General features: G+C 38.8%; 2 protein-coding genes across 2 annotated transcripts; one reads left to right on the top strand and one right to left on the bottom strand.

The window, feature by feature from the left end:
• Positions 1–11,105: 11,105 nt before the first annotated feature.
• CCNJL (cyclin J like) lies at positions 11,106–23,525 on the top strand. The gene is made up of 4 exons (XM_009813621.2): positions 11,106–11,310; positions 20,749–21,048; positions 21,863–22,022; positions 23,081–23,525. Exons 1-4 carry the CDS (start codon positions 11,145–11,147, stop codon positions 23,523–23,525), a joined length of 1,071 nt encoding a protein of 356 aa, XP_009811923.2. The 5' UTR covers positions 11,106–11,144.
• A 4,859-nt stretch (positions 23,526–28,384) lies between these two features.
• FABP6 (fatty acid binding protein 6) lies at positions 28,385–71,199 on the bottom strand. Its single transcript, XM_009813622.2, has 6 exons — positions 71,132–71,199; positions 70,374–70,461; positions 32,638–32,742; positions 31,638–31,813; positions 29,599–29,688; positions 28,385–28,466 (listed from the first exon to the last, which is right to left on the bottom strand). Exons 2-6 carry the CDS (start codon positions 70,411–70,413, stop codon positions 28,413–28,415), a joined length of 465 nt encoding a protein of 154 aa, XP_009811924.1. The 5' UTR covers positions 70,414–70,461; positions 71,132–71,199; the 3' UTR covers positions 28,385–28,412.
• Positions 71,200–72,089: the final 890 nt, after the last annotated feature.

Raw genomic sequence — 72,089 nt, 5'->3', positions numbered from 1 at the left:
CTTTGTCTGGGTGAGAAAAGGATGGAGGAGCAGTGGTGGAAAGGGGACCTGGCAGCAGACATCCATCAGACCTTGAGGACGAAGGTTGGGTCCCACTTTGTTCCTTTCCCTCCTCCTCCTCCCTCTCCCCGGCGCGCTTTCCTCCCCTGCAGAACTGCCCGGCCCAGGGAGGCAGGGCTGGGAAGCTGCCCGGGCTGAGCCTTGGTGTTGGAAAACTCGCCCTCGGCAGGTCTCAAAGGCGCAGGTTGGCACAGAGCCCTTCCCAGTCCTCCGCTTTTTGATCGAGGCTTGTTCAAAACCAAACCTGTGAAAGCTGCTACCTAAAAACATCTGCCTGCGACTTTTCAGTAGCTTTGACTTAGCCGGGGTGTAGATGACTCACTGCACTAAACGCCAAGAGGATGCTGATGTTGACCTGCAAAAAAACAGCATAGTGTAGGATCTGGAGAAATAGCGTAGCTGCTTCTCCAACAGATAAGTGCTATAGTTCGAGTAAAAGGTAGGATCCTGTTGCCTGGCAGTTCCCTGTAGAGGAGCTGAAAGATGCCCTGGCATGGCCTGTGATGGCTTTTCTAGAAGTTAATGTATCATTACACATGGATTAGAAAACCAGTAAAATGTCCTGCGATAAACAGACTGGTCCGGTCACTGTTTGACGAGCTGGTGTACTTGTACGGACAGCAGGTAAAACTAAGGCTGTTCGTTTTCTTTTCACGTTTCGTGAGGTAGACTCTGAACTTTGGAGAAACTCTAAATGCAGTTAGTTGGATAACATGGAGAGAGACCTCAGCAAACCTGCACTTGACACGGCTTACAAATTACTAAAGTTATGGCTAGCAAAGTTAATGCTTTGGACACTGTTCCCTTTGGGTTTTTTACAGGCATTTAGCAGTCAGTTATGTCAGGTGAGTTAATTGTTACCAGGTCTCTGCCAGGGGGTTGGTTTGCTCTCATGTCCTCCAGCTGAGGCAGGTCTTGGCCCTGCAGTGGGGGGAGGAATCACTGAGAGGATCCAGTTGGCAGGGTGTTAAATGGTGGGGGGAAGCTTTGATTATTTTTTTTTTTTAGTGTATCCACTACCTTTTAATCAACTATTTCATTCTTCAGCCTGCTTTCTGGATGCATCTGAAAACTCTAGATTGCTAAAACTTCTTTGTATGTGGATACTAACCTAGGGCAGCTGAAATGATAAGAATTGTTTTAATTCAGAGAACCTGCAAAGGGGGAGAAGGGTCTCTGGGCTGCTCTGCTTTTTCTGCTCTGAGGAAGGTCTACAACTCTTTCTGCTTGGACAATCTTAATCCTAATTCTGCCTACCTTGTAAGGATGACTTTTTGTTTTGAAGGAAGTACTACATGAGAATCCAGAGCGCAAGTATATCAAGCAAAAAGAATCACAGCCCCTAAAACTTCTTTAGGTTGCTGTCTGATTTTTTTTTTAAAGTGATATTGTGCAGAAACAACTCAAGTATATTGCTAAAGTTTGGGGTTTTTTGATGTCTAAAGTGTCAGAATATACTGTAGCATGTTGCGGAACTCCTCAGAAGGATCCTTCAGCAAAGTTAGGGAAGATAAGTAGTTTTGAGGTACTGAAGTCAGTTTTGTGAGCATGGACCAGTTTTAGGGATGCCTGTGGCTGTTGCACAGAACAAAATAAGCTTCAACAGTGGCATTCCCACTAGAGTGTTAGTGCATTATTAGTGTATTAGCATGTTAATACTGGAACACAGAAAATTCAGGCAATGGTACCCTCAAGCCTAAATAACCCCTCTGGCTCAAGATACTTGCTGAGGAGTCCTAGTCTGGAATAGTGTCTGTCTCTGGTCTTGGGTGAGAATAAACAGGTCTCAGTTTTAGCGTGTGAATTTGACAGTTACTTAAAGATGCTTGTTAAGGAGGTTAAAATGCATGTTGCAGGCTATTCCATGTTTTTTGAGGAACGCACTTAAAGCCTAGGTTGAAGGTGAGGAAGTAAAATGTCCCTTTTAAATAATGTAACTCTTCTCCTAAAACAACTGAAGGTTCATTAGAAACACTGGGGTTTTTTTCCAAAATAATTTAGACACACAAATGTAGGAGATGTACGGCTACTATGAAACAACCCAGGTTTTATGTTAACAACTAGAAAAAATGTTATGCCAGCCCTCCCATCCCCCCAATTGGATTTGGGAGTTCTTCTTAACCTCTTTGAAAGTTGGTGTCCTTTGTGACAGATGTTGTGTGCTGTATCTGAATGATATGTTCTGCATGACAGCAGACACTGAGTGCGTGTGGTATACCTGGCTTCTAATTCAGAGAGGGCTGAAAGATGCTGTGAGGCTTTGTGACTTCCCAAAGGCTCTAGCTCAATGCGGAGGAAATTAATAGTCCCTGAATTGTCTGACTAGTAAAATATCTGTGCTGTGATTATTGGGATGTAGTGTTCAGTTTAGCGGGACTGTATTGTGTTAGTTATTGAGCGTGCTGACCTAGTAGAGCAAAACGCTTGAATTCCAAAAGTGTTACATGCATCCTTAGACTTTAAATGAGAGGTTAAAGTATTCCCCTGGATTAGGTCAGAACATTAAACCTGTTGCAAGACTGAGCCAGGAAGGCAAAAAAAAATTGGCACATACTGTGTTTGTTTGTACTAGGAGAGTCTAACATGCACCAAACCAAGAAAGGTGCTGTGGGTATATGCTGGCATTTTCTGGTACTTCTACAATGGCCCTATGTTATTGGTAATGGAAAGGTACTGGTTGTGCCAGGCAGCTGGCTTTCATGTCAAAAATCGGAGATCTCTCTCAATAGAAGTGGAATTACTGCAACATCTCTGCAAAACTTGCTCTCTCTGCTTCAGTAGCCCTGAATACTCCACAAGTGTGGAAAGCTAAGTAACAAATCAGTGTTGGGGTTTTTTTGTTTGTTTTTTAAAGCTGAAGAAATACTTTGCTTTAGAAGGCAGTCTGAGTGTCCCAGAAATAAGTGATGTCTGTTTGCTATTCCTCCCCCATTTTAGTGCTTATGTTGAGCTGTTTCCTTCCAGGATATGTTCATTTCCTCCAATTAATGAGAATTACTAGATCTGCCTGCATTTCCCTTTTTATTTATCTCTTGTATAGCTTCTCAGAGCAGGGCCAAATTTTACAGGACTTATTGTTTGTGAATTTAAAAGGTTAATAATTGTAACTTGATCTTTTTAAAGGCAGTCCAAATTACTGTCTGCAGTTACTTTCAGCCAGGTGAGGAGAGTTGATCCTCTTTCTGCTAAAAGCAAACAGTCCTTTGCTGTTAAAGTGGTAAAAATGTCTGAGTGATTTCCTCTTGGTAAAAGCTCCTCCACACCTGTCTCCCACCTCTGCTTGGTTTAAAGATATTAATGAGGAAATGCTGTGTACCACTGTGGTGTGTTTCATTCTACTTTGACATGCAACGTTTCCCTTGGCTTTGTCCATGGTGCCAGCTTGGACCGCAGTCTCTGAAGCAGGAGCGTAATCCATACGGGGTTTGTTGTGAAGGGCCCTTTTCTTCACTAGTCTTTGAGTACTGTCGCCATAAATGCATTTCTTGCAGTTTTAAATCATCCTGTTAGAAGTAGTGCAGGTCCTATTATTAATTTTGTTCAGTAGAAACATAACCTCTTCCTCTTCTCCCTGCACCCAGCACCCCCTTTATTTTCTATAGTTCTTCCAAAGCATATGGTTTACTTGACCTGTTGGTAGTGTGAAGGTCTTGATGTAATAGGTACTGTTTCACCTCTTAGCCTGTAAGTCCACTCTTGTCCTTTTTATTTTAAAAATTGGTCATCCCTTCAATGCTTAATTAAATGGTACATTTGGTATGTTCAGACCTGCCTGGCACAGCCTGAAATTCAGATTAGTGCAGACTAGACAGTTACACACACTCTGAACAGAGGGAAGGTGTTAGGGCATTCCATAGGTAGTGCTTCTGTTTTTTTGTTTTTAAAACAAAATCTAGGTAAGAACTTCGAGGGTCCCAGATACCTGCGGACATGCAAAAGATTTTGGGCTCTTTTCCATTTCATTTATTAGAAGGATAACACACTAACCTTTCATTCTGATGCACCTTTCCAGTTTGAATCAGCCATAAAAGAAAGCAGGTGTAGCAGGCATTCAGGTGTATTAATGTAAGTCGGTTTTTTTCACCCCAGACTGGCAGCCCAGCAACAAAAGCATAGACTGTTCACTTAATAAAACACACACAAAAAAACTCTAGGTTTTGAAAATCAGCAACAATAGCATTACTGGTTGCTAGCTGTAATTTGCTTATGTTATAGATGGCAGCACATGCACAGAGCTGAAAGGAACAGGTGTCCTAATAAAGTACATGGTTGTCCATGATATCTCTTCTTTTGTCCTTAAAGTTGGAATTTCAATTTTCACACTCCTTTCTCTGATCCTTCTCAGATTAGCTGCTGAACTTCTGAATACTTTGAAGTGTGTAAGAAGGACTTAATGAAATGCTTGATAAAATACCACAGTGGAATGTGTGAAGTAATGGATTTTCAAGCACAAAACTGTTCAACTTCCCTGCAAATTTCAAATGTCTGGGACTATTGTGGGGATGCTGAAGAGCAGAGTGGATTCAAGCACAAAAAGCTTTCACATACAGTTGAAATACTGTCTTGGTCTGCCACAGGTTTTTTTGTGTGACATCTCAGGAGTATGCCTGAACCTGAATTTAAGTGTCCATGCTAAACTCGGATCTCAAGGAATGTAGCCATGTAGATATTTTGAAAGACAGGGGTGAATGGTAGGGGAAATGCATGAAGAGCACAGAATGTAGTCTGAGATGTCTTTAATCTAGGTAAACTATTGAAGGTGCTACTGTTCTTTGAAAGAGTAAGTGGAACAACCCAGGGTAAGCCAAAGTCATGGAGTAGGTTGGAACTTGAGGTTCTATTTTCTGTGGCCAGAGTTCTTGTCCTTTGTGGGAGGTGCACGTGAGTCTGCTGCTCTTTTTGAGTGTGCAGGAATAGTGGTAACGGGGGAGAAAATCTTAATTTATGGTATTTCATTCATGCGTCAGTGGAATGTATCACACATCAGTACGGGTAGCTGCTGGCAGCACTGACCTAGGCAGTGTAATGAGTGTGTTTAAGCTGTTGCTCTGTCCAAGTGATTGGTCACTGTTGAATGAGGGGAAAAATAAAGGATATATTGGCCATGTACCCCTCCTTGTTAGAAAGTATTTGGATCTTAAATTTTCACTGGAAATAATGAAGAGCTGTCTGACATCCTTTTTGAAATGTGATTCAGGTTTGTCTCTTACTCCTACATACTGAATCCAGACGCTGTGCAAGACTGGCACTTCTCCTAGGGCCTGATTAAGACTTGTCTGAAAGAACTGAAGGTTGCTTAAATAATGGGAAATGCTGTAACTTTCAGGACTGAGAGATGTGGTTACATCAGGGCTGAAAAGAGGAGCAATAGATAATGCAGTGAATCCTAGACTGTCCCTTATTGCTGTATCTTCTAACAGTTATAATCATCAGTCTCTCTGTGTTTATAAGACAGTGTGGCTTGTGCTTGCACAGATGAAGCGAATGTGACTGTTTCAGAGACTTTAACCATGCATTTCCGCTCTGCGAGGACACACATCTTGCTGGCCATGCCCTAAGAGCACTGCCCTGTCATGTTTTTGCCCTTCCCTTTGAGTTTGCATGACCAACTTGAAGATTAGTAAAAGCCAAATGCATCAGCTGTACTCTACCATCAGACTGTTCACAAACACACCAACCTTTAACGTTTCTGGCTGATTAATTAAACTGCATTCAGCTGCCTAAGCACAGAAACACTTACCAGCAAGTTTTGTATGAGTCATTTTGTTACTGGAAGGCATAGTGCTACAGTCTGTGCAGGGGCAGGAGGATTGTTTCTGTGCAGGAGAGAGAATGGAGTAACATTAGTAGCAGAATTAAATCCGTAGGTACTACCTAGTCTACTGCAAAGAAGCATGCAGAGTGCTCTGAATCTTCAAGCTCCTATAAAAAATAGTATAGTCTAAATTTTTCTCTGTATATCATCTTTTTGCCTGCATAAAGAGAAGTTAGCTTTTAGTGGTTTCTCATGTGTGGTGAAATAATTATATCTAGGAGATCAATTTGGCACCTTTCTTCCACAGCTGGAAGACTGGTTAGAACACAAAACAGGAAAGAGTTTCTCTTTCAAAGGACAACTGTTAATAGCCTGTTAGATAAGCTTTCCCTTTATTTTTCATCTACAGGCATTTTTTTCCCCTGTTCTAATGGCAACAACTTTGCAGTATCTGTTACTCTTGTAACAGGAATTCTTAAGAACCTGGTAGAGGTCATGTGCATGCTATTTTTCCAGAACGTGCAACATACAGAGAGCTAAATGTCTGCCAAAGTTACCATGGTTTTTACTAGTTTTCTAACTTAAATACTTAGTAGCCTTTTTCCTTTTCTTTTTATCATTTTTTTTAATTTTAAATTTGAATGCCTTATATAGGTATCACACAAGTGGTGTCCTGGGTTTATTTACTTCAACACTGGATTAAGAAGAATCATGGAGATCTTGTTGAAACTTCAGTTATATACATTCACTGGGTAATTTTGTTCATCAGCTAGAACTTTTTTCAGATTTTGGGTTAGGATCAGTGGTCAAGACCTGTGAGCTGTGGCAGCAAGAGCCATGTGCTGGATTCTGTTTACATATCCAGAAACAGAAGTAGATAATAAGAGTAAAGAAGGATAATAATGAGAAAAGTATGAAGTTCATAGTAGTAAATGGAGCCTGCCTCTGTGTAGGCAAGTATTTTAACAGCTGTTCTAGATGAATGGGCTTTACTGTTATTGAGTGGTTCTGGTTTTAGTGTTTCATTTTGCTCCAGAAATGAGAAGGTAATTTACCTGGCTTTCCATAGAGGATGCAGCTCTCTGGAGATGCCTGTGTGCAGCAGCTGGGTATCTTGCAGCTGAGATGGCTGGTGCTGAGAGAGGGAGGAGGGCAGTAAGAAACACCGGAGCTGTTGCAGGGTGTCAGGAGGTGTTGCATGTTTGACCTGTGGGACAGAACAGATCCTGACTGAAGTCCAAGTGCTCTGACATGGTAGAAAACCAGACCCAGTTAACATCTCCCTGAATTTCAGAACCCAAGGCATATTTGCTACAGCATTTCATTTTCCTTGTCAAAAAGCCTGTGAGTTGTTCTAAAATACCTTGATGAATTCCACTTTTGTTCCAAGAACTGATCATTATTAGTGTGACTTATTACCATAGTGTCACATCACTTGCTAACATTTCTGCTGCTGACTTTTATCTCTTGACTGCTTGTCAGTTCATTATTGGCTCTTTATCAGTGGGAGAACAGTTTTACTGAAAATAAATTGGACAGGAAGAATGTGTGTGTGGAATTTCTTGCCACATTGAACACCGAACCCCCTGATGTGGTACTCTGATGAAGATAAATGCTGGGCAGACTGGCCTGCACCAGCTGCTGCTTCAAGGGAGCTGGAGGAAGTGATCCTGTTAGGTTTTCTTCCTCTCCACTTCAATTGCTGTTTGGCTGACTTAGGCTTTCGCTGGCCATTTGAACTAACTTTCATGTGGTTGCTCAAAAGCTTTAAGTCTTGTTTGCCTCGTATCTCCTTTAGGAATGGATTCTGAAGTGTGTTTGCTCAGCCCAGTTACAAAACCATCCGAACCACAGATGAAATCTTGTCTCTTGAGCGCAGGTAACGAATGGTGCCAGCTGAAGTGGTCAGGTTACTGGTGATGAGCTGTGTCTCTGCAGTGAATGAATGGCTAATGTCTGGAGCCTGGCTGTCTTTCAGATGTGATTGCTGAGGAAGATCTGTCTTCTTTAACACCACTTAAAAACGTTTACGCCGATTCCCTTCTTTTAGAAGGTCAGGTCTTGAAGCTGGTAGGAGGTGGCAGCGTAAAAATTGTCTTCGCCCTTAAGACTGACTCGCAGTCCAAGCCTCACTTTTCAGACTTTGAGATTAAGTGGTGATCCCTTTAAATGCTGTGCCCTGCCTTTCTGGAGGCTTTCTGTGGAGAGACACTGATCAATATGTTGAGCAAAGCTTGGTAAGAATTTCCAAGACACCTGTGAGCCTCTTATGTGCTGCTGCTTTTAGCATTTCAATGTGGCAATTGCTCAGTAGCCCGAAGCGAAGTTGTTGAAGTAGATACAAATGAACAGGTCAAAGATAAGCAGAAGCAGCATATGAAAGGGCAATTCCAGGAGATAGCAGGACTCCCAGTTTCTTATCTGTTGCTTTACTGGAGATGGAGGAAAAAATTAAGCGATGGAAACGATTTATTTTATTCTTGCTCCCCAAAAGTTCAGTTTTTTCCATAGAGTTGTATTTGCTGATCCTGCATCAGTATTCCCAAAGCAGCAAAGGCATTTTTTTAATTCAAAGGAGTAATTTATTTTTTTCTTGATGAACTTATGCTAAAGAACCCTGTGGGGGGTTGATGGAAAGCGGTGCATACCCACAGCCCCGTTGGTAACTGTAAGCCTGCTATTCAGCTCTTGCATTGTTACACTATCTACCACCCGCTTTCCTTTTAAAAGACAATCTCATCATTTAAGACTGATCTGTCAGTGTAAAAGCAGTCCTCTTGAACTACTTATTAGCTGCTTCATGCTATGTGGTGCAGGGCAAGGCTCACAGATGAGCCTATACACAGATAATCGCCCTGGATCAGTTAATACCTAGGAACTTGACCTTGTAAGAAACCACAGCACGTGGCTCTGTTCCTCCTAACACTAATCCTGAAGTTGAACCTTGTCTGTGCTGTTAAGTCTCGTTATACGGAAGCCCACGTGGGTTTTTCTGGTGCACAAAATGAGAATGCCTTTCATTTACACCCTTTACTAGTAACCGATTTTCAAAAAATAATAATAAAAAAAGCAGATGTCTTACAAGAAGTTAACTGTTCGTGCTAAACCAGTAGCAGAATAATCCTGTTGGCTTAAATTCGGTGCTTTGACTGGTCTTTGAATTTTCTAGTGCAGTGGGCTGAGTAGGGGTAGTTCTGGCCTCTGAGCATCTGAGGTTCAGACACAAGTCTCTGGATCTCTGCTTTCATTCTGAGCCTCTAATGCTCACCCACCGAACCGTAACATTTAGACATGTCAGATTTTTTGACTAGACGTACAACTGGAGTTACTGTTTATTCCTTGCATTTGCTATGGTCTAAAAAGCAAATTTCACATTAAATATATATGCTGACCTCAGAGTACATAGAGAGTAGAATTTTGCTGGGAGACATAGCTGTTGAAACAGGAAGGACATTTCAAAAAACAAAACTTGAAGCTCCTACCAGTCACCTAGAAGAACAAAATATTTCAGAGATAGAATTGCCGCCTGATCTTATGATAGCTTGGACTTTGTATAGACATAATAATAATGAATAGTTATTTTAACTGAGCTTGAAACCTGACAGAACATTCATGTTATGGGTGTACTAGGAACCCCTGCTCTGAACCTGTGTATGTCAGTTGTACTGAAAGATTGAAATCTCTGTAGGTAAGACAATCAAAAAATCAAATTTATGGGGGTTTTCTGGGTATAAAACAATGGGGGGGAGCATGTTCCTTTGTTTCCCTGCTTTATAAATTGTTACTGGTGGGTGATTTCTTTATAATCTCCCAGTGAAGGCTGTCCCAGGTTTCAAAGGTCTGTTTGCCTGTCCACAGCGTGTGTCTGTCCAGTCCGGAATGTGTTTTTTCATTGACTTTCTTTAAAAAGGCAATCATCCATAACAGCGCCTGGCTTGCTGTCTTTGTAAGCTGCTTCTCATTCTGGAGCCTCCCTGGTTTCCAGTTATGTGCACCCCTCTGAGCCTGATTGTGTAGCTATTTTTTCCTGATAAGTTGAACCTCCTTGTGGAATGTTTCCTTCCAGGGGATGAAAGAAGAGTGGGCAGCCACCGCACCAGCTGTGCAAGGTGGTGCCCCTTGCTTCTGTAAACAGGGTAGCCAGTGCAGATACTTCCTCTGAATGCTTTTTTTAAGCCCTGATTTATTTAGTAGAATTAACTGCTCTATGTACCATTTTTTTTCTGCTATAAAACATGCCTATTTTGCAGCACTGTACTACTTCTAATTTGTTTTCAAATATATGTAATACAAAAATGATGTATAAGCAGAATCTGAATTACTGAGAGGTACACCTTGCTGAATTTTCTTTTTTAATCCATACCTATCAAATGTATTCAGCCCATTTTGATTTGAGTCTGGCCATACTAACTGCGTTAGTATACGACCATGTCTAAAATGATACAGTCAACTTGAAAGTGGCATTAATTGGTGGGTATTCCCAAGGAACTTCACTACTTCCCTTAACCTACTCTTTGCATAGTGACTACAAACTTGTGTGTAAAACCCCAGTTGCAGGTGAAGATCTAGCATCGCTAGACCAAAAACGTATACAATTCTGCCTTTGAAATGGAAATTTTTATATTACATGTACAGTCTGTCAGTTCAATTGTTAGCTTTTATAATGCTGAAATAAGTTACTACAGGAAATATTGGAATTTACTATAATTAGAAAAGTTTAATCATGCTTCAATGTTGTTTTTCTTGTTAATGTTTACTTTTGTTTCTTGCTGCAGCCATGCACCATGTGGTTTTTTTTTTATATTAGATGTTCTTTATTCTAAAGTCCTACACGCTTTTTTTGGCACAGGACGGAGTAACTTGGGCAACTGAGGAAGGGACAATATTGGAGAAACGTTTCTTGCTTATGAAACTGTTAAAAACTTAACAGTCCAATTTGGGTTAACAAAATTAAAAAGGAGTCATTCAGGAACAATTTTCATGGCCAAGAGGTTTGGTGTTCTGCAGAAAGCAACAGCAAGTTGTTCCTGGATTAAACTGTAATTTACAGTGTTTGACCATGTGTTTAATGCTTGTGAGGAAAGTGCGTGGATGACCCAAGTATTAGAAGTTAACTGACTGTCAAAACGTGCAGTAACCCAGCCCTGATTTCTGTGTCAATCGTAGTCCTGTAGCTGCTAAGAATTTGCCATAGCAGGTGGTAGGTGTTGGTTTGGGATTCCAGACACTGAAATGGTATTTGTTTCAGTTACCTCTCTTTCCTCCCTTTTTTTCCCCCTTTTAGGAACTTAAGTTGCCTATATATAAGGCTCGTTCACCACAGATTGGGATGCGCCGACACTTCATTGACCTCTTGACTGTCATCAGCAACCATTTCGATCTCTGCCTTACGGCTCGGCATCTCGCTATCTATTTATTGGACCTCTTAATGGATCACTACGATATGACTGTCGAGCAACTGCACGTCATTTCATTTGTCTGTCTTCTCCTAGCAAGTAAGTTGGCTGCTGTCTGCTAAGGCTTTTTTTTCTGAGCAGATGGTTGTTTTCCTTATATAGCATGTGCTGTTTTCTCTGTGTTAACAGCTTCCACCTGCTTAGGGTAAGGCCTAATGAAGTCCAAGTCAAGGCGTAAAGCAGTCTGTTAATAAACTCTGCTCAACTGCATAGCTTGCGCTGCACATCTATATGCTGGTGTCAATGTGCAGAGGAAGTTTTGGCAGCTGAAGCTGGGTCAGTGGAAGGGGACAATGAAGATCGGGGGGTGGGAAAGAAGTGGCAAGACTGGGAGAGGTTAGTTCCAAGTTTCAAAGACGAGTTGGTGGTAGGGAATGACATCTGTGCAACACGCAGTCTCTCTTGGAGATCTGTCCTTGGACAATCTGTGCCTCTGTTGTGATCACTGAGCATAATCAGTTCCTTGCAAATCAGAGGTTTCTTATACAGGGGCCAAAGGGAAATTTGCTTCTTGAGGCACTTAATGGATGTGTTGATGATGCTGGAATGCATATTGCTTGTTCTGGGCTCCTATCAGATAGCTAGGCATTGCTGTGTAGTACTAAAGTTTCAGTATTGGCATCCATTTAGCAAATGATCTTGAACGTTTGTCTTTAGTGCTCTCTTGAAATCCTTTGCAGCCAGGGCTGTGCAAGTGGAGGAAAGCAAGACTGGTGCCTCAAGGAATTGCAGTCTATCCTTGCAGGTTACAGAGGAATTTATCCTGCCCTATGGGAGCCATGTAGAGCAATGCAGTATTGTGGACAACAAAAGTTATGCAAACTGTAGCATTAATGGCTGAAAAGTGCAAGTAGTTATATTGGTTAAGGTAAAAAAGACTACGGAGAACCAGAAGCTATTGAGGAAAGATAGTGATACTATATGTTTACCCCTCAGGACATGGGATTGCTAACTGCAAGTTCTGAAGAGCTTAATCTGCAGAGGTAACAGTAAAATAAACCCCATACACTTAGTTTATTTAAGCATTGCTGTCTATCTGACTCCAGAGAAGATGGTGAATTATGTGGAGCAGTTACTGGTTCGTGTTGCAGAAAAGGCCAATATTAACATTAGAACAACAAAGAATGTAAATGGTTGCTGTAGGTGCAGTCTTACGGCAGCCTAAGTGACTCTCAGATATTGTAGCTCTGAGTGTGTAGTTCTGAGTTCAGTGACCTGAACCTTTGGTGAGCTCCTTCAGACCAGCAGACTGGCAGAAAATCATCCCAGCTGAGGAAGTGTTTTCTTTATTTACCAGAAAGGTATTTTTCTGAGGGGTCAGACAAGCTTCAGGCTGGTGCAATGGAGGGGAGAGGGGCTAGGGCTGATTTGTAAATTGTTATGAAACTGTACCCTTAACTTCCAACGTATCAGAGTGAATGAAATACCAAGTTCAGGTAGCCTGGGGACTGATGCCTTTTCAGAGGTGTACTCCTTCAGCTTTCAGACCACCTCTTTTTTTTTGGGGCAACTTCATAACTACAAGATGCCTTGCAGCATTGCTAGTTTTTTGGGTTTGTTTTTTTCTTTTCTTTTCCCAAGTGCATGGATGAATGTTACCTTCAGGAAAAGAGAATAGAATTTTCTTTAGATAAATCCAATACTTTCAAGTATGTTCCTCCTCCATTTTTTCCCAGCATAAAACTGATGCTTCAACAGTTCTTCTAATAACTTTTCATTTAGAGGAAGAATTTATAGCTATAGCTTACATTTCCAGTGCTACACAGATAGGATGGAAACAGTACCCTCAAACTTTGTATGAATTGTCAGAATTTCTATACTGGTAAGATCTTGGGCAGAGGTTCATTTTATGAGATGGGAAAGCTGGACCGCTGACTTCTGTAGTTTCCAGGATTTAAAAAGAAGCAAAAAAAGCTTTCACTATTTTCCTTATGTAAATGACTGAAGTAAAATGCAACTTTAGGCCACCTCCTATGCCACTGTGAAGCAAAAGGATGTTCACAAACTGCCCTATGATAATACTAGAGGGAAATGGTTTGCAACTTCTGCCTGTTTAAAAAAGAAAAAAGGCAATTTGCTTAAAAGAGCAAGCCTAAGTCTAGTGAGCTAATGAGTATAAGAACCTTTCTAAAATTAAGATTAGAGCAATGCAGTAGCATGTATACAACCTGATCTAGACTTAAATCATCCCTTACAGGAAGGGAAAAGGTCTATTACTGTAAAAGCAGCTTTCCTACCAACATGTAGAAAAAAGACATTGAAAGTTGAATCAAAGCAGCTTTGCACAAAATTAATGCCTAATTAGCTTGTAGAGATAACTGTAGAGCTAGGGCTCAGTTTGGAGACTTTTGGGAGCATAGTAAGCTCTTTTGTTTACTGTCTGGGCTGTCTTAATGTGCAATAAGGATATTCTTTTTTTGGTATGTGTAGTTTAAAGTGACGCAAGTCAAGTCAGGAAAAGCCACTTTACAGTAAGTGGAATTCTTGTGTTTAGTTTGTTACCTTCAAAATTATATGAAATGGAAGAAAACTTGTACTATAATTTTTTTCCATGTTTTCTAGTAAAAGATTCTGAGTAAGTCAGAAGTATCTACCTGAAGTCACCTTGAAAGTTCTCATTGTAGCAAAGAAGAATAAAACGAGTCTCTTGCCTGTTACTGCAAATGCAGTAATAAACTTCCCACAAAGCATTACTGTAGGAAGTTGCATAGTTTTTTTTAGCAGAGGATTGCAGAAAAAGTGCTCTTCAGGCTGTGTTGCAAGACTTCTGTACTTCCAAAAAATTATATACCTTTATTGTAGAGAGCAAAAAACTAGTATTTTTAAAAAAAAGTTGTGATGTTTACATCACATCAAGGTGAATGTTTAATGCAGACTGTCTTTCAAAAATTGTTATAAACACATTTGGAGAAACTCTGGATTTTCTTCCTGATTGCTTCATTAGAAAAGAGCAAGACATTAAGGGTAGTGTGCAGACCACAAGCAAGATGAGGTGTAGTTAGAGGCAAGATTACTTATTGCCACTAATTACTGTAAGTGTGGGGTTTTTTGGGGGTGGGAAGGGCACAATAGAGAAGCTTTTAGACACAACTTTTGAAATGGAAGCAACAAACTTCTAAGCTAAATGCGAGTTAAGGACAATTTTTAAGCTCAGAGAAATTGTTGTAAACTTGTGTTTAGCTTTGAAGTTTGTTGCTTCTATCTCTGATCTAAAGGATCTCAAAAACTTGTGTCTCTCTTTTTTCCTTTACCTACAAATGTTGCTATCGCTCATTTTCAATAGCATACAACAGCAGTGCTCTCATGATGGAGAACACAGCATTTTGCTAGATGTCCTTTAGTTAGCTGCAGCTAATTTCTCTTGCTGTATTCTAGAAATGCATTTTGACTGGCTCATCAGTTTCCCAGACAGGGAAACTGGATGATGGTTGTGCTTCCCACTTCAGTAATAATTGTGAAAGAGATAAGGGAGTGAGAGGATAATACTGTTCCAAACAAATTGCATTGCACTAGCAGCCAAGTAATGTCCAGCCTGAACTTGCTGCAGTTGAGAGGAATGTGGGTGTGTATCCCTCGACTCATCCAGTCATTCGCTAGACTAGCTGGAAGTTATACGTTTCTTTTGCAATGTATGCACAGCGTGATAATTGGATAAGGCCTCTGGAAATTCCTGCCAGATAGTTTAGCTCCTCAAAACAGCTATAAAAGCTGTTAAATTTACTAATGTCATCAGTGCTTAATTTTTTCTTCTGAATCAGTTCTGAAAAAGAATGGTAAAAATTGTTCACAGTAATCTAGAGGTGAACTGAAAGCTGTTGGGGGAGGGAAGGAAAAGTTGCTGGAAAAATAGATGTCACAGTTACTTTAGGAGTGTATTTAGAATAGTCTTGTCTCTTTCACTTGCATTAAGGGAACCTTTATGATCCAAATTAGAATTGTAAACTAAACATGTTTTTAATACAGAAAGACCTGGTCCATGTGGATGTTTTGGCTAGGTACATGTTTAGAAGACAGAGGACCTCCTTTTGAGGTCCAGCTGTGGCGCTACAAGAGGTTGCATGTTCGTGCTGCTGCAAGATCATTAGTGAAGTCCAGTGGCTTTAATTGCTCAAGACAATCCATCTGTCCCTGGCTTGAAGCAGACTAGTGATTGCTCAGGTTGACTGCTGTTAGGTCAGGGAGATGCTGGCTTTTGGTGAGAAGTAACGCTGGGCAGCTGGTGGTCTTCAGGCAAGCCAGCTAGATCTAGAGCAGGATAGTTACCAGTACACCTGCGCAGAAGCCAGGATTGCTGTCTCTGCACCAGGCTGTGGATGGATGATCACACTGCAAACAGATAAGCGACTGAAAATGTTACTACTTTCCTTTCCCCCCAAAGTACTCCAGTGCTTTGAGTAAGCTCTGATTTTTCTCCAGACAAAATCAACTGGCTGATGGTTTCAGTAAGTGGATTTGATCTAGTTTAACATTTTGTCTGAAGGGAATTGAGGAACTTTCAGTTCACCCCACCTGGCAGCTGAGAAGGCAGCCCCTTGTAGAGAAGCACTGCTGAGCAGCAGCAATCTGCTTTAGTGCTACTTGGCTCAAATTGCCTGCTGACAGCTATGCAAACCAACTGTCCCAAAGCAGATGAGATGCACTGACACAATCCATTCAGGTGCTCCAGCCGCAGCAGCAGTATACTCTGGGGAGAAAGCAGGCACCCGGACAGTAAGTCTTAAACCACTGCAACTGTTTCTTCTGAGTTTTGTAACTGCAGTATACGGAGGCTGTACTGTTATGGTCTATCAGTATAGTTAAAGCAGTGCAGCTTTTGCTTGTTGCTGGGTCTTAAAAGCTGCTCCTTTCATCCCCGAAGAGCTAATCCTCTTCAGTAGCAGGTGCTTCAGTACCTGATAAAAGCAACATCTCTTTCAGCTGTTCAGTGGCATTGAATGTTCCAGCAATTCTAGTTCTTATGGCCCCTCTTCCTCAAGAGGGTTCTGCTGCTATGGAGACATTACAACAATTTTTAAATCTGAGTATTGTTTTAAGCAAAGCTAGCTTACTGTTCAGCACATCCAGTGCTGCATTGCTTCAGACTATTTGGGTACTTCTTGTGGTTTTCCTGGCTTTATTTTGCTCAGCTCCTTAATCTGCCAGTGGATTCCCAGCAGCTGAGTTAACTCGGGACAATAAAAGAAATTAGAGCAAGAAAAGATGTCTGTGTTAAACAGGCTGAGTAGGCCATGGATAATTCTTTATCACCTAATTCCCCATTGACTATGTGGAGCTGTTGTCGGACATGAGGCAGCTTTTCTATTGAAATGTGCTTTGTGATCCATTCTCCCGTTTATTGTCCCACTTTCACGAGCAGATAACTGTTCTGACAAAGACAACTGAGCTACTTTTTTCAATAAAAGATAATAGCGGGTGTCAGTCCAGGGTATAGATTAGTGCAAAACTTAGTCTGTAGTCTTAATTTTCTTTTGTTTCCCTGTTGCTGTAACATGTACAGAACATTCTTCAGTAATTAAACTTCACTATAGTAAGGCATTAAAAACACAGGTGCCTTGAGCTAAGTGCTTTGTATGTGTGCTAGGTATTGTACAGACAGATGAAAAATCCCTGACTGCTCACTTTGCAAGACACTGCAGAAGAAGGAATTAAGCAGGCTATCTCTAAAATAGCCTGTCTTTTTCTTGCTTTGCTTAGAGGACAGTTTGAAACTGTGTTTGTATCTGGGGGTGGCATGGGAGAGAGTCTCAGGGGTTTGTTGTACCACCTTCTGGAACAACATAGGAATAAAGAGAAGTGGTCCTTCAGCTGTATAAGCAGCCATAGGTCTTTTCTTTATGCTGGGCTAGATGGGCTTGACTGGTTTATCCTCCTTTTGGATTGATTTTACTTGTTTATGGGACAAAAAGAACTTGTACTTTAATGACTTTTTAATTTGGCAGTCCTTTTTGTTCCTTAGTCTTCTCAAGGACTCTGAAAACGTAATAAAACAATTGCCTACATGTCCTGCTTTTGTTTTGCTACCCATGCAAAACTACAGGAAGATCATCTACCCAATCTCCAGTAAACACTCTGAACTGCATGCTGTGTAGCTAGGTGTACATAGTGATTCTTGCCTCCTGCAGTGGATGAATCAGTTCTTCAGGGTACGTTTGATAGCAGTGATGCTCCTCTGAGACCTTTAGTTTTTTCCTAGTGAAAAGCTGGCATGGATTGATAGGCTGTTTTGATAATGTGACAAATGTACTAATGAAATGTACTCTTTATAACTTAAGCCCATTGCCCTTGACAACAGGACTTACTCTTGCTTTCATTCATCAAAACAAAAGTGTGAATGTGTAACATAAAAAACACTCACTTTTTTATCTGGGGGAGCATCTGATTGTAGAATTCAGAGTGGGACAGAACGTGATCTAAAGTAACTTGGAAAATCTTTGCATCATTAATTACAGTAATACTACACACTCTTAAAAATGTCCCATGCTGCCCTCATCTATTTAGGTTTTACAAAAAAGTTGGTCACAAATGTAAACCCAGGTTACATGTTCAACTTATTTTATTCGTCCTGTTGACCTCAGTAGGCCTCCTCGTATAAAAATTTGCAGTATCCGGATACTTCTTAAATTAAGCATTCCTTTAAAGGCTTATGGTTCTGTTACTTCAAAACAAAACTATTTTTGAGGGCAGTAGTGACAACCAAATGGTTTTATCGGTAACCAGAGCTCAGAACAAAACAGCAGACTTTTAATTTGAGGTGTCTACAGTAGCATTTCAAAAGCATGCAAATGACTCCTACACAATTCTCATGAACTTTAAACTACAGACTCCAGGTGATAATGTAGCTGAAACAGCTTTGTTTTTCTTCCCAAAGCATAATGTTGATAAAACCAGTCAGTGTTTTTTGTTTGGTCAATACTAGACTTGCAACTGTCTTGCCTGAGCCTTTAATATTCTTGCAGCAATTGTGTTGGAGGTCCTGGTTCTCTCAGCATAAATATGCTGTGTATAGAATCTCGGTTTCTGGTGTAACTGAAGGAAGAAAAATAGGAATAGTATATTCCGGTATCTTTACATTAGGGGAAATGTAGGGGAAGGACACACTACATTTTAAAAACATCTTAAACTCGTTCTTTCCCAGCTTGCCTCTGATCTCTTTAGTCTGATGGAATGAACTAACTTTTGCTGTCTTCTCCAGATTTCAATTTAACAACAGGTGGGAAGCGCTTGGTAAACTTGGAAGCAAAGTGTTTAGGTCGAAGTGGAATTGGGAAAGAAAATGTTATCAAGTAGCTTGTACATTGCTTTGGGAAGTAGCTCGTAATCAAATTTTACAGTTTTTTTGAAGCAGAACTTCCGAGTTGATTTCTCTCTGTCCCTTCCCAACACGGTTTTGGAGCCTTTCTTCAACTTATCAAGATACATTTATACTCATCGTCTCCAATCTGCTGCAGTGGCCACTGTTACCTTACATTAAAGTTAGGAACTAGTGTGTTGAAAAGGAGAAGGGAGGATATAATAAATAACTAGTAATCTAAAATTACTAAATTTAGCTGTTGTCAATTATTTTTATCTTTAAAAGAAAAAGGATCTTGATCAAGTCAAATAGCTTTGCCTTATGTGTCGGTATGATACCTTCCCAATGCTACTGTGCTGATAGTCTGGTCTCCAGACTATAGTCTGTCCTTTTGAAATCTCCAAGGTTGAGTGGGAAGAAAGAACTAGAACTAGAACTTACAGAAGCCAGAATGTCAGATCTTGTCCTTAGTTTCCTGGGCATGCAGTGGTTTCTCTTATTTCTGCTAGCATGCTCCTTAGATTTCTGTATCAGGCTGTGATATCACCCTGTGGGGGGAAAAAACAAAGGGTTAACTTTTTCTCTGAAATTTCATGGGTTTTTTTAAACAGTTCTAAATTCAGGTGACAAGGAGATTCATAAATGTGTATACAGACTCCTGAGGGCTTTTTCACTGACAGTGTGCCCACAATCCTTTCCTGTTCTACTTCGTATGATGGATGAATTTTGTTTTTCATTGTTATTGTTATGCTCTTTTATGGAGGAGTGGCTGCTATATTACACTTATAATGCATTTTATATTCATGATACCTGAACAAGCTCAAAGATGGAAAATCCATTTTTAAATGTGTTTAAAAAAGATACTTAAGCTGCTAATAGTACAGAAAATTGTCAGGCTTTTAATACACTGGAGACACTTCGGATGGAATTGCTATCCTCAATGGATAGCAAGATCTTACTTCCTTTTAAAATAATCTTCTAGTGCAATACTAATTTTAATTGTTTTTAGATTTGACAAGAATACTCTGAAGCCATATGACATGATAATATCTTGTCAATTGGTCTGTGTTGGAAAAGGAGGACTCTTACAGAGGCAATGGAAGGACAACTGAAGCAAGAATCAATTGTGGCATATATGCCTTCAAGAACAAAGAGGAAAAATAACTACAGAGTACTTTAAGTAGCTATGGGTTTGGATTTTGCATCAGGGATGTTCTTTAAACTGTACTGGAAACTTACTAGTGGTAATTGTTTCTAGCTCTTGAACGAGGAGTGTCTGGTAGGTAATTTTTGGCTTGGTAAACCAATAGTGTGAATTTAAGAAAACCTAATTGCTTTCTTAAGTTTGCAGCAAAGTAACACTGTTGCTTTATTACTGATAGATCTAATCCTGGGAATCAAATCTGATATTGCATGCTTTTTATGAAAGAAGGGTGAGTAGAGCAAGATTCTGTTTTTCTGTGCAAAATGACAGCACTTTATAGCTACTGGTGAAAATTGAGTCATTCTAAAGACTACTGCTGTTTCAGTAGGCTTTTAAATACAATTTAGAAAAAGGTGCAGCTTTGCTCAGCTACCTTGACTCTGAAAATGTATGCTCTCTCCTAACCCCACAGGAATTATTTATGTTAATCACTTGGTTACAGTGTACTTCTAGCCTTTCAGTGACCTTAGCTAATGAGGCCCTCCAAGACAGGAAGGAACAAAGAAATTCTGAAGCAGCAAGGGCAAAGGTGGTGTTACCCAAGGGTTTTTAATGTCTTCCTTTTTGTAGCATGTGCATTTAGCTTCCATACCCAAAGGAGTTTTTTTCCCCTCAATGTTGGATCTTCCTTTGCCGTATTTTCCCCATACTGCTTTCTCTCTTCTCACTTGACTGAATGCCCTTAGCAAAATGCTTCCAGTTATTGTCAGAAAAACTATCTGTAATCCTAATGAGTTTATAATCTTGGGTTTGGCATCAATAGTATACAAACAATTAAAAACAAACAAAACCATAAAAAGGGTATAGGAATATGTTCACCAGTCTGTTGGTTTCTTTCCTGCTTGTGTCACTGTACTTCCCATCCTTCTTTAAAAAGCACCTTTTATCATTAGGCTTTCTGGTTTGGGGAGTGTTCTTTGGTGGCTTTTGGACACTCAATCATAACAATAAACCTTTATCTGAAAACGATCTCTTCTGGCAGGTAAATTTGAAGAAAAAGAAGATAAAGTCCCAAAGTTGGAGCACTTAAATAACCTGGCATATATGTGCAATGTGAATGTGGTATTAAACAAGAGAGATTTGTTTACAATGGAAACGCTGCTTTTGAAAAGCTTCGACTGGAACATCTGTCTACCAACACCAGCACACTACATTGACTACTACCTCTATGCATCCATTGGCGAGTATGACCTTCACAATGGCTGGCCCATCACCTCACTGACCAAAATCAAAGCTCTTCTGGAGAAATATGTGTATTATTTCCTTGATCTCTCAATGCAAGGTAGGAGGCTTAGCTTTATGCTAGAATGATCTTCTATTTGGCAACAGGCTTTAAAACTTGTCGTCATATGGATTGCACAAAATTATCTGTACAGAATGCTTTCTCTTTGCAGTTATGTCGGATGGCAAATGGTACGGTGTCCTTTTCTTGCACATAAGCTTCTTGTCTCTTTTCAGAAATCTCTAGATGACATCAATTTTTTTCTTCAGCTTAGAACACTAATTGGAGAGACTGTCAGAAATGGGGTCTAACGTTTGATCTGCCACAGAGTATGAACTAGTGTCACTGCAGACATGGAATTAATACAGTTTAATGTATGAATCTTTTTAAATGGTATTTTTTAGAGGGTCCTGTGCTGTAAGACATGACATATTTAGAATGACAGGACTTTTAGTGATTTGTTTTGCAGCATTGCATCCAGTATCTGCCCATGTGAGAGGCAACGAGCTGCAGCATACTCATAAGCCAGTTTCAACACTAATGTAAATATGTGTGTGATTGTCAATACCAAACTTCAGTTTAGTTGAGACCAGTCTAGCAATTTCAGCGTAGTCTATTTCGTGGCTTTTTCTGAAATGAAAGAAACTATAGTGAAGCCTTGATAATACTTACAAGCAAGTAGTAGAGAGATCTTCAGGAAAGCTTCATCCAGTTTTTGATAGTCTTTTTCTAGTCATGAGTTAATACTGAGATGTGTGGAATTAAGTTGAGGATTTAATTTTGTCCTGTTTTGCCATGTATATATACATAATAGGCTCACTGCAGTGATCAGTAAGGGTATAATCCTTGCTTTTTTTTTTTTTGTCTTTTGTAGATCACAGTTTCCTCCATTTTCGTCCCTCTCTGATTGCTGCAGCTTGTGTGTGCACCTCACGTATGTGTATGCAGATTTCTCCTGCCTGGACAATGCAGCTTGAATTGCTAACATGTTATTCCTGGGAACATCTTGCTCAATGCATTGAAATGATGCTCATGTAAGATGAGAAAGAGTGTAACCTGCTTGTGCTCTTAAAAAGATGTTAATACTCTTTTTTTTCTTTAAAGTGATTGTTTAGCTATAATTAAGAGTACAGTATTACATTGGTAATCTCCATCTGCAGTTTGGGGAGAGGAATAAAAGGGAAAAATCGGGTCACTTTACTAAATACTGTATTTTAACAAAATTTGCAATGTGGAATGGAGTGCTTAGTTTAGTGTTATGTTTTTCTTGTATGGGTTGTCTGTGCGATTGGATGGAAGCCTTTACAGATGGTTGATGAAAGCTTTTTTTTCTCACTGCACCTGCAATATACTTCCTGCAGAGAGACACGAGTGTGTCTCTAACATCAACAATACAGTAGGGAGACATTTCAAAACTATTCTTTGTTTTTTCTCCAGTAAAGGACAGGGCTGCAATGCATCAATACTGGTCTGGTATGTGAGCACATACAGTCTTAACAGAAAATAAAAGATGTTTAATAGAATGACTTAGGTTGGGAGTGATGGTAGACCTTGGAGGTAACTTCTGAATTCCTACTTAAAGCAGGGCCAACGGAAGTTAAATCGGACTGCTTAGGGTGTTGTCTAGTTGAGTTTTAACTACCTCCAAGGACAGAGACTTCCAAACCTCTTGGCAACTTGTTGCAGTGCTTCATCATTCTCATGATAATTGAAAGCGTGAAAATGTTTCTTCATAACATCTAACAGGGAATTTCCCTTGTTCCCTTATAGCTATATGTGCTTTAATTTAATACTCTGCAAATACTTACATAGACTTTTTTTAAAATGTCTTTGTGTTGTGGACTTCAGGTTCCAAGATAACCATTCCATCAGTAAAAACATACCTGTGATGCAAAATTATCCATAAACCTGTTGTTAGTGTGTGAAGATCACAGCAGGACAATTAGAAATGAATTGTGAAAGCAACTGAGGATTACCATGTACAGCTAGGGCCAAAAAGCTGATGATGTAGCCTGACTGGTGAAAACTTTGGGATATATGCAAGCTCTGAGAACTTCTCTCTTTGATAAATCTTACTTATAATTTGTTTCAGATATTATGAGAATGACCTCAAAGAAGCCAGTAACATCAAACAAGCAACAATTCAACATCACGAACAGGAAGCAGTGGGAAATCTGAGCTATCAAGCCACTACTCAAGTTCTCTTCCAGCAATCTAGTTATTACCCTTTAGCCTGGCATTCTGCTACAGTTTCCCAGTTCCAGTCACCAATGCAAGATTTGTGCTCTGCTTATCGTGACTCCTTACAGGCCCACAGGCCGAGCAGTCTGCTTGCTGCGGGTGCTGACAGCTCACTGCACTCCTACGCAGCTCTTCAGGCCAGCCTTCAACCATCTGCCCAGACTCTGCCCATCCAAGCGCCCGTTGCTGTGCAGGTGGCCTTAGGAACAGAGCCCAGACACTGCATTTCCACAGCTTATGGCAGTAGTTACTTCAGTGGTCATCACTCATATGCAGCTGGGTGTTTTGATGGATAAATATTGACAGTAGAAAAAGGTGATATGAATAGAAGCTGAAGAAGAGACCCTGTGTGTGATTACAAAATGTGTGTCTTGTGAAAACCACAAAGGAACAGAATCCTTATGACTTGATTATTCAGAGGATGTTGATGTGGATCCACTGATCACTAGAACCTGGGTGCCTTTCTGCCAAGGGTTGTACCATTGGCTCTTAATGAGAGGGAGAAATAGAAATTCTGTGTAGAACATTTTCCATTTTCTTTGAGCAGGAGTGATAGTTCAGGAGTAAGACTTAAGAATAAAAGAAGAATGGGCCAGAAGACTATCAAATAATTTTCTCACTTAAAATTTTCTTGGAATCTAAATGTGGTACTGCTGAATGGAACATCCCTCTGCCTTCAAGTATTTTAGAAACAAAAACAAAACCTTAAATCATCTCTTAGCTCTCTTAACATGCTGCTGCTTTTCAGACTGGAGATTATTATAGTTAGCAAAATTGTTCAAGAGCTTTATCAGGGATTTAATATTACTTGAAGAAATCCTCTTAGAAAAACTCTTGAAAGGTTCACTGCCTTCAGTTGTTTCATCTTTTGGGCTCAATGACTTGTGGCAGTAGTTCAGGCTCAGGACAGAGGAACTGGTGTTAATGGGGGCAAAGACAGGGAACTGGTTAACTTTACTGTGAAATTAGAGTTTGACTGCAGTGCTAGACAATGCTGATTTAGGGGTTTGTTGGGTTTTTTTTAATACTACCTTGGCATTCTCTTGGAAAATGTAGCTGGTAAACTGAAGATCCTGCAATGAGACACATGCCTACTACCATATATCCAAAGGTTTCTTTTTCAACTGAAACCAGATATGATGGTTCAAAATACTGTACAGGCTTTTTAATGTTAATGTAGATATTTACAAGAAATAGACTTCTGCAAATGTGAAACTTTAGTTTTGATACTTGCAACTGCTATTGTAAATTTCTTTGAGGGCAGTACTCTTGGTTTGTCTTTCCTCTGAAGGTTCTCAGGACAGCAATACAAGGAATGTGCAATATGCTTTTACTGACTTGGGGCAATTTTTTCAAGTCACAAGTCACAGTGCTGTTTTAAATTATTTTTTTAGAGAATTGTTTTTAAGGGTGTTTTAGAGTGGAGGGGAAAAATTAGCCTGCATGCTAATAGTGTTTGTGTAACTGTCTTCTGAGAATGCAACTTTCGGTACCAAGTTAATAATTTCCTTCCATTCAGCAGGCTAGAGGAATCTTCTTGTTTTATTTTTTTAAAAAATGCAAACTGTAAATGAAGAGGCAGTACTCTTTAGAAATTAGTCTAGAAGTTTAGAGAACTTAGTTAATCTTTTATTCTGTTGGCTTTGTATTTATATTAAACTTTATTTTCAGAAGACTTTAGTGTATTTTTTTATGTCATTCAATAGACGTAAAGAATAACATGTATGTGGCAGTATTGTTATGTGGTTTTTCTTTGTTTTTTTATCACCCTTATAATTTGCGACATGTGCAGTGTGATACTTTGGACCACCATCGTGCTTAATTGTGAAAATACTTGCTAAGTTCACAATAAAAGTTTTCAATAAACAAGCACAGACCCTCTTTTTTTTTTTAAAGTGGTTTCTCCTTAGCTTTTAAGAGCTAACAAAGAATGTCTGTCTATACCTTAAAAATACTTTATCTGAGCACTCATAAAGTTTTACAGAACAGAAGAGTGGTAGGACAAATGTTACGGAAAGGCCTTGCCAAATAATAAATTGTGAAGGATTAGGCAGATCAGGAACTTGGTCACTGCACAAGAAATAAGGTCCTATTCCAATAAAGTGTTGGTGTATATAAGGAAGTACAAAGAGGGATGAGAAGATGGCTGAAGAAACAGTCAGAAAACGTGCAGAAACAAGGTAAGGACATAAAAAGAACAGATTGTTCCAGCTCACATGGCCAGTGCGTCTTGGGGGTGCCATCTTACCTGAGGAGACTGAAAGGCTGAATAGGAGAATGTGGTTGTACATTCAATCTTTCTTCTGGTGACTGTATCTTCTAAGCAGGAATTGTCCATTGACTTCTAGGTTCTGTTTGTGCCATTGTATCATGGGTGGAGTTGGGACAGATTTAAGTCCAACAGCAGACTCTGAAAGGGCAAAGAGTTATGAGCATTTGAGTTGGCCTAATACTGATTGACAGTTCTCTCCAGAATGCTTTAAATGTTGGTGGCAATTCCACACATTTAATTTCCTGGTAAATACCTTTTCATGTGACTAATTTTTTTTCTTTCGTGAAAACTTTCCTCAAGAAGACCAAAAGTAGAAGAGTTCAGCCAACCTAAAGACGCTTTTCTGAAGAATTTGTGCCACAATTACTTTTGGAGGTGCATGCAAAGCTGAGTTAATTTTTAAAACAAACGGATTCAAAACTTCCCACTCTGTGCTTGTGCTAGTTGATGCTGTCAGTTGCAGCATAGTCATAGATCAGAATTTTTACATGCTGATTGATTCATGCTTCCCTAGCAGACTTTGAAGTAAGAAAGGCTGCTGCAAAAGCAAATGCAGTGAAACATGGCTAAGAATACAAAATGGGGTATGGCACCAGTTACGCCCTTACATGGGAGGACGTTGCAGATGTAACCAAACAAATGAGAAAGCTGACATTAAAATTAAAGAACTGTATTAGTGAGTCTTGACAAGAGCTGTAGCAGGGATATAGGTGGAAAAAAGTCTGCTAATATTGATCAGGCATCAAAGGTTAAAATGAACTAACTTTAAAAAAAGCTTATAGCTGCAGCTTGCTGCTTTTTTTAAATGGGAAAAAGAAACTACTACCATCTTCCTATTTGTGAGAAAGCCACAACTTTGTGTTTGCAAACTTGTCAAAGCCACTGTTTGATCCTTTTGTTTTAGCAAGTTTTACACACTGTAGCCAACAATTTAAAGTTGATACAATGCTCTTTGATCAGTATAATCAACTCATTAGTAAAGGGTACAGATGTTGCTTAATAAAATTTAGCTTAGTGCTATTTTTTTACTGAGAAGTCTAGACCCTAGCAAACGTGGGCCAAACACTAATGTATTCTTAGTGATAATTTGCACAAGTTTTGTGGGTTTTTTTCTTAAGGGGTGTTTATTTTGCTCTCTGTACTGCCATTTCAAGACAAACGTAAAGCCTCTCCTCTAGTTAATAAAGGCAGCAATGCTTTTTTTCCTATGTAAAAGCACCCCTTTACATGCTTTCTAGACAGCCTACCTAAAAATCCCACCCTTCCTTTCCAAGCACTGTTGTCTGTTTAATGGGGAGTTACTTGATCACATGCAGAATGTGAAAACAAAATGTGCCAGTTGCATAACGCTAAAGATAGTTACTTCTAGAACTCGAATTAGTGGTGGTTGGGTCCATTTTGTTTTTAAAGCAGGGAATCACCAGGTATCAGTGCCATCTTCAGAGCAGGATCTTGTGTCAATGGCTCAGATAAAACACCACCATCACTTAGTTCTAATATGAGCTTTAGTTTTGTATAACGTTTGCCTGGTGTTTACTTGTGCCTAACTCTAAAAGTCATCCTGTGTAGTTGGTTAAACATTGAATGTGATGGGCACATTCTAAATCCAAAAGTTCTAAGATGGCATGTTATGATTTGCAGAGGAATGTACTGGCTGACTTGAACTGAAATGAGGAGTAAGTCTGAAGAGATCCCTTATTACTTCTCAATATGACCTCATATAACTGAAGAAGCTGAATTTTAACAAAATTCTGTTAATTGGTACATCTATTTGTTGCAAGTACCAAAAGAATGTCTCAAGATTGAACAGGTTTCAGATTGACTTGTGTTTGTCTAATTAGAGTTCAGCACTATGCTTTGCCTTGGAAATGGAGTAACTAATATATTGAGCAACACCTGGTGATAAGACATGTGCAGCCTGTTTTGGGTAAATTGATGGAGCCTGGATGAACCCTTGTTGCAGCTGAAAAGCTTAGTAATCTATTGAGAAAAAATACTAAAAGTAATTAAAATTTTCTTTTTAATGCAAGATACCTGAAATGATTGGGATTATCAGTCATGTACATAAGCCTATCAGAAAATGAACTTCTGTGTACATAGGACGCATGCCCTGGTAAGCTTGTGAGGGCAAGCAGCTAGGTGGATCCAGAAGGCAAGACAGCTGGAAAAAGGAGTCTGAAAAGGTAAAAGCTTTGTGGACCGGGTATTGGCCAGGAGTCACTTGGAACAGTTAATCCAAAAACTGTGTTATATTTAATTCCTACTGTGTTCAAGAAAACAGGTTTTCACATGCACTCTATGTAAATAACAGGATTGCCCTGAGAAAATAAGACACTCCAAGTTTTCCTGCACGAGTCTGTCTGTAAAACTTTAAATGTCCTCTAAGAACTTGGGTCAAGAGGAGGCACTGATGAGAATGAGAAAACTATGATAGCAGTGTGAAAGTATATCTTTTCATGAGTGATAAGCTGACTTTCTCTTGTTTTCAAGCTCCTAAATTTCTGCTCTCCAACCAGCAACAGGGTAGATGACTTTCATCAGGTCTTGCATTTTGATGTACGCTTTGGGCAGAGTATTGTCCTAGTCTTTAGCCAGAAGCTGAGCAGAGCTTCTATTAAGTAGGTGGTACACAACATTTGAATATGCCAAATATGTATCATATCCTGAAATACTTAGACTGAAGCAGCATCATTAAGCGCGTGCTTTGTTGCATCTTCAGATTTTTGTGTTCTGATTTTCTGAGTATTTGTCAGATCATTAGGAATGGGGTAAGCATTTATGTTAACATTACTCTGAAAAACATTTCATGTTTGTAATACAAAGAAAGAGAGAGGGAAAGACAATCAGCACTCTTATTTATTTCTATTGTTGTTTGGTTTTCAGTGCACTGGAAGAGACTGGCTTTACTGCCTTAAGCAATCCTTTTGCTGGTCCTTTTGTAGACTACACCAGAAGCAATAGAAATCTGGAATAAAGAACAAACAAAAAATTTTTTTGAACAGTGTAATTAGAGCTTCAGTGTCACAAATGAAAAGACCTGCTGACTGGCTCACAGAACCTGTCCTTTACTGAAGCAACATTTACCCTTTGGTAGAAGACATACCTAGAAAATAAGCTGAATGTCCTTGTCAACTCTGAAATACACAGCGCAAAAATATTCTTACACAACAACCACAGCTTCTAAACAGGGGTTTAGGGATAACTTAAATCTATCCTGCGTTAGACACGGCTTTACCAACTCCCAAGTTGTCAGGGTTTTAGACAAATGAGATAATTGCTCTCCAAAAGCAATAAAGGAGTGACACTATTACTTTCAGGGAGGGTGAGTGTCCTTTCTTGATTCTCAGAGTAACTTATTTCTGATTAGTCTCTGAAGATGCATTCAGACACACGTAACTGGCACAGACATAAGTCAATTCAGGAAAATCTTTGAGACTTGGAAATCATAACGTTTGACCTTATTTGTTTTACAAGTTTTACTGTAAATATTGTAGTTTAGTTTCAGTAATCTTCCAAACCTATGTTGCAATTTTGTTGATAAAATAGGATACTACTTGAAATCCAACCTCTTCAGTGGTTTTTTTGTTGGTTGGTTCCCCCCCGCCTTTGGTAAGACTTAAGGAAATAAGGTTCTACAGAAATTCTGTGAGGACTTGCAGCTAGATAGTTTTCTAAGAATGAAACAAAGTTAATAACTTTATAGAAACATGTAAGTAGTAGGTAAAAATTTTTATATATATTATTTTCTATTCTTGAGGTGTAGGCACAGTGAATACAGTCAAAGACATGGCAAGTTGGGAATATTTCAGTCTGAACGTTCCAGTCTTAAAGCTATAAAACTGTGTGTCTGTGCCTAAGGTGCAAGATCTATATTTCAAATTAATCAGAAATACACGATGAAAAGTTTGTTCATTGAATTTTTGGATTAAACCTGCACAAAATTGTAGAAGATTATCTAGAGTGAAGGAGAAAGTTATTTAATAGTTTTGCTTTACTTCATCTAAAGATTTTTTCTAAACTCAAAATTTTAAGCTTGCTGCTCTAGGGGTTTGGTTTTGGGGTTTTTTTAATAAAAATCCAGATATTTGAGAACTCACCTCTACTAGCTTTCCTCCACAAATCTCTGCAGTATGACGGTAGTTGGGAAAATCAGCTACTATTTTCCCATCTTCCATTTTAACAGTTGCCTATAATAGAGTAAGGTTTAATGAGTAATAGAGAAAGGTTTAATGTTCCCTGCGGTTACTGGCATTTATATTATCAGATATACTGTAAACATCTGTACACCTGATGCTTAAAGTTTTTACTTTTAAAAAAGTAGTTGTGTATTATAGATGCAGCTTCATGAACAAAACTAAAATCCTTGTGCTTTAGTTCTTAAATGTTCACAATTTAAATAGAAAAATGTTCATCTAACAATACATGCAAGTTCCATATATACACAATAAATTAGACAATATTCCTTCACAGCTCTACAAATTATCTGACTAAAGACTATGCTTCTCATTCAGTCCTCAATGTTTTATGTGGTTCTCTTGTTTTGACAGTGAAGTAAAAGGCATGATTGTATGAGTTAATTTTGAAGTAGCATTCTCAGATACTAATAACCTGCCTGCAAGCAGCACAAAAGTCACTGTGGACAAGTGCTGTGAATCTTTACCCTAGATCCTGAGTTTCATACTTTTACCTACACTAGAATTTATCTCGCTTATTTAAGTACAGGTGAACATCACTGCATGGTCTGCAGTCGCACCTTCATACTATAATATGTGCCAGTTGCTATAAGAGCTGCTTCTGTATGGATGAAGCACGCCAGGATGCTACTGTGAAGAACACAAATGCTACAGCAGCTCAGCTGACTGCCAAAACGAGATATGTAGTTTGATCACAAAATCAGTCTTGTCTGTATAACTAGTCAGTCTTGCCTATGCTTTTAGTAATGAAGACATAACACAGTCATATTTAGAGGAGAAAAAAGTAATTTGCAAAATGAAGAGATGAGTGGACATTTTTTACCAGATACAAGGAAACCACCTTACTAGTTTATGTATTGTTTAGTGACACGATGCTAAAAGGCAGTGGTTTCTCCGCTGAGAGTCATTTACTCTGCCTCCAGCTTTAGCTACTAAATAGGCTTTGGACTGCTGAAGTGCACAGGGCCAAAAAGAACAGAATGGAATTTGTAGTATTTCAAAATTGTTAAGTTTGCAATAAATTGACAAAGTAGAATTGTGTCTTATTCTATCTGTTAGGTTTCACAAAGATTTCTCAAAGCTGAAGACGTGGGTTTTTTCCTCTCATAATCAGAAAGGTATGACTAAAAAAGCATTCTGGAAATTGTGCAATGCTATTCCTATTCGCAGTTTGTCACAGTTCCCTGATGTAACTGCTGGTTTTCCTGTCTCTTCAATATGTATAAAGCATTTATCCAGTAATCGTAGGTTTCTGGACACCTCACAAATGCAGAGTTTAGCTGTCCCACACTGTCTTATCCCTTTAAATAGATGAGAAATTAATAAGGTAAGGAAAGCAATCATTTTACAGCAGGTTTTGTATCAAGATTTTGTCCATGACAGGAGCAGGTCAATGCTGTGTAATCTTCCTTCTCACTAGAGGCTGCTTAAGTTACAAGTTGCTCTGTACTTCCTACAAGGAGGATACAGAGATTTTTTTTTTTTCCCCGTTCACTTTACACAGTCTTTTGTTTAAGGCTTTGGCACAGGTGACTTCAAAAGATGAGTACTGCTGACAGGCATGGGCAGAGCTAAGGATCAGCACTCCCCTCAGAGTCTGCTGCAGTTGCTATAAGGTGCCAGACAATGACACAGCTGCCAACCAGCTCTTTAGAGTTTTAATAAGCATTATGTTTGCTTGAGCTGCGACACCAGTAGATGCTTGACACTCCCCCCTCGTTCTTTATTAGTACATACAGTTCTGAAGCTCTAGCTCTCTTTAAAATCAGATACAGATATTTTTCTAAGGGCATCAAGAAATGGGGAAGAAAAATTGTATGTTTCTAAGCTATGACAGATTAAAAGAACAATTTAAGGAAGATGTCCCTGCGACAGATTTGATTTTCACCCTAAATTAAAAAACAACTGAGACAGTGTAGAACTTAAGAGCTAAATTAATTTACCTGGAACTTTTTACCACCCATTGTCTCCATGTCTGCTTCCTTGCCAATTGTGAATGTGTTGGTTGTGGTGCGGCCTCCTGGGAAATGCTGTGTCCAGGTGAAGTCATTTCCATTCTGTACCACTTCAGTGACTATTTTGCAATTCCTTCCCATTTCAATCTTGTCACTGGGGAGACCTTAATCAATAGAAACATACAGTTTATCAAATCTAATAGCCTACCAGCTGTATTTGAATTGAAGCATGCTAATAGTATGTTTGTTCTCAGACATTTATGTCTGAGCATCTCATTTGTTGTGGGTTTTTTTTCTTTTTTTTTTTTTACAGCAGTATCAAAGCTCTGAGTTTAAATTACTGGTATAAAGGAAGATAGAGGTACATCAATACATTTGCTAAAATAATAAGTTTTGGTCTTGCATTCTTTTTGCTGGGAAACTTAATCTACACGTGCAGATGCGTGGGATTTAATGTGTATGAACTTGTGCCTTTGCTATATAGCTGCACATACCGATTTATTATTTGCTATTGCTTTTTAAATAAATGAACACAAGCACTGAACTTATGCGCACAGATCATAGTGTCCCTAAGAGCTTTTACAGGGTAATCTCTGAAACAGGTTTGCACAGTCTTCTGAAAGCATTCACAGAAACCTGTTCCTGTGTAAGATTTTGACAAGCATTTACATACTAAATTTATACTCCCGCTGATGAATACTAAGGACAGAAAAAGTGACTTTCATGATCGTCATACTGCAAACATCTTGGCCCTTCATTCTGCTGCCACTGAAAAGGAATACTACTTCTGTGGACCAGGACTATTTCCTGCAGCTGACAGTGCTGCTTATAAGAATAAAACCTGAATCTCCTTGCTTGAAGCAAAGTGCACTCCTACCAGTTTTAGCCCCTGTTGATCTCAGCACATTTCAGTAAAAAAACTTTGTTTTAAAAAAGTATTTTTAACTAATTTATAACCTTTAAGACTTAGACCCCAAGACATACTTACCGATCTTCTTCACAAAGTCATCATAGTTCTCATCGCCTTCAAATTCGTATTTGCCTGCGAATGCCATGTTGCCCTGGTGATGTGGCTGGTGGAGCAGAATAGCAGCTGGAAGAAAGAAGAATGGATAAGTGCAGATGGCTTGAGGTCCTCGTTTTTATAAACCAGCCCAAGCTGTTCAGCACACCTATACCCACACCCCTTGGAAATATACTTTTATGAGCTGTGTGAGTCAATAGCATGGATGCCATTGACCTATAACAAAATCAAGGTTATAATTCAATTATACATCCTTGACAATAATCTGGAGATCAGCAGAAATCAAGGACAAAATCTCAGTTTTTATTTTAGTGCGTATTTAAACAAAGTGATGTATTTTTACTTTGAAGATTCCACTGATTTTGCAGTCAGGATGGAATAATGGTAAAATATGTTATAAAGAAACAGGGAGAAAATGGCTTCAAAGCAGTGTCTTGAGATCACAGCCTTGCTCTGTTTGGAAGCATATCCTATATTAGTTACAATGCGAAAATAAGAAACAAGCTGCACAGATTCCTAAGTAATTCTGGTAGGATATGGATAACAACAATATTCTGGGTAAACTACTGCACCTCCACATGTCTTATGTCCACACAGAAAAAGGAATTATGGAACATTTTACACTACTTGGATGTAAAGTACATTACATTAGTCCATGGCACCATGTTCGCATAGCTTATTTAATATCAAGAGACAAATAGTGCTTTGTATTGCTTACCAAATGTTTGCAGAAAGTACAAAAAATACACTTGTTTTGGAAAAGCAGAGCTCTGATTTATGTAAGATAACCATATGTTTAAAGTCAGGGAGTCTGCTGGGTAATTTAGAATGCATACAGGACACGTCTTATGCCTAATGAATCCACTGCCACACACAGATAGCAGGGTAGGAAATTCCCAGCTGCTGTGTATTGGCATAGCTCCACTGGCTGAGGATACAGACCAAAAATTTTTAATCTGAACAAAAACATTCCTAGAATTTATGTGAAAATGGTGTCATAGATTGGAATTTTGTTTTATTTAATTGAAGTAATACATTTGGGAAGGAACTGAAAATCTACTTTTCCCTGGTTTTATAAAAGTCTGAAGAAATATATAACAGTATTCAACAAGTTTTGCTGTATGCAAAGTGGGTTCCATTTCTTAAATGCAATTAATTTAATCCCACATGCTAATGCAAGAACATGCCTCTTTAGAGTCGAGAAACTGATCAGAAGAAGAACATGAACATAGGCTGGGTGATTAAAAACATGGAAAACAAAGGTCCACTAAACTTCACCAGTGCTCTCCTTGGTATACTTTCAAATTCATGTATTCTATGTAACCATTTCTGTATTTCTAATTAATAGACTTACCCATACTCCACTCTGTCAAAGAATGAGACAAACTTCAGTAATGGGAAGAAACTTCAGTAAAATGTTAAATATCATAAATCATTGTACATGACAACTGTAAAACTATACAAATTAGAAGCATTGCTACATCTAACAGTTTTATTACCCATAACATTGTCCTTGAGTTCACACAGTCAGTTGTACACTCCCTCAGCCTGTGCTCTAAATCCTGCATGTTGGAGAGTGTAGCATAGTTTGCAGGCTGTTCTACTGAGTTGAGACAGAATGGTGTCTCCTAGTGAATCCTGCCTCTTGCGGGTCCTCTCTCATATAGTCACATACTGGCTGTGTCTTGATATAGCCTCACAGATTTGGGACTGGATGTAGATTATGTTATACCAGCATTAAATTAAAGAGGAGGGAGAAATAAGACAGCCTGTACCCAACTGTTCTGTCACAGCATACCAGTGTTCACAATAACTCCTTAAATTAGTATCTGTCGGGGGGGGGGGTGTGCGTAAGGTTTTATTACTCAAATATACTTGCTATATATACATATATATTTAATGGCATATTACTGGTCAGGGTATGTTGCAACTCAATTAAAACAATCCTCTCCAATTTGTATTAATTTTTTACTTTACTTACTAAGCTGCTTTCTTTTATGCAAAGCCTCTGCTGTCTGTAAGTTATACAGCCTTTAAACCAATTACAAAATATGCAGGGCACATGAGGTCTGAATAGGAAAACGTTTCCTGAGTTAGAAAAATTTTTGCAGTTTCAAAACTCTTCCTTACAGGCGAAAAATGAGAGGGATTCCAGAATAGCACACTGCCTCATGGGTGAAAAGTCTGAATCAGGTGAGAAGGGGACTTCTAATGGAAAAGAATTTTCTGACCAGAAAAAGTTTCAGAAAATTCCAAGTCAGTTTTGTGAGAGATTATGCCTGTGGACTGGAAAAGATCTTATCTCATGTTTATTAGTTGGGAATTTATATTATTTCTGGGGTTTTTTTCAGTTACTTCCTCTTCTGAAGTCTGAGAGAAAGTAACTTCAAAATCTTACATCTTCTTATGAAAGAAAACATAAAACATGGAGATGCGGTTTTTGAAGTTGACAACAACTCTTTTAAAATTATTTGTTTGGGTGTATGTTCCTGGCAGGAAAGCAGTTTTCTAGGACAGATGCAGAAAGCGAACAAGAGCAAAGCATAACAAAATCACAGTCAATTTGTAAAATAAAAATGGAACAAATGTCCTAGGAATTACTGCTTTCCCACCCCTAACCCTTCACCCTCCCCATATTTACTCAGCTTTAAATTGTACCATGCTGTGCAGTGGCTGACTATATTGTGCTGGAGTTCACGACGCCACAAAAGCCATACCATCTGCTGTCTGCATGCAATTAAAAGTATGTCTCCATACTTGAAATAGAAGAGAGCTGTATACCTTCCCTCTGTGAACAATCTCCATGTCCTGTGATGAGCATTCAAAACACAGGGGTATGGGAGAAAAGTATGAAAGTGGGTATTTCTGTATCAATTACAAATACTTAAGATTCAGGTAAGGACAGAGAAACTTGTTTCGCTGCCAATGTTCCCTTTGCACTTTTGACTTAAAATCTGTAAAATGTGTCTGTGGAATGATTCTGACTATCCCGCAACCATATTTGACACTTAGTTTTTTAATTAAAACTCCTTCAGCTTAATCCCAAAATTGCTGAACTCAATGACCAATTGTGCAAGAGCAGACAACTGAAAAGGAAACTTTCTTTATCAGCTGGACCCAGATGCTTAGGCCCTATATATATCTCTAAAGAAAAACAGCATTAGCATAGCAAACATTGAAGTGGTTGCACATAAGGTAGAAACTGAGGTAGAAACCTCAGTTCTTATTGCTATGGTAAAGCTAAATAGATACCAGTTAAGCTACAACAGTGTAAACTCTATGCCATTAATAGAGGCAAAAACTGTAGTAATTTCAGTCATACACAGATTTGAAAATACCATTTAGAGGAAAGTATCATCAAACCTATTTAATACATGAGAAAGCTGAAACACTGAGAAAAAGTGACCTATCAGAGCTTATGATATAGTGAATGGATGATGCAGCCAGTAAGAACTCCTAAGTCCAGGCATTAACCCAGTGTCCAGAGGATGACACATTAATTTAAACATACTTATAATAAACAAGCCCTTAGAAGCAAACGAGAGCTCTGAGCGACCAATTACTTTCAAACAGTCAGCCAGGGAGTTTTACACTTGCTCCACTGATGGGCTGTGAGAATCTTTACAGCTGCTCAGCACAACTGGCTGAGCAAGTCCCTAGTTAAGATTCTTGCTGTCTCCATGTGGCTCTGTGTGTACTGAAAGACAACCAGTGTCCAGCCCCAACTGTGCTTTTGGGGACTGGGTGATTGGTGAGGCTGTCCTCAAGTTAGCTGAGCACTGAAGGCCCCTGTCTTGCACTAGGCTCTCAGTGTTCCAGAGAGACATGCACAAGCCTGTGAACAGGGTAAATGAAATCAAGCCATAAACTCTTCTGTTCACATAAAACTTATTGGGGGACAATACCACTGGCATAGTAACACCACATGGACCTTGAAAGATAGATCGAACTGGATATGAAAAATGCCACAGTTCTGTGAAACAGGAAAAAGATAATCAGATTATATGAACAGTACTTGAGCTTTTATGTGCTCTCTCTCTCTCTCAAGATCAAATTATATTGACAGCTTGCTTGTGATGTGATATAAAAATGCTGACATCTACACAACGATACAAACTTAAGAGCTTGCCTGCAGTGCGAATGCAGTGGGCATAGAGCCAGCGTGTAGTACAGTATATTACCAATGAGTAACTGTTTGACTGGGTGTGTCACTCTTGCCACACACTAAGTATGAGTTTATTCACCTCCAAGGAGTTGTACACTATGCTGTACATGAGAGTTCCACGACAGGTTACAGACAACCATCCAAACAACAAAGGTAAGGCTACACAGTGTTAATAAATGTGCTCACTCTGCCTGGTTGCTCAGGATCAGAATCAGCTTAAAACAAGTTTGGAGCAAACATGCCATCATCTGTACCTGTCTGTGCAGAGGAGTTTTTAATGTGTATTGTGAATTTGCAACCATGTTTCTGCTCACTTATTCGGAAATAAATCCTTATTTTCATTCCTGCCTTTTTTGTTATAAAATGTAATGAAATTCAATAGTGTACCGGAGAACGAAGAATTTCATTATGTAGTCTTCCAAATATTGAGTCAGGACAATGTTTATTCCAAGAATAAAGGAATGGAGGCCCTCTGACTTTACTGAAGTTACAGTCACTTGCACAATTGCTAAGGTTAGTCACCCAAGTCCCTATCTCTTCAGTTTCAGCTAAAACAAGCATCCATATAATGACCTTACCCTTTGCATTTACAGTATTTGTGATTTTCCTGCCTCTTCAGACCTGTGAGTGTGTGATGTTGCTTTTGCATACCTCTGCAGCAGGGCTTCATCTTTAGTGGGCTGGGCATTGAACTAAATGGTGCAGAGAACTCCAGAATTATCCAGTAAAAAAACCGAATAAATTAAAACAAAATTATCTATCTCTATGTATACATGTATTTTAAATATATTATGTGTATTTAATCCATTCCAACTACTACAATGTAGAGCCTGCACACTACCGCAAACAACCTTCATTATGTTATACTTGTGCTTAACAGAACTCAGTTCAAATCCAACTGAATTACCAGCTATAACTGAGACCAGTGGAAAAATAAAAGATATTTCCCTGGCACAAGGTGAGAATTGTAACAGAGAAATGCAAAAGAATAAAAAGCTTCAGGTGTAAAAGCTGAAAACAGCTTTCAGAAAGTGGCCATTATCGTCAGTGTACTTGGCACTATCTATCATTTTCAATGGAGAAAGATGCAGCTGTTCTTTATGTAGGTCAAAGAAAATATCATTATTCTGTAGGAGATTGTGTCTGCCATCTGGTGGCCAACTGTCAGGGCCCGTAGGCCAGGCGGCATGCCCTACACTGAGCCCCCACCTCACCCAGGCAAACCCCTGATTTCAGTTAGAGCATGCCAGGGTTTGCAACTAGCCCCATGCCACAGCTGAATCTCCAAAATGAATCACCAATCCCCTCGTTCTCTAACTGTAAAAAAAAATAAATTTCCCCTGAGATGGTTATAATCAGCTCGCTAAGAGTCATGTTAAATGTATCATTTGTATTTATATAATATATAGAAATATATCAGTGTTCATACAAGCAATTATCTTCATATGTTTCATTTTAGGACATAGTTTAAATGAAAATTATTTCCTAAGCATTGGTTTATGGCATCACTGAAATATCAGACAGTATTAGCCTTTGCTTAAACACAAATACATTTGTATTGCTATCTTGGCAATCAACAACAGACAGTACTGCTTCATACAGATTTAATTAAACATTATAGATCAGAGGCCAAATGCTGGCTCCCCTGAATTCAGCGGGAATCATCTACAGTTGAACTAACACTTCAACACAATTTAATGAATCTAACTTTATGTGCAAATACTATTTGTGGCAGACTGGCATTTGTGAACCCCACTAAGTGGATTCAGCTGCCACAGAGAAACACAAATAAGGGTGTGCATGCTTCGATGCAGCAGCACTGTTTGCAGACAGAATGCAAGGAAATAGCATAACCTTATTCTGCAAGGTCTAAGGTGCACAGGCTTTTTACACTGAATTTGTCGCACTGAGTGGGGAAAAAAACCCAAAACAACCCAAAAACATGCATTCACAGTTCTGCTTACCTAACTTTGAAACCTGAGTCACTGATCTAACCTCAACACATAGGAAATCTCATATTTGAATCTGTATTGTCAGGACTATGGGCAGGAATCAAACTACAAAGGCTTAACACTGTATTTGAATTTATCAGGATGACGTTAGTTGCAACTGTGTGGCTGTTGTAGACAGTTAGCATGAATAAGTTGACAAAGAAGTAAAACTCTTGTGGAAGCTTATACCCAAAGGAAAAGTTAATCTAAAGCGAGCAGTTAATTCCCTCTGTCTCCCAAGTCAGCTACCTCTGATATGCAAAACAGCTGAGTCTTCAAATGCTAGTAGGAACAGAGGGAACTTTCAGGAACCAAATCAAAGGCCTTGGATATCTTTACTTGCAGAATTTACTTGCCACAAAGTCATAAATATAATGCTTTTGCATTCTTTTTGTCATGTCGGAGTCACCCTGCCCTTGAATGTCTCCCAGCATGCTTTAAAGTTTATTAACCTTTCAGATGGGTTGTATAAAGCCAACTGAGATACACTCAAAGACAAAATGGAGATAAGGAAAGTAATTCCATTAGTGAATGAACTAGGCTGAGTGACTATCTTTGAAGTGCTTTCAGAATTGGAATGCAATTGAACAAGGAGTACAGATTCAGAATACAAGTAGGAACTCTCCAGTGAAAACAAAGTTACACTTAATGATTCTTTCAGAATGAAACTTGATCAGGAAAGCTTGTGAATTCTTAATACAGCTGTATCTGGCAATGATTCAGCAACCCTTCACAGTAAATGGCTAATGATTATTAATTCCTTTGGTATTCAGAGTAATCATTCATAATGAATTCAGAATGAACTCATTTGGTGTTAATGTAATGTGTAATTCCATGGGAGTCCTATTATAATGTTGCCTTATTAAGTATCTATTTAGTATAGTACTAGGTGTTACTATTCTAAACTCATAAGCAGTAGAAAAGTAATTGCCAACAAGATGTTGCTGAATTATTGAAAAGCTAATGCTTGTACAGAGTCCAAATATTTAACAGAGATGCACCAGCCAGCTCTGCAGAACTTCTACAGGTAATACAGTACAGACTCTGTCCTTGCCCCAGCTGTGACATTCTGATGGGTAAGATCTGTCTAACAAAAACAGCAAAGAAAGGATCTTACCAGAAGCTGAGATAGAAACATTTGCAGGGGAAGAAGGCACAGATGTTCCAAAAATCCACTAATTTTGGGACTCCCTAAAAGGGAGTCCCACTTTATCAGGAAAATCTTTATCAGGAAAACCACTTTATCAGGAAAACACTTTATCAGGAAAACCTTTAGTCTGTTTGGATCTCCGGAGAGCAAGATAACAAAGTGATTCATTCAAACTGTACAAGCTGGCATAGCTTCTGTAAGAAGTCTTTGGTTCTGCTGTCCCTGACTGGTGTTCCTGATCTCTGAGTGCTACCTCAATGGGACTGCTGAGGTCTGGTTTGGGCAACTAAAAAGACAGAAAACTAAAGCTAAGAAAAAAAAATAAGAAAAAAGAAGTGCTTAGTTTTTAGGTGGTTTCATCAGTTTTCAGCTGATGTGGTTCTCTGAACTGTCTCAGTTGCATGATCAGGCCCTGCCAGTACAACAGAAGGTACAAGAGAGAGGAGGCGAAGATAAATGGCACCGTGATCATCAACAACACATAGCCCTTCCGTTGGCCTAGTGGTGACCACAAACCACACAACGACTGTGAGCAGCCTGGGGATATGACAGGGCTGCTTTAATTGCTCAAGTGATTCCTAGCTGTTCTTGAGCCACCTCCTGCTTTGTGCTGGCACAGCCATTTATGCAGTAGTGTAGCCACCAGAGCGAGGGTCTTATTTGAATTAAAAATACCAAAGATAAAATGAAAATGTATTCTTCAGCTAGATCAGTGCTCTGATCCAGTTCTTCACATAATCACACAAACAGCTGTACTGGCATAATGCAAGTATTGGCATGGCGAAGGGAACAAGCAGCTGGTGGAGTATCGGCACAAGGTGGCTATGCCACTGAAAAATGCTCACTGTCATCACGGTCTGAGTTATACTTTATGATCTATATTAAAAGAATAAAGTAGTCCAAACTGATAATCATAAACAAGGTTCTGGAGAGGAAAAGCAGAATTATGCTTATGCTAATTGAGCTAGAGATGCATGCCTAGTTCAGGTTCACTGAACAAATTTTCTGCAAGCTGAAGGCTCAGTACAAATTCTCTGAACTTATTATTTCCTATTGTCTCTTCAGAGTCCAACACCCCAGTAAATCAAATCAGCACTCCTGGACTCAGAAGCGCCAAAACAAAGAACTGGGAGGGAAGCCTCTGTTACTCTTCTAGAATTGATAACACTCTATACAATTTCTTGTCTTTGTTACTCTAGTAGGCAGTTTACTCCCTGGTACGTAAAACTCTCTTTAATTTCTGGTTTAAATTAATGCATGATAAATAAATTGGGCTAAGCCATGTCAAACTCCGTTAGACACTTCTGAAATGACACACTTTTTCTTCCTCTTATCATCCAAGTATTCCTCTTCACTTACTCCAGCTTCAGATAACCTTTTTGGAACAGAGGTGACTGGGACCTATAACATTTTCCAGCTCAACAACAAGTTTTATTGGTACAGTCCCCACCTTTTAAACTAAGATCATTAACAGACACACTAAAATGTTTTGGTTTTACAGTAAGATTGATATCTTGTGAATCGAATTGTTCTTTTCTTTCTTCATGATTCTTCCCTTTAATTAGCTATCTTATACTAATGTTATCAATTGCACCCAAATCAATGGTGATGGGGACTGATAGCAGAAATAGGAAGCCATCTTGATGTTTAAGTTTTAGTAACAACTACAACAAAAGGCTTGAAGATTTTTGTTATGACACTTTTGATTCATGTAATCTGAAAATGGACAGTAAAACTAATTTTGGCTACTATTGATTTGGCTCACCCAAAACTGTTCAGATTTCTTTGAAATATCATCTTTGGATTAAAAGTCACTATGGAACACTTTGAACTTCAATGGTTTTAGTCTAATACAGACAATTTTTAAAAAGTTGCTAAAATGAAAGATATAATTCAACCTTACCTGCTGAGTCATCTGGTAAAAGCAAACTGAGTTAAAAATACTACCTCTATATATTTCTTCGTTCCATATATTTATACTAGAAGTCCCTAACAGAAAGTAACTATAGTTCTAATAAAGTTAGTAACTGACATCCCTAAAGATAGGAATCATTACAACTACTTTGTTGGACTTTTCTGACCAAAACCCAATAGTCATCTCCCCTTTATCTACATAGTTCATGTGATGTGTTGTAAAGATTTTATTACTTGATAGCATTTATACGACTGTACTTGCTGACACATCAGGACAACATGGGAGCTCCAAATGGGAGCTTATCTTCAAGGTAATCTAGTCTAATTTGGAGAGTTCTGTCACATGGCTGTGGCCTTCTAAGCAATCCTCAGTCATCACCAAAAGGGGGGAAAAAAGCTACATACCAATATAAAATGAATATGCACTGTACCTGCATTTAAAATTAGTGGGAACTGATAGCAGGGAGGGTAACTGAATGCAGTAGGCTGTCACCACCACACACCAGCACCACCACCAAGAAAAAATATCAAATTCTTTCTTAGCCAGAATGTGAAGTTGTCATGCTCTGGAAGCCTCCTCTCTACAGCTACAGTTACCTACAAAATTTGTATGGTAATTTATTCAAATTAGGCTTAGAAGGCAGCAGGATGAACATGGGATGAAGCCAGGACTCAGTGTTTCAGGAACTTATCCTGCTTCTACAGCATAAACTGGTGCACGGACTCTGGTGGCAGCAGGCCTCTCATGATAGCTGGACAACTTGCTGAAACCAGTCCTAGAGCTTGCATTTTTATATGCACTGAACTGACTTGCATATTTTACAGTTATTCGTACTTCTCACATACCTCTTCTGCAGCACCCTACGATTGCATTCTAGCAGGCAGCATTCACTCCACTGTAATAACCACAGAATGCTTTGCTCCACCTAAGAAACTAAGCAACTGATGGTTTAGTGTACATGATGTTGATTTAGGCTTTCTTGGAGAAATGCTGCACAGAGCTTGCCTTCAACTAAGTTTAGCGAAGTCAATAGAGAACAATACGTAACACCATGTTTTAACTTGTTTTTCTGTAGGAATTCTGCTAAGAGCCGCTCTGTTTCCTCCCAAACAAATAGCAGTCCTACTCCCTTCACCTTTTCTCTCTAGTTTGGGATACTCAGAGCATTTTCTTTGAAATATTGCAGAGTTTACTCCACGATACGTATGATGAAAAATTCAGGCTAGCAATGGGTGCTGAGCAAGATGTTAACTTTCAGCTTCAAGACGACAATTCCCCATTTAGGAATATAGATATGTGTTTCTTATGTCTCAAAAGAAAACTTTCTAGGTCATTTCAATAAATTGAAATATATCTTTTGATTTTGAAACACACTGTTTCTGCTGAAAATGCCAACACAACATTTTCTTATTTCCAACATGGAAGACATAAAAAAATATTTTTTTTTCTTAAGATACTGCAATTTCACAACTTCCTTATTTTCATGCATCCTTACTTCTGTAACGTCAACATGTCTGTATCTGGATCATCAATGGTTACTGAAGCAAATACACAAAGCTGCAGAGATAAAGAAAGGCCAAATTCCCCACTTGGCCTGCCAGGGGAACTCCTTCTACTGCAAGGGTTACTCAGAGTTCAGTATACATGGAATAAACACAGCATACTTTATTATGCAGCCTACTTTCCAGACTGCTGCTCCCCAGCCCTCCATCATTAAAGCAATAGTACTGTATTTTAAATACAGATTATGTAGTTTGCCCCAGGTCATATGAGATGGGATTAATAGCCAGAAATCCTGATTCACTGCTGTCTGTTAAAACAATAGACACCCCTCGCCATCTTTCAGATATAATAGTTTCTCCAGCACATTGCCCTGTATCTCCACGGATTTTCCTGAAGTATATTAAACTCCATCTATTGCACTTGTAAAGCCTAGTGCTTAATTTGTGCACATAAACCCCACACACAGTTAAATTCTGCTATTCCAAAGGATTCCTTCAGCTGCAGTTCCTGAATCTCTGTTAAAGGGAACATTAAATTTAGATACGTTTTTTTTTTTTTGAAGGCACATCTGTTTTGCAGTTCACTTTTTCTTACATTTTAAAATCATGTTTACTAGTTCCCTCCCATCTCCTTCACTCTCTCAGGCTTTTCCTCTAGTTTCTTCTTCTGCAGCTCACCTGAAGAGAAGAGTTAGATGGAACAGACAGCTATCTGGTGATGGTGATAAGCTATCTGCTACCCCAGTAAGCCAAGCAAACAAGGATTTTGTCTTAAAAAAAATCTCAAAGGCAGACATGAGAAACCAGTATTTGAGTGAATTTTTCTTATGCTAGTGCAGTGTTTATGATGTGCCACACTGAAAATACTGATGCGGGTTAATTGTGCAAGAACAGAAAGAGTTTGAAAATGCGTGAAGCAGAGAAGGATGCATTTATTTTCTTAAAAGACAAGAAAAGCCAGTTTTCTTTGCATGTAAGTACTTTTCCGGGCTTCAGCTACGCTTTGATCTGTATGATTCACAGTAACATCTCACTGCATATTTTACAACCATCTGAAATTGTTCATATTTCCTTAGATACAGTTAACAGGAGAAATAAATATACTTCCGTAGCACAGAAAATACATACATCTCACATGCCATTTCTTCACCACCTCCAAAACATGCAGATCTTTGCACCTGCTTGTTCTATTAACTGCTTTTATTGCATCTAGCCTGTAACGTCCCTCTTTAATGGTTTTATTTATTCTTGAGTTGGTCAGCAATAAATTTGCTGTTATTAATCAAACAACATTGATGTAAAACTGGAAAAATGAGACTATGTTGTTAACAGCTGTGATTTGATCTTAAACCCTGGAATAAGCCATATTTCTCGTAAAGCTTCCTTCCTGAATCAGAAGGAAAATCTGGAAAACACTTCAAAATCTGAACTTCCACTTGGAAGTTTCTTTACTTCATAGAACTAAACAACAGCCATTTCCCTCCTAAATGATGGGAAAGCAGCAGGGAACAAAAAAACTGAACAGTGACAACTGTTTATTTTTTTAAACATTTTTAACCTAAACTTGCATTTTTTTAATGTCTCAGTTTGGTAACATATACAGACCACTTATCCTCAGGATGCTTAAAAATCTGGATGTTTAGTTCAGTGACCGACTAGGGTGCCAACTTCCCAATATTCTGGTTCCTCAGACAGAAAATGCTTTGACAAAATTTGCACAAAGTTTAAAAAACAGTTGCATCCACCATTAACGCAGGATTCTAGTGCCCAGGATTATTCTTCTGACTCCCCTGGTGAGCATGCTGAGGTGGTTCTAAAACCAGCCTGAATTCGTGTGAGTGTTTCTCCAGAGTAGGCACGGCCTTCCAGAGCAGCCTCTGAAAATCAGGTAGAGCCATCTGTGTCGTAAGCCATGCCGCCATCTAGTGATAAAGCTTTAGTTCTGCTGCTTACCTGAACAAGCCTTCGAGTATGCCACAGATGGACTTCTGCGCCAAAATCTGTGGCTTATAAGGCTAGTTGCAGCTTGTGTCCTAAAAGCCAGGAGATTTAAAGAAACCAAAATACTTAAGCTGCTCCTGCACGATACTGTAATTTTTGTCGTATTTACAAAATTCGAGATACAGGCAGATTATTAAATATATTGATTGAAAATGCTACACTGTACTTTTTTTTAACAGCAAGTCTTCCACCCACCTTCAAAGCTCTTTTTTTGCTGGAAGCACCTGATCAGATTCTATAAACACGCCACTATCATCTTTGCTTGAGTTTACTCTCTATTAACACAAAGGGTCTCTGTTTGGCTTCAAGTTGCTAAGGACTACCTTGCAACGCAATGTTGCATTGGTTCAAGGTGGGCTGTCTTTTGCTTTCATTGTGCTTGGGTTTTTTGTTTTGCTTCTTGATAGAATGCAGAATAAGCCATGATAATGATTCCTGCAGGCAAAGACAGGATGACGACAAGATTGGGCTTTATCACAAAAATCCCTCTCAACTTGCTAACGCAGAGAGAAGTGTGATGAGGACATTCTGATATTGATTTGAACTGCAAGGTCTGTCTCCGAGGATTGAAATATAAATTTCTTGGGCCCTTTGTGATTATTAATTACTAATTCTTTACAGTTCTAGTACACTTTTCTCTTGAAGCTGTCAATATCCTTTACAAACAAAATGTTGCAAAGGCCAGAGGAATTGAGCTAGCACTTTTCTCAAGGTCAGAAAGTGATGTCTGTGGGTCCACTACTGCTTAGCAAATCTGAAAATTAGCTCTCACCTTCACTTATGACTCTTGAGTTTCTGTTGTGATTATGGGATAGTCTTCAAGGGTATGCTGGATATAAACCACTATCCTGCTGTATTCTGGAGCCTGTAAAACAGACAGGCTGAGACAATTGTTTGAAGAGAAATAAATATCATTTATCCTGCTCTATTGATCTTCTTTGAATGTTAGGCTCATGCAAATCTGTGATGCTTTACATACTGCTATTAACTATTTCATGACTTTCATTTTGGCAGATGGGGTAGGGGAGAAACAAAAATGCTGAAACAGAGAAAAGAAGATGGGAAAGAAGGCTAACATATGGAAAAAATAGAGCTAATACAAAACGGGAGCAGGTCTCCCACTGAGCAACACTGGAATCAGCAATAAAACACTTCATAATTAAGAGCAACTAAAACTATACGTAGAGGATTAAATCTCCTATTTGCCTACATTTTTATGCCTAGCTTTCCTCTTGCCACCTGTGGAAATGCTAATACTTAAGGGTACAATGTATGAGGAGAGGCTGAAAGAACTGGGTCTCTTCAGCTTGGAGAAATGAAGACAAAGGGGAGAGCTTATTGCATTCTACAACTACCTCACTGGAGGAAAGAGAGAAGATGGAGTCAGACACTTCTAAGAGGCATCGTGGTAAGAGAAGGAAGAACAGACACAACTGGGAATATGAGAAATTCTACTAGCTATTACAAATTTTATTTTTTTCTTAAACCAGGAGGATGGTGAAATACTGGAACAGGTAGCCCAGAGAGGTTGTGGAATCTCCATCCTTGGCACTGGTTGAGACTCAAGTAGAGACAGCCCTGACCATCTAAACTTTAAGGTATCATGCCTTTAACTAGACATGTTTTGCGTGGTGGGTCTGACTAGATGACCTCTGGAGATCCCGTCCAACCTATGACAATATAATCAACCATTTCTACCTTGGCCGCTGCGCCAAATGAAAAATGTCCTTTGTTCACAAATGAAACTCACAACATGGTAGGAAAATACAAGCATGAAACAGATTCTGCGTCTTTGCCCCATCTCTCTCAAAAGTCATACTTGGCATAAACCTGGAAAATAATTTTCAAATGTTTTAAACCACTTATAAAGTTAATTCCTTTACCAAGAATTCAAAATAGTGTCAATCACCTTGATTTTTTTTTATTTACTACTATGCAAATGAACTTTGACAAAGTTAGTTTACCAAAACTCTTGGCTTACTAGAAAATGTAGTAATTAAATAATGTCTTTATAACAGTAATTTTGTAATATGACAAAATTAACACAGTATTTTAAAAATATTGCAGAAATTTTTTTTAAAAATGGAAATCTTAAAAAAGTATCCAAAAGACCACTCTCATTCAAAATAAAAAAATATTTTTCTGAAGAGGAACATCATCCTCTGAGAGCATATTTGTCTCAAAAGTCCTTATCTTTGTGAAAAGATGATTCGCTATAAAAATACACCTCCACTGCTGCACAACACCTTAAAGTTCCTATCTCCAGGGACTGGCATAGAAAAATAAATAAATTAAATTGTGCTAATCACACATGCATGGACTGTGATACAAAATCTGGGTGCATAATATGGATTTTAAAGCCAAGGGGAATCTATTGATTTCCACTGTTGATTTCAAAAACATCAATCTGCATTTCTATACAGCTTTTCTACAAGTGATTTGTACTCTTAGGCCCAGTTTACACCCTGGTTTTGTGGGTTCTTTTATCTGCACTGTTGCCACACAGCATTACTATTTGTAACCCAGGTGTCACTAAGAGCTCTTTGGCCAGAGGCATTTAGACCTTCTGTGCCCTAACTCTTCACAGCTGCATCACTGCCTCCAGCTTCCTCTCCTAAAAGAAATGCTTATTAGATTATTGTTACATGCTGCTATCCTTGTGCTTGCACAAAGGCTGACCAGAGGGCTAGATAGATCTGCTTTCCCTCCCTTCTTCAGGTGCCTCAAAGCTGAAAAGTAGTTTGCTTAGAAAAGATGTATGGACTATGTAGGTCCCTGCATAAAGGAGTAATTCTTGCAGAGGAGCACAGAATCACTACGGTGGCTATTGGCCACTGAGTGATGTTCACAAGGGTGCTAACAGTAGGAAAGGTTTTTGTCCAGACCCTGTAATTAGGGACTGAAGGATAGCAGAAACATAGACCAGTATGGGGAGCTGCAGGGAGAGATTTCACATTTCTTCTTTATTCCTGGGGAAGGATGATCAAGCTAGAATTGATTTATAAGGGGGTCATCACAGCACAAAAAGTCAAGAAGAGAAATGGCTGGAACCCGCTTCATAGCATCCTGCTGCTGTGCATTGGATAAGCTTACAAGAAGGAGACAGGCAAGCTGAGAGCACAACCACTGCAGTTCCCCCTCTGCTCGGTCACTGGTAACTGGAATCACAACTAACTGAAACAGCAGTGAACAGTGAAATCCTTTCAGTACTAATTTTCAGTCTTCTGTTTGAGAAAGAATCCTTCTCCTACACCAATAGTATTTTTTTTTAAAGGTTTGTTTTTGTCTGGTCAGTGCCTCCTCTTTTAAGTCATTGTGACCTACATACAGACATGATCCAAATAAAAAATTAAAGAGAGCTTTATGTGACATTGCTTGGCTGAGCCAGCTCTGGAGTTGCTGTGGCCTCTGTATTATTTTTTCACACAGGGTCAGATATGAGCTTATAAAATTGTTGTTTGTTTGTTTTTCTTCACTATCATAATGAATGTTTAAATATCTCCAAAAAAAACCATCTAGAGTTTACCCACTGAAGGTGGCATTGATGGACACACCCTTGCTAGTGCTGTTATCCTGATATTTAAAAAAAAACAACCTAGAGTTATGCCTCAGTCCAAATAAAACACAGGACTGAGGCACACTATGAAGTAACTGTGAGTTAACATGTTACCACTGAGCCACAGTAACTGATACATGGGTTCCCTTAGCTGCTTGTCAACGTGCAGTACAACGTGTTAGCTTAAATCATTTTCACCAAGACACTTTGATGAGGTTTGGATGGCACAAGAAATTACTCTAGGGATACAGAATCCAATCCCTGCTATAACTTACATTTAAATCAAGATTGGTAGGATCATTACTACCTGATGACTGTTCATTAAGCCTGGGTGAGATAAATTTGGTAGTCAATTCAACTCCCAGTGGCTGGAGACTTGCTGCAAACTGATTTCATAGCACAAAGGTGTATTCCATTTGGAATAACTCAGGCTACGAACTGATCTCTGCCTGGATCACTGGCTGGAAGCAGAGTTGTACTGCTGTTCCAGAACATGCAATTCACTACTACAGCTGGCTCCACAAAGAAAAAAATAAACCAAGAACTGAACTGCCCTGAAGGATCCTCTGCACTGTGATTTGTCCTTGCAGGTCAGGGCTGTTATCTCACCAGTACGGCAAGGGGCACTGTCAGGGCTCGTTATGTACCTGCACTCTGGGTATAAACAAAGAACTGCAGATCCCACTGCATTCAGTCTGGCACCTTTCACTAGCCCTACATTACTCAGCAGTTAGCAGAGAGAAACAACAGGCATTTCAGCACAGTGAAGGAGAAGCAGCTGGCTAGAGGATGAAGGAATAGAGAGAAGCAATTATACTATTATGGCTATCAAACAAGCCCACATCACTCTTTCTTGTGCTTGGGGGTGCAAGGCCAGCTCATATCCACCCTTGCTGCTGATTGTTTTTTTGACAGAAATTGCTCCCTAAACAGCCATGTTCAGTGATTATTTGTCTCCTTCCTTCTTCCTCTGATTACAGCCAGACTGGGATATCCCTGATCCGCATAGAAATGAATATTTTAAAAGGCAATGCTGTCCTCAAAGGGACCTGTGCACCATTAGGTCTCCAAATTTACTGCACTAGCAAAGAACAGTGCAGTAATGAGGTAGTAGCAATAGGCTACAAATGAGGAGAAAAGAGCAAAAAGAAAAGGATTTTGTCTTGGCACATACCTGACAGTAAATAAAATTATCATTGAGGTCCTGCCTTTATATAAGAAATTTTCACCAAATTTTATAACCACACTCATAGAGCCAACTCTATACTATAGTAACGCTTCTTGATTCTTGACCCAGCACATGCACTGTATTTTGCCTATGATCATGAACAGACGGGAAGCACTACTATCAAAAAATGAAGCATATTTAAACATGACTGTTGATGTGTTACTGTGTTATATCAAGTTCTCCTGTTTTCTAGGTCTCTGCATGAGAAGTTTTCCAACAGCTAACAGCAGTTTGTGCAAAATAGTAACTATTCTCTGTGGTATATGACAGTAGCACAGGTTTTCCCAGAACTATGGAGAAAGCACAGTTATTAATTGCAATATGTGTACCCAGGCCGATACAGTTGACAACAAAAATGCTAATGAATGCAACGAGTTGTGTTCTCACTGTGTAAGACATATCACAGCCTCATCACCTGCCTTCAGAGTTTTAAGTCCACTGCCTAATTCCATGTTGTTAATTATCCTAGTCTCCCCTCAAAAGAACGTTCACGTCCAAGCCACAGCTCAAACCTATTCCCTCTGGGTGTATTGCTTTACATTAATCCAAAAACAATCGCATAACATAAGTATTGGTCCATTTTTTTCCCCCCATTCACAGCTCTTGTACCTCTCTTTTGGCCATTCACCAGCTCTGCTAACAGAAGAGCCCTGAAATTCAATTATATTCAACCTGACTCACTGGTTGGACCTTCTATCCCATTGAACCATATAAAGCTTTGTGGTTGCTTTAGGCCTCTAATGACTGTCTCTACTTGCTTACCTCTCTCAATTGACTCATTTTTTCCATCATTTGGAAATGATTCAAGAGCTTATTTTGGCTTGACCAGATCTGACTCACCCTGGGTGACTTCAGAAATTAGAATCAAATTGAACTTGGTGTAGAAAAATCAAAACTATAGTCAAATTGTAACTACAGTCTCGCTACTGATGTGACAAAGAATTCCTGGCCTCCAGGAATTCTGAATGCAGAACCAGTATTTATCTGGTCTATCACTGGTCCAAGCTTGCATCAATCAGTCAATTTGATTTTATTCTGATGGAAAAACATAATGAGTATCATGAATACCTTTTATATTAAATTTATGCCATAGAGGAAAAAACCCGTACAATTACAAAAGTTTCACTGTACCACAGAGATAAAAATTTAAGAAACCCATTCATACATATATATGAACCCATGATGAAAAACCAGAGAAATAGTATCAAATTTCCCCAATTACAATGTATTAAAATAGACATCAGTGTTTTGAACTATAAAATACCACTTTGTTTTAATAGAGTGGCTTACACAAGCAATTAAAACTTTCATATTTCATACATGAGACAGCTGCAAAGTCTATTCTATTCCTGCAAGCACAGGGTAGGCTTCTTTATGAAATATGCATAAAAGGACACTGCCAGGTGAAAAACATTGGGCAAAATTCCAAGGGCTGTACTGTGTACTTGTTCAGTTCTTTGCTGGGCAAACTCCTGCTGAAACCTATGGGTATTTTGCCTAAGCAGAGAACAAGGAACTTAACACTCAAAACCAAGCAAACAAATGAAAAAGGTATTACAAAAAAGTTGGATTATTAAAAATAAAAAAAATTGCTAGAATATTAAAGTATAATGTACTACTTATTGTTACGCAGTTAGTGAGACTTATGCAATCTCTAGGCTTAGGTTGAGAACATAAGTATTTGGGTTTTTTTTCTGACTTGTTCCATTCTGTTCAACATTCAATAAGATGCTACTATTGTGTGCGAGCTATCAGCATTTCTTTATTAAAAAAAATCAAAACAAAATTTCTATTGAAAAAAGAAACGGATTGGATTTAGGTTTGGAAAAACTTAGTATGGAAATACTAAAGGAGCAGAATCTGACCTGTCTACAATTTGATTGCAGCAGCTCATCAGCTGAAGCGTGTCAATGCCAGATGACTTTACTCATTTCAAGGACCTTAAGAACTTCCTCACTTTTTGCATGGGGGCAACCCTTTGGGAAAAAAGAAGTCACTCAGAGTAACGAAGTTTAGATAGTAGTTTTTCTTCTGGAGCCATCAGCAGTTTAGACATCTAACCTAAAAAAACTGTAACTATCTGTCTTTTTTCAAGAGAGCCTCAGTAAAAGTAATTTGATATCACAAGGCAACTGAATAACTACAATCAATCATGCTATAACAAAAATGTATCAAATCAGAAGTTGCTCCTAAATGCATCTTCCTCAAAGGTATGGAGGATTCTTTGTGATGATTGATTCTATTCCATTTATTGAATATTAAACAATACTGATTTTTACATGTTTGATTCTTCATCTCCAAGAGGATAAGAGATTTTCTCCTTCCTTCTTCTGTTCCTTCCCCTGCACTGCTAAGATATTTGGCTGCTTTAGCTTTTATGCAGAATCCTAACTGCAACTTCTCCATTATTATTAAGAGATAGCATGATTTAATTCTGTTAATTCTTTTGGGACACAGACCCGTACATTGCATTGTCTGATTCACCATACCTTATTTACTAAAAAAATGTGTCACTTGACAGGATACATAATGAAATTCAAATTGCATTTTAGAACATTTGTGTCATTCGAATGGATGCCAAAGCAGAACAAACTGACCACCCCCCAACATATACTAGATTGAAGTACAAGAACTGGTGATGGAACATTCAGTAAACATAACATTTAGCCAACACAGCAATCAATGACAAGGGGGTGAAAGTAATACTAAATGCCAGTGCTGCTCCAACAGTAATTACCTAGACTGCAGACCTCAAAACCACAAAGAATGAACCTTGTATGAAGGGCAGATTGCTTGGAAGCAGCGTTGCAATTTTAAATCATTCTCAATCTTTCCCCCGCAATAACTAGAATGACATGGTATAGTTCATTTATTTTTCTAACAGTTTTCCCTCTCTTTTTATTCCATTAGTTAGGTTGAGCCTAAATAGAGGAATCCTATAATCTTGCAAAAAAGCAGTCATTAATATGTCCTTCCTTTTCAGAATGAAGTATCTCTACTGTGGTTTAATTTCTGTATTTTTCAAACTAGTATAAACTATTCTGGGAAAAACGCACTTTTAAACTGGTTCTCAATGTTTTTGCAGCCTAACTATGCCTATTAGAAGCATGAAGAAAAACAACCACATTTCTAACCAACCATACCAGTGAATAGAAATAAATTTAGGCTGGCAAAGGTATCTTTTCCTAGGAGAGTATGTACTATTCGACATGTTGGTTTTAGCTGTAGCGGGGAAGGAACTCCATCTGTTAAAAAAAAAAACAAACCCAAAACTGTGCTGTACGGCTACATCAGCATATCCTTGGCACTGCAGACTTGGCCCTTATTTTGTGATAAGCCTCCACATGGGGAATTAGATTAGTACAACTGCAGAGAAATGCACCATAACTACACCAACATATTTCCTCACAAGGATAGTGAAACAGTTGTTGAAGGCTTGCATTTTTCTTTTTATTATTTGCTGGGGGGTGGGAGGGGAGAGTTTCTGTTGGACAACTCTAGAAATAAGATAATTTGTGTTATAGAAGGTACTAATACTGCATCGTCCTTCATATGTAATTCAAGATCAGACATTACTGCTATTACGCCAATGAAATAACATAGTGTATTTAAACATTCTGCACTATTTTCATGCATTCTACTACCATCTAAGAATCTGCAGTACCTACTGAGAACCACTATTCAAGTTTCCTTCCCTAAGGCAGGCACATTACTTTACTTCACAACCTATTCTCTAGTATTTAAATTAGCCAGCAACAAAACAAACAAACAAACAGTGTGGTGACATTGAGCATTTGCCCAGAAAATACAATGTTATATGCTTTAATTGCAGCATTGAAACTCCTGGCCTGCAGATACCACAAGATACTTTGTAGAAAATACTATACAGCCTCAGTAGATCCCACACCGAGAGTTGATATTAACCAGACAGAAAAGGAGAGGACTTCAATACATGACAAAAATGCAAGCATTCCTGATAATCCCAACAATATAAAAATGGGGCTTTTGCAGCTTTAGAAGTCACTTGACCAATGGAAGAATTGCAAAAATCTGAACAACCCATTCCAGCTTTCTGACAGAGGCACATTCACAAAGTCCGGAATTCAGCCTTTCTGTCAGACTCCATGGACTGTGCACAGCTCTGGAGAACTGCATGATGTGGGTAAAAACATTCTGTAAGACAACACAGCCTTCCTGCTTAGGTCCTTGTAATGCCCACTCCTATAATGCAACAGTTTAAATTTCACTGAAATGCTCTGAAACCCTGCTCAATGTCCTAAAATCGCCTGTCAAAACTCTTCACAGATTCCTGTTAACAAAACAACCCTCTCTGAATATAAACAAGAATCCAGTTCTGTATATTATGCTTTGGCAAAACTAGAACACACAATAATCATGACAAACAACAAATGTAGGAGCTCAAACACAAGATCCAGCCACCCTTACCTTACAGAATGCAGTTAAAAGGAACAATGTTTTGCAAATTATCAAGATTCGTTCTAATTACATTAACCTTCTGCCTTTAGAGTTGCCAATAGACAGATATGCAGAAGTCATAGCTAAATACAGGCTGAATAATACAGTGACAGAGATGTTATTATACCTTAGCATTTGTAATTTTATGGACTTGTCTGTGACACGACCACGGAAAAGGATTTCTTAAGAGTTTCCATTTTGATGGCGTCACTCCAACTCTACATTCCCAAACCTTTTGGACAACCAACATCTCGCAAATTTTTCCACTGATCACCATGTGTCTTTATCATTGACAGGATAATCAAGTCTCTTATGTTAATAATCTCTGACATGTTTTTGTGGACCAGCTGCCAATCACTTACCCTGACTTAACAAACCACAGTAGTTTATTGATTACAGTATCAAAACCACAGCATATTTTGTTTTGGAGATGATGGATGTTTTTTCTATGGCTATAAGGCCTGAGTTAAAGGGAGTCTCTGAATGAGGGCAACACAATTTCCCAACCATTGACAATCAAGCACACCCTTGAACGAAAACAGAGCAAGCGCTTAGCTTGAAGGATTCTTTCTCTTGATGTGCAAACCAATTGCAAATAGCATTTTCTCAGAGTTAGAAGTTACAAGATAATCCGGTAAGAGCAATTAAAAAGTGACCTAACTTTATCAAAGGAAGTGAATTGCCAAGGACCATGCTGGGTATTGCTGATGAGCTCTGACAGGAAGAAAATCTAAGCCTGAATACTCCATAAGTCGATCCTACCTGGAATTGTATTAGATAATGGTAAGAAAACATGGGCATCAGATATGTATAATATACAGGTGATACAGTTTTCCTTGTTTTGAAATACACTTAGCACAACAGGTTCTATAACTTAAAGTCCACAAGAAAACAGAACATGAGAGACTGACAAGAATAAAGATCTGTAAGAGAACACAATGTCATATATTGAAAAGAGAAAAATGTTTTAAGATCTAGAAAGAATTAGAGTGGTCAGAAGTGCAGATATCTTAGTCAGCAGGACCTAATGTTTGCGTTGTCATTTCACTATGTTAATGATTGAACTCCGCAGTCTTGTGGCCAGACTGTGTCTTTTAAGTGCTCTTATTTCAGGGAGCACTGAAAGTCACTGCATGCCAAGCATACTTTGCTGTCAATGCACAGGGAAATGTTTGTGTCCTGAAAGCAGTACAGCATTTTCTCCCTTGCATACTTAATGCTCATAGGGTTTTAGCAAAGGAAGGTCTTTAGAACTTTAGGCTAACCAAGCCTGGTTAGACAGTGGCGCAAATACAAAACTGCTGATGGAATTACGGCATGTGACAATACAGTGTTATAGCATAGCTATCCTTTATTAGGTGAAGGAAGGTATTTCCCACCTGCAACTTCAAGTACCACACATTTCTTGATCCAAATGAAAAGCTGTTCAGCACATGGCAGAGAAATGGATATTTTGCAAGATTATCATTAAAGATGAGGTGGGATGACAGCACTCAGCTCCAGCTGCTGAATGCTATATGCATAGCATATATGCATATATACTGACAGGATGGCAACAATGTCCTCAGCTAGTCCTTACTTTGGGGGAGCAGCTGAAAGGGGGAGAAGGACCTTAATTTGAATAGCTAAAAATTTGTACTGTCTTCCAAAGAAAGTAAGGACATAAGGACACAACAAGTCTCCCCTTTCATCCACCCCCCCAGAAGGTTGACTGAGAGCAATCTCTGTAGTTTATTTCCCTATATATTCCCCCTCAATACCTGTGATATTTTAAAATTAATAATAAACTTGTTGTTTTATTAAACAGTAGGGACCATTCATTTTTTTTAATCAAGAATGCAAAAATACACAGAGTAGACAGGGACACATACAGTCTGAGGTACATTTTCAAGATCAGAAGAGCTGAAAATACTTGTCTGTAATGATAGCACTTCTTGACTTGGTAAACCATGCCTGAGAAAGTAAGAGGGTGTATAAAAGGGAACTCTGTGGCAAGACAGAAAGAAAAGAGAAACAGATAGACAAAGAAGGAATGAGAACCAATCCTCTAAAAAAAAAATCCAAGAAAAAAAAGTCTGGCATTGAAAATTCCTAACTGCAAGTTTTTATTCTAATTTTAGTCAGAGAACAGAGCATCTGATAAAGAGATGAAATGTGCACATCAGGCACAGAGACATTAGCATACACAAATGGGCCATGACCTCTCCGACTGTTATTAGTGCTTTTTTGTGTGTGTTTGCAGACACCATGAGGGAGAAATTCATCCTGAGTGTAACTGGATTAAAAAGTCAGTGGAATTGTATCAGAAATTAATATTACCCTGAATATCTTTATATTGATGTGATTACATGGTATAGGAAGATTCCAGCTCAGAGTGGCTTTCCCCCCCTCACATGAGAACTGCAGACCTCAGAACCAGCTGGGGTTTTTTTGTTGGTGTCTTTTGTTTTGGGTTTGGGGGTTTTTTTGTTTGTTTGGTTTGGTTTTTTTGGTTTTTTTTGGTTTTTTTTTAATGGGAGAGCTTAACTGGACAGCATGGCTAAGCAATATGCTACAGCTTTCAATACTTTTGTTTGGCCTTTTTAAGCGAGGGGGAAAGGCTTGAAAAACTTGGATACATTGTCATTTATGCCACACTTCCCCCCTTTGAACAGTTTCAAAACTGTATCACAACAGCCGAAGAAAGAACTAAGTTAGTGTGGAATCCTAGGCTCCACAATGTCTCCATTTTATGACTTTCAAAACAGTGGATAGATAGTAGATAGCAAACTCAAAGGAAGATCCAATTACGAAACATACCAGTTATGAATGGCATGTGGACAAAAAGACATGGATGTGAGACAAAAGTTACTCCCCTTATTCAGGTAAACTGTTAAGTCAAGGGGACTTCAAGAGGGACTGCCAATTATAAGTGCATTTTCGAAACCTACCTAGAAAATCCCAATACAAATTTATTCTATTTTGTTGACCTTACTGCAGTGCTTAGCTCTAATTTGTTGCCAATCCATATATAATTGTTGCATGTAAGGCAATGTCTAGCTGGAAAACACATTTGCCTTCTACCAACCATTTTACTGAAATACATCCAATTGGTCATGTAAACCAATTAGCAGGAAAGCTGCATTTGTCAATAACTCTTAATTTAAGGAGAGAAATTAATTTGTAATTTATAGAATAACTAGATGCATCTGAAATACTAATTATCTGGTTACTGTGTCTTTGTCCAGGATAACATTTAGCACTTACACGGCACTTTTCATCCTCAAGTTGTTTTTAAACATTCACTATAATTAAATCACGTTACACTTCTATGAATGAAAAGGTTTTGTCCATATTTCACAGCCAGCAAAGCTGAGGCTACAAATAAGTGGCAAAGAGAAGGACACAGTGTCAGAGATGTGTTGGCAGCTGCTTGCTTCAGCTCTGGAAGTACAATGGTTCCAAATGATTACTAGTCAATTCTATTTCCTCTATTGTCCCATCTTCTTAAGCTCTGTCAGCACAAAAACCTAAATGAGAACAGGCTGTGTAGGATTCCCATTTCTGTAAGTAATTAAGGTCAGTATTTTACCATTCCTGTTATTCCTATTTGACATGAGATTTATCTCCAGGGACCACAGGTAACAAAAAGCCACACCTCAACAGCTAGAAGTTCTCTCGCTCTTAGGGTCAACAGAGCTGTCTACAGATGTAGAACAACCTCAGAAACACTACTGTGTTTCCACAACCAAAGAACGAAAGAGTTGCTTTAAAATATTATTTAAGGCAAAAGAGACTTTTGTAATTTGCTCAGAAGACTTCTATGAGAAATTTTAAATTAATTACCATGCTAACTTACCTATACTTGAGTTTAGGCCTCCCAATTTATCCTAGCACCAGTGATACTGTCACCATTGCATTACAGGCATGTCAGTAGCATATGTGTTTCAACTCACAACCTACACCAAACCAGCTAATTCTTGCATGGAGGCAGGCAGGGACCAGGGTAGGAACAGCACTGCACTTATAATATGGTCTGGAAGATAAAATGCAACACACTTACATGTGATACAAATAGCCTTTCTGGTACTGCAGGAAAAGCTGCATAGTTATTTGTATTACAGTGGCAGGTGAAGGTTACAACCAGGGTTGGGCCCAATTGTTTGTGCGCCATACAAACATATAAAGAGACCTCCATGTACCTCGCAATCTGCGTTTTTGAAAGTACTTTAATCAGAAGGAAAATTAAAAAAAACAAACAACCAACCAACCTCCCCCCCCCACCAAACCCTTGGGCAATATTACTGCCCAAATAAACATTTCCATCTCCATACCCCTGTTTGGTAACTTGTGTCAAACCAGAGTGAGATGCATTTGTGGAGCAGCCCTTGAGCTCAAGGGATAGGTGCCATACATTACTGGGGAAGAGAACAATGCTGCTGCCTGCTTGTGTTGTGCACTTCCATGGAAAACAAGAGCTAATAAAGTTCATGTAATTCATACACAAGTACATAGAAAATACTGCAGAAAAGACAAGACTCAGGAACAATTTTACAGATAAAACAAAGACTGGTGCGTAAGTTTCTTCTCATTCAAATAGTGGTAATGTTAACTAGCTAGCATGTTCCTAGAAATAAGGGGACAAGGGAACAGGTCAGAAAAAACCAAACAGAACTGGGAAATACTCAGAAGCCTCAACAGGCTCTTTTACTTCAAATGCCAGTCCTGCCTTAGGCATTTTTTTGTCCTTTAAACTTTTGAAACACTACACACAAATTATTTCTTAAAAAGATGCTGCAGTAACCAGGAGATTTCTTGACTTGAATCAAGCAAGAACTGATTTCCAGAATAATTTCCAGAACAGGGTTTGGGAGGTCATACTGTTGGGAACAACTTTACAGTACAAAAGCTGGGATATCTATTTATACTGAACTCTTTGCTGTGGTAAGTCAACTCATAGTAACAGGTATCTGATACTAAGGAGCACACATGTATCTATAATTTTACCTTTTGTGCATTTAACATTTGATAAAATATTCTGGTTTTACAGTTCTGCAAAGCAAATCATCTGTACATCCACAAAATAAGTTTCTTTACAGCACTAGTATGTTCCATCCCTGCCAGAGGATTTATTGATCTGTGGGCCTGTCCATACGTTGAGATGGATGCAGCTGCATGTTTGTCCTGCCTTCCTGAACTGGGCAATGGTTGGGCATAAACCCGTATCAATCCACAACCTTTTAGACATGTTAATATACAACTGCCTTTGCAGGAAAAGAGCTGTCCCCCTGCAAGGCCCTTAATTAACGTAGCTTCACAGGCTAAGCTAATGTGACACCATCTGAGCATGTCTATATAGACATGCTCTGTCAACAGTCACCTACTGACTGGCTCTGTGTCCTGAAGAGGCGGCATCTTTTCACAGATGCAGACAGTTATCTGAAAAGAAATAGATGGTGATCTTCAACTCACTTCCTGTAGTCATGCAATGTTCATTATCTTGGTATATGATAAACAGTTCTAGGTTGAATTCAGATCCATCATGAGACACACACTCCCATGTAAAATTTTCCTGCACTGATGTTAACTGCAGCTACCCACTGATCATTTTGCTTTGGTCTTAGCTCTTAACTGAAGGCTAGTGGACAAGTCGGTGTGGCAGACTGAATCAAGTATTAATTTAAGACAACCACCCTACTCTTACCTCCTTCTTTCTCTCTTTTAAAGAATGTAGATTATGTAAGTCAGTGTTCTGTAAAGCACTTTAAGGGCCAGTGATTCTAACAAGCAATTTAAGTGCCAGCTCAACACAATATTTAAAGGAGGAAAGATTAATTACTAATAGCACTAAAAATCATTGAATAAAAGGGACAGTGTGACTAAACAGCTCAAGAATTAGGCAAAAGAACTAAATATACTTGAAACATCTTAGTCAAATTATTTTCATTTAGAAAAAGATTATCTAATTAAATGATTTTCCTGTATATTTTTCATAGATGGCTAAGGGAAATATTTTATGACACAAGGAACATGACAGAACAGAAACCTAGATGAAATAAGAGCTATTAATGATGAAGAGGTGCAACTGCAGAAATAAAAAGGATTCCATTTAATTGCCAGAAACAAACTGGGTTTTTGACGCTCAGCAGACATGAACTGAAGTCATCAATTTAGAAGAGCTACTCTTACTTAGGCCTACTGAGCAGCTGCTTCCAGCAGTTACAGGAATGTGGTCGTGTTTACACCACTGTCAATGATTTGCCACGTGACTATGGAGGAAAGACAGTTCTAAATTTTCAGAATTGCCATTTGCTTTGAACATTGAGGATTTTCACCAACTGATTTAAGGTCTGTTTTCAAAGGTCCTAAATGCCTATAAAGACATTCTAGCAAATGGGTTTAATTCCTACCCTGAAGGAAGGTGTTCGTCCATCACACCTTAGAATATATTTTGTATTTTGATGTCAGTGCTTTAACAGAGGGACATCAAAATGTTTCTTATCTGCTGTGTACCCAATGCACTAACATTTATGAAGGGGAAATAATTACAGAATTTATTAATTTGGTTTTTCATATAACAAAATACCCAACACTCCTCTTTGAAGGAAGATGTATCCTGTTTCACTCAGCAAACAGGCACACTGCATATAGTTTAAAGGTAAAGATCATGTATTTTACACTAACGGCATAATACTATACATAGCAATGCATCTGTTCAACACCAAAAAAAGTTTTTGGGAATGGTTTAGGAATGGCCTAGAAAATCCTGAGAAACTTTTCCACAGTATTTTCACTTAGTGCAATTTGGTCCCTTCCAAACAAAAACATTTAAATATGGTTATGATCAAATAAAAACAACTTCCAGCAGCTTAAGAGATTGCAACTAGTCAGCTGAACCACTGCATGAGACATGGGATCTCAGTCCTTCTCTGCAGGAAATGAATAATAATAGCTTACACATCAGTAAAATACACCCCTTCAATGACTTGTAGAAGGACTTTCTCTTGTAGAAGAGGAACAGTGTTTAAAGTAACAGCATTCTACCTCACCCTTGGAGTGGATTCATATAGGCCACTACAGTAACTTGGGTTACACTGGCAATGTGTTAAAACAGTGTTACTTAATTATATGCCCATATAATTCACAAGTTAGTTTACAAGTCCCAGATGAATTAGGTAGTACATGAGCTTAGTGAAAGAAAGAAAAGGAAATCAGAAGTGGCAAGTAAAACTCTCAATATTCTTTTCAACTTGCTTATCAAGGAGGGTTTTTTCCCCCACCTTAACTCAGTCATAAGACAAAACTTCTTCAAAACTCAGTCTTACATCCACTAAGGAAAACAAACTGACAGTTATGTCCTTCTGAAAACATTTTCTTTCCGCTTCCATGTGAGTAATTTCCCTCCCCTTCCAACATGTAGGCAACAGTAATTGACTGATATAGGTCAGTTTTTGCCCCTATCTTTGCCCCTTTATTATTTCATTAAACACAAATTTGAATATAGATGTACTCCACTTCAGATTTCAAAAGGACAGTGAACCTCCTAGATATTTCTTTACCTGCAGCAGCGTAGACTTCTTCAACAACAATGAAAAGAATTATTTAACATCTGATCGACACTCTACAAATAACTAATAATGAACCAAAATACTCAGTGAAGAATCCTAAACAACAGATATAAGATTTAGTACTTGTAACTGGAAGTCTAGTGTTTCAGCCCAATACCAACTATTACTTGATTATTGCTTTTTCCAGGTACCCTGACATTCAATAAAATTTCTTCTCCCAAAACACAAGTGACCATGGTTTTCAGAGGTGCTGCCCAAATACTTCCAGCTCCCATTTTCTGGTGCGAAGAAATACAGTTGCTGTGCTCATCCCATAAGAAAATCAAGCTGGATGTGATCTGATAAAGACAACCAAACCTACAAACTGTTAAAAAACTATCGACAAGCTAACAGGAATTTGAAAGATTTGGTTTACTTAGAAATTTCCAGGAAATATTTGTATACTACATTTTCTTGCTGTTCTCTTTACATAAGACTTAAAATAGTCATCTTTCATAGTTCTAACATTTTAAATTCATATTAAACATATTCCTGCCACATATTTCACTAATACTTATTGCCTTGTTTATTTATCACAAACAATCCAAGAAGCTTTCTCAAAAACAGCATTCTTAAGTAATTAAAGGAGACTGAACAGAAATTAATGGATCAAGATGATGTATTCATGGATAAAATAATTGTATTTTTACCTTAATTTAAAAACAAAAACCCAAGAAAATACAGTAGTTGCATGGGTAACACCAGAAGAGTCAGGCAATGCCAAAAGTAAGTCTGCACACACATCTTTTGCCCCTTAATATGTATTTTTTTAGATAGCGTTTAAGTACCTGGTTGCATTTTTCAGTACCGTATCACTCATTTTTCATACCTTTAGCCATACAGATTTCTCAATTTCTGAGGACATATTCTGAAACTCGCTTACATACAAAATATTCATAAGATATATTTCAAGTAATGCAATATAATTTGCAATCATTTAATTGCACTGCAATTTTATTTTGCCAACTGGAATGATTGAGACTTAGAGCTACCAAGTGTTTGGCTTTTGATAAATTAACCATTCTTTCATTTCCATTTATTCCCTTAATGCTTTTCAGACAGAAATCTAGAAATCTCTGCCATAGGTGTCCCAAAGTAATGAGAAAGAACTAGAGCTTAGAATGTAAATTCTTATTTACAAATAGCCCCTTTCATCCCAAAGAATACCTAAATGTCCATGCATAACACACAGAATTCATTAAATAAGACATTCTTGACTAGAACTCAGGAGCTAAGGAAGGAGGACATAGATCCTAAGAAGCTGGTTTTTATTGCTTAAGGTATAAAGCAATATCAAATCTTGCAGAATTCGCCATTTTTACAAATGAATCGCTGGGTGATTCAGAAGTATCCTAGTGGTTCTAAAAAACATTATCATCATGGCTTGATGCAGTACCTGTCACAAGATAAAAGAGGACATGATGGCAGGGAATTAAAGCCAAAAGGAAGGTTCTAAACCTTCATCTGAGATGGTAAAGTCACTAAAACTCAACCCTGTTGCAGAGCAGAACTTAACATACATTTCAACCGCAACTTAAGCCTACTGCATTCTGGAAAAATCTGGAAAACAAACAAAAAAAACCCAACACACAAACCACACCACCACAGAAAAGAAAATATCCAAGAAAATATCTAAGTCATCAAGACTAATATCCTAACTCTTAGGAAAAGTACCAAGAGAACTTCAGTTGCTTGTTTTACGTTTCAATCATGCCTGAGAAATTTGCTGGCCTTCTACAATGGGGTTACAGCGTTGGTGGATACAGGAAGAGCAAATGACATCATTTACCTGGGCTTGTGCAAAGCATCTGACACTGTTCCACACAACATCCTTGTCTCTAAATCAGAGAGACATGGATTTGACAGAGGGACCACTCAGTGGATAAGGAATTGGCTGGATGGTCACACTCGAAGAGTTGTGGTCAGTGGCTCAATGTCCAAGTGGAGACCAGTGACAAGTGGCATTCCTCAGGGGTTGGTATTGGGACTGGTGCTATTTAACATCTTTGTCAGCAACATGGACAGTGGGATTGAGAGCCCACTGTCAGCAAGTTTGCCAACGACACCAAGCTGTGTGGTGCAGTCGACGCGCTGTAGGGAAGGGATGCCATCCAGAGGGACCTTGACAGACTCAAAAAGTGAGCCCATGCAAACCTCATGAACTTCAACAAGGCCAAGTACAAGGTCCTGCACGTGGTTCAGGACTGGGCAGAGAATGGATTGAGAGCAGCCCTGAGGAGAAGGACTTGGGGGTGTTGGTTGACAAGAAGCTCAACATGAGCCAGCAATGTGCTCTTGCAGCCCAGAAAGCCAACTGTATCCTGGGCTGCATCAAAAGAAGCATGACCAGCATGTCGAGGGAGGTGATTCTCCCCCTCTACTCCACTTGTGTGAGACCCCACCTGGAGTACTGCACACAGCTCTGGGGCCCCCAAGAGAAGAAGGACATGGACCTGTTGGGACGGGTCCAGAGGAGGGCCACGAAGATGATCAGGGGGCTGGAGCACCTCTCCTATGAGGATAGGCTAAGAGAGTTGGGGTTGTTCAGCCTGGAGAAGAGAAGGCTCTGGGGAGACCTTATAGCAGCCTTCCAGTACCTGAAGGAGGCCTACAAGAAAGCTGGAGAGGGACTTTTTACAAGGGCATGTAGTGACAGGACAAGGGGTAATGGCTTTAAACTCAAAGAGGGTAGATTTAGATTAAATATTAGGAAGAAATTCTTCACCATGAGGGTGGTGAGGCACTGGAACAGGTTGCCCAGAGAAGCTGCGGATGCCCCAACCCTGGAAGTGTTCAAGGCCAGGTTGGACGGGGCTTTGAGCAACCAGCTTGAAAAGATTATGCCACAGCAGCAAAGGTATCTGCGAAGAACAATCACAGTTAAAAACTACACTACGAAAATTATGAGTTGCATGGCAAGGCCTCAATTTGGAAAGCATTATTTAATCAGAACAGAGTATCCATAAAGGGAATTGTTCTGTAATAGTTTCTGTGAGCAAACTCTTCCGCTACGTAAGCCATTATTCAGTGTAGGATCCTGATTTAGCACTGATTCTTTCTGACTTAATTAGTAAATCACTTGAATATTCTGTAGGGATCTCCTACTCAAATTTAGGTAAGGCCCAGTCCTGCTTGCCACATCAGGACTGTATTTCAATGACTAACTGACACGTACTGTGCCATAAACTTCACTGCAAAATATATAAATAAGGAATGAAAAAACTTAAAGTTTTCTCTTCAATCTACAATCGAAGGGGTAAAGATTTAGAGAATACAAAAAAGGTATCTATTAACTAATTACTGGTAGAATATCAAAGAAGGTGGTATCATCACAGATCATTAAGAGGGAAAGGAGCTGGAATCTAACAACCACAGGGGACATCTTTAAAAGACTGCGTGTAAATTCTTAAATTAACATGGGAGACAAAACTAAAAAACCTCTCTGCTAAATCAAGCTTTCAGCAACCCTACAGATTCCGAAAGCCATGACTGTGTTTTAAAGCAGTAAGTTATACCTAAAGATAAAGAAATCTGAAGAACTACAGCAGAATTTCATAACTAAGTATCTACGTAAGACACAACTGAATGTCTGGCAAGACACAGTTGCTTTTTTATCCGCTATCAAACCTAGGAAGCTTGATTAGAAATACTTAGACACTTTGAGAACATGCATGACTTTCCCATAAATTCATCATCTTGAAATTGAAGTTTTTACTTGCAAAAATCTGCAATTGTGAATGGACATGTGATCAAGATGCAAAAGCAGCAGCCAGATATGGTAGAAAGGAGCATATACAAATATTCATGACAAGTCAGAAAAATTAAAATGCGTACATTACAGTTAAGTCACAAAATTAGAAATAAGTGACCATATCCAAACATACAAAGACTTGCATTCCCACAAGAAAGAACAACACTGTATAGCTTACCTGAAGCAAATGGTTTCCTTTACATTAGATTTTTTTATGCAACCTTATATTTATGCTAAAACACCATGAGACTCTGGCTAAAAGATCATCTAAAGCTTGACTAATAATATATCCTATTCTGTTCACTACAAATCATAGACATGGAGATCTTTAAACAGGCAGAAAGAAAAAAATAATGTTTAACATCTGAAGGAAACCAGTCTTCAGTTTCCCTAGATCTTAAGTTTATTTCTTGTCAGATTACAAGATAAAACAAGAAGTTGTTTGAGACTCACATTTATTTAAAATTATAAAATAAGTGTGAGACATGTCAGCAGTGAACTAATGCCAGTGCTTAGCCCCAAGGGTTCACTTATAGTTGCAATTTTTTTAAGCAACCCCAACTACGGCAATTGATTTAAATCAATTCTCCATATGGACATTAGGTAAAGCCCCACTCATTGACCTCATCTCTTGTTCACAAGAAATTTAGCATATAATTAACTTTTCAAATTGCAGGGTAGACTTTTGGGGCATGTGTTCATGTAGTGAGATTTTTACAAAGCCTTTAATGATCATTCATGAACCTAATAAAACGAGCTCTACCTTCACATGGCTACAAAAATCAGTTACCAAACATTATAGGAATGACAGATTATTTTCTCCTCCCATACCAATTTTCTGTAATAAATCAATAATGAAGTTTCAAAACAGCTTAAATGTAATTAACAATTGTTTTAAGAGCATTACTTTTCTAACTTGTTATAGAAGCAGTAAGTCTGCAGCATACAATCAAGACCCAATCTTTTCTTTGTTTGTTTGGTTATATTCCTCTCCATTGCTTACATACATTGGCTTTCATTGGTTACACTTTTTAAATAGGAAAGCCTGGAAAATTTCACAACAATAGCAGATCATGCCTTGCAAACACTGAATAATGTTAAAATGGATTTATTAACACAGCATAAAACTGTGGTCCCTAAACCCTGACTTGTGGAGGTTTTTGTGAGACCCTCAGACCTTCCTCAGGGTCACAGGAAATTGTTGTCACTATAGCAGTCACAGGAAGCTATTGCCACTATGATTCAGATTGACGCAGGGAGAAAAGTATGATGTTTCCGGTAGTACACTATGTCTCACTGTTGTTGCTGAAGAAGCAGCAAAGACTGGAGCTATCGGATGTATATAAACCACAATCCCTTTAATGTGTGGAGTCACAAAGACTCAGCAAGGCTGTTAGAACTTCAAACTGTAAACCTCTAATCTGAAATTCTTATGCCTCAGTCTAGATATTAGGAAAAATATCTACTATCCTACCAAGGCACTGTAAACACTCCCTATAAATCCACACACTCGTTTAGAGCTTTCATATGCCTGCACTAAGACAGATCAGTGGCAGCATAAACAGGCATAGTGAACTTATACATATCCAGCTAGCTTGGATACCAATAACACCACAGAATTCAACTACTAGGCAATTACCAGGGTGCAGCCCATTCTGGAGACAGCTATCACAGCTTCACTGATATTGGTAGCTAAATCAGCTTCAAGGAAGCCGAGTGTTTGTAGATATGCTACAATTATGCACTTTGGCTTCACTGCAACACTGATTATATTCCGTTTATGTATATTGTTCCATTACAACCTTGCATTTTGTGTTGGCTCTTTCATGGCACTGCACTTACACATAACTTGATGTACAGTGGTAACATCATTCTCTGGGCATCATCTCAAACTATACACACCCTAAGCCAATGCACTTACTAATTGAAACACACACACATGCTCTGACTATTCACAGACTTCAAGATTTTCTATTCATAGTTAGGTCGGTGCAATAATACATTTCGGTCATGATAGAACAAATCAGTATCACTAACACTGAGTAGCACAGGCCTTTAAACAGCCAAGTCTGCCAGACCTGATCCTTACTGCATCTCAGCTACACACAGAGAAACAATTCTTTCACCTGTGTATACCCATGCATACAGATACAATCGTATCTATTTCTTACAGGCATCATACAACCACATCAGATCCGTTCACTCACTCAACTCAAACTTACTACAACTTCTTCAGCTACCCAGCCTGACAATATGCTGTTAACACATCTTCATAGACCTTTGCGTTTTTCCTGCCTTCAACTCCGTAATCTTATTCCTTCCAGTTATATCAGTTCCTCTCTTGAATTCATAGTTTCTTCTTTCTACTTCTGTCCTTTCTGCCACTTGCTGAACACAGGGAAACCCGTTTTAATCTACAGAAAGCGTGTTAGTGCAATTTGTTTCATTAACTACATTCATTTTATTTTGGCAGTTTCTAAAGGTTCCAGGACAGAAACAAGGCCCCATCTATGCCAACAACTATATAAACCAGCCACAGAAAGACAAACCCTATCCTAAAGGGATTACAGGCTAGATTTAAAATAAACAGAAATTAAATGGTGATCAAAGGAATTTGGGATGGAAAAAAAATTAAATAGCAAGTGCTTTTTTGTTAAACTTACAAGTTTCATCCTGCATCTACATGCCTACTGTTAGTATACTTTCATTTAAGGGTTACCTATGGTATCATGTTTCTGTTGGTCATTAGAGTGGTATATAAATATCCTTATTTACATCTTTTTAAAAGCCATATAGCACCTTTCAACATGCAAATCATACTGCAAAAGAGCTGTTTACATTCTATTTTAAGACCCTCTAGCAGTTTAAACTGCTTGGGTCAAGCACATAATCTCCTCTGTTATTGCAGTGAAACAATTCAGAGTGTTAACAAGCCATACACGCAATTTGTTTCCTGTGTATAGCATTAAGGATTGCTGGGGACTCCAGTAGACTTAAAAGATGACAGTTAGCATTTTAATGGTAACTGTCTCCTATAAGCAACACCTGCTGAAAAGCAAGGTGGATTTCAGTAAGCATTAACCTCGCTGAAGTTTTGCAAGAGGAAATCTTCCATTTTACGCCCACCCTCTACATAAGTCTGAGCTTAACATAACAAAAACCCTGCTGGGCTGAGCTATTGGATCTTAATGTCCCATCAGCTCAAGGGCTGAGTGGTCTTTTTGTATTAGTTGGCAATTTCTTGTAGGCTCAGAATTTACTGCCATCCTTCTATGCCATGGCACAGCAGCACCAGAGAAATGAACGGTGCCTAACTGAACTGACCGGCTAGCACAATTAAAATCACCAACCGTACAAAGTATCTACACAAGCCATGCTGTTTTATAGTAAGGATCATGACGATTCTGGCCTCCCCTGCATGAAAGCTGTCTGGCAGCTTTGCTTTTGCAAACTTCTATATGAATGCAAGTGGTGTTAAGCTTTTAAAATACAGTCCTATGTCTCCCGAGTGAAAAATAAAAAATAATTTTAAAAACAGAATAGAAAGTATGACAATACATATCCCTGTACCCTGCCAGCCCTTACAGCTAATGCGGTGCTTTTTCCTCACAATATTAGTCGTGGGACGAACAAATAGATTACCATTAGTGTAAGCCAGTAGCATTCGAATAGATGATCATACCCCTAACATGCAGAACAGTCCTGTGCATGCCGAGTATGGTTTGGCCTACTGTTGAAATACAGCTGGAGTACCTCCAAGCACAGTGAAATTCTTTGCGTAGGAGAGCAATGTAAAAACAGTTCTGGTGTTACATATGACTATCTTCACTAATATGCTTCTTTAATCTGTCCGAGGACTCATCTGAATAAAGTAAAAAGTTTCTGGGAAACAAATCTTCATTTTCTACATATCGTATGTTGTCATAATCGCACAGAACAAAAATAATGAGAAGAACGAACAGCAGAGTCTTCCTTCCACTCCTACGACCATTTCTTTTATACCAGGCTTCTTCTAGAAGAAAACTCTTTACAAACCATTTGTAACTTCTGTGAACCTTCAAGAGCCACTATGGCATTCTCCTTGGCAGAACATACAGAAAAAACCTGAAATCTCAGATCTGAATTAAAACTGAAATCCTTGCACAGGGATAGCTTTGAAATGAAGGTTAACTCAGTAGCAACACAAATCTTCCCATTACTCTCCAGAATTTTGGCAAAGAACATATTCAGCCTTAGGGGCACCTAGACAGTTGCCATCTTTCAAAGCATTATGGCCTCAGGATACAGAATACAGATCTTTTACAAATATGGTCTAACAAAATTGTTTCAAAATTATTTAGGAATTAATATTAATGGTAGGTAGTTTTGGAAAAGCTTACCAAATCTGATTCCTTTTAAGCCACAGATCATACGCTGCATCCATCTGCTGTTTCTCTGTGGTACAGACTGACAAAGCTGCAAGCCTTACTGGAAAAAAAATATTTGTAATTCAGTATCTACTACTCCTTCCCCAATAAACACATTCTATTCTACCCACCCACACTACCAAACCATTGATTTAACAGATATGGTCGTAAAACACAAAAAAAATTATTAGGAAGTTTTACCTTTAGCAAGCAGTTTTATCTTTAGCCCATTCTTTTAACTATATTTCTAACGTATTTGTCTCCAGAAACATGTCTAGCTGTTCTTCCTGATGTTCCCATATGGTCCTTACACACTTTACACCACCAGCAATGCAAACATTATGTTCACCATGCAAAGTAAACCACTATCAGATACAAGAGTCTTTATGTCTGTTATGTAAGTCAAACCACTGTGATCAGGACAGAGTAGGTTAATCATGCCTTTATTACTTACTAAAATCCTATAGCTAGCAGCTTGCAAGATCATGTTTTACTTGCATACAGTTATACATAGCTTTTTTTCTGTTACAGAGGACTATTTATTCCATGTCCTCTTTTATTATTAAAAAAAAATATTTGCATTACTGTAGTCCTTTAACTACATATAACTCACTTTTTCTACAATGCAGAGAGAAAAGGCGAGTGTAGTACCAGGCCTTAAATCTGATCAAGGATTTTTTTTCTTACACCTCTTGCAAAAATTTTGTTAGTTCTTCATGCCCATTATTTACCTGAGAACCGGGGGTGGAGCTCTGTTTCTACTGTAAGCATATGGTTTGTAGCAACTTTGAAGTCTGCCAATAAATGTCACTGACATGAAAGAAAAGGAATACTTTATTTCTAAAGAAAATCTTACAAATTTGACTTGTTACTTTTCAGAAAATTTCATTTGTTGCTGAACAATATATCTCTCATAATAGCAGTAGGAAGAATAAAACCATTCATGTTTTAAGACCACTTTTGTCTTTCTGCATCCAGCTGGTCCTACTTTTCTTTCTCATCCATCCTTCCTTCTAACACATCCTTCCTTTCTACAGAGAACTCTGCTTCCCAAAATGTAAAATCATGCATATAACAGACTCCAGCCTTTCCTTTTTCATTAATTTTCGTTTAGGAAATACAAGATTTCCTACCTGGGGCGGGGGAATGCCCACACAGTAGCAACTATTGATCCCACAGGAAGAAAAATCACGGAATCAGAACATCTTAAGGGAAAAACATTAACTCTTTCTCTCCCGTTACACACTGCGCTTTTCACCTTTAGCCAAAGTACCTAATTCATGCTACTTAAAGTGCTGATTTACTTCACAAAAGACACCAGGCCCTCTGCCTTTCCCACATTTTCCCCCCTCCCCTGAGACCCGCCCGCTCACCACACCGTTTTCACTCACCCCCCTCCCCTCAGTAAGGGCCCCGCTCGCCCCCACAGCACGGGGGCACGTAGCACCCCGCGCCTGCACCCGCGCGGCGGCGGGGGCGGCGCTGTACAAGCTGGGAAGCAGAGACGGCCTCTTCCCCGCGGGGGTACAGGTCTCGGGCGAACTGACCCCCCGTGAGAGCCGCCGGGCCACCCTCCCGCCCTCGCCATCTTCCCTCACGCCCTCTCCCGGTCGGCCGCAGCGCACATGCCGGCCACTGCGGGGCTCCTGCCCCGCGCCCCCCTGACGGACGTCTGGCGCTGCCAATTAC

This window comes from Gavia stellata, chromosome 16, assembly GCF_030936135.1.
Source record: "Gavia stellata isolate bGavSte3 chromosome 16, bGavSte3.hap2, whole genome shotgun sequence".
Taxonomy (NCBI): Eukaryota; Metazoa; Chordata; class Aves; order Gaviiformes; family Gaviidae; genus Gavia; species Gavia stellata.
The sequence above is the reverse complement of the archived record's forward strand: the minus strand, read 5'-3'. Positions and strand labels throughout refer to the sequence as shown.

Coding starts and splice junctions, on each gene's coding strand:
- CCNJL (XM_009813621.2), top strand. CDS start 11,145: ATGCGCCGACACTTCATTGACCTCTTGACTGTCATCAGCAACCATTTC. Junction 11,311..20,748: donor TGTCTGTCTTCTCCTAGCAA/GTAAGTTGGCTG, acceptor CTCTTCTGGCAG/GTAAATTTGAAGAAAAAGAA. Junction 21,049..21,862: donor CCTTGATCTCTCAATGCAAG/GTAGGAGGCTTA, acceptor TGTCTTTTGTAG/ATCACAGTTTCCTCCATTTT.
- FABP6 (XM_009813622.2), bottom strand. CDS start 70,413: ATGCAGCGTATGATCTGTGGCTTAAAAGGAATCAGATTTG. Junction 32,743..70,373: donor CTTAAAAGGAATCAGATTTG/GTAAGCTTTTCC, acceptor TCTTTCTTCCAG/CTGCTATTCTGCTCCACCAG. Junction 28,467..29,598: donor GTGGAGGAAAGCTAGTAGAG/GTGAGTTCTCAA, acceptor TCTTTATTCCAG/ATTTCTATTGCTTCTGGTGT.